This window comes from Varanus komodoensis, unplaced genomic scaffold, assembly GCF_004798865.1.
Source record: "Varanus komodoensis strain SLA01 unplaced genomic scaffold, ASM479886v1 scaffold1, whole genome shotgun sequence".
Classification (NCBI taxonomy): Eukaryota; Metazoa; Chordata; class Lepidosauria; order Squamata; family Varanidae; genus Varanus; species Varanus komodoensis.
This window is the reverse complement of record NW_025335268.1, coordinates 114,102,028-114,167,979: the sequence shown is the minus strand read 5'-3', so window position 1 is coordinate 114,167,979 and position 65,952 is coordinate 114,102,028. Positions and strand designations below refer to the sequence as shown.

The window sequence follows — 65,952 nt, the reverse complement described above, 5'->3', positions numbered from 1 at the left end:
CTTCTGCCTGTTCTCTCACATTGAATTTGCTAAAAGGTAAAATGTTTTGTGATGCTTTAGCTATGATAGTGGGTTGGAGTAGGTGAACTTCAAGTCCTTTCCACTCTATCATTCCCTGTGGGTTGTATTCATTGCCAGTTGGATACTTCTAATGTAGAATGGCAACTTCAGGTTCATAGACCTTCAAACCTGGAACTCACTTCCACCATTCTGCACCTGACATCCAGTTCCAACGAAGGAGTGAAGCAGGAACAAGTTACAGCATAGGATAGGATAACATACATGTATTGCATAAATAACACATGATGTTCTTGGATTTTGGATCTTGATTGAACATGGAAAACCTTAACATGTTAAACTGAAAGGGGTTTTGGTAATTGAATGCTCATATACATGAATCAAACAGAACTTCCTCACTGCTATTAGTGCTTCTCCTATGTTTTATACAAAGAGTGTAACCTTTATACAAAGGTTATGTTTTATATCGTGAACAGCCCACAACTCGTTAGATGTCAAGGTCCTATTTGAAAATGGTGGACAAACATCATCATACAAAGAGTACTGAAATCCAAAGAGATCTATATGAAAATTTCATTGGAAAAATGTAAACCGATATTGCCACATTTTCATTGGTCCTTGCAACCATTATGCACTAGACACAGTTTTGCAGCTAGCTTCTTAATAAGGTGGATTTCTAGAAAGAATAAGTTCTGTCCCTAATGTCATTGACTTGAGTTTATGGCTGCTAGTTTACAAGTCTTGGACTCTTAATTCCTCTGCATTCCAATCAGGCTGGTCTATATGGTGTATATGCTAAGATATTCCTTATGAATATACAGTAGAGATGACAAATAGATTTAAGGAATTAGATCTGATAGAGTGCCCAAAGAACTATGGACGAAGGTTCGCAACATTGTACAAGGGGTTGCATCTAAAACCATCCCAAAGAAAAAGAAATGCAAGAAAACAAAATGGCTGTCCAAGGAAGCTTTACAGATAGCTGAGGAAAGAAGGGAGGCGAAAGGCAAGGGAGAAAGAGAAAGATACACCCAATTGAATGCAGAATTCCAGAGAATAGCTAGAAGAGATAAGAAGGCCTTCTTAAATGAACAGTGCAATGAAAAGAGGAAAACAATAGAATGGGAAAGACTAGAGATCTCTTCAAGAAAATTGGAGATATCAAGGGAATGTTTCATGCAAAGGTGGGCATGATAAAGGACAAAAATGGCAGGGACCTAACAGAGGCAGAAGAGATTAAGAAGAGGTGGCAAGATTACACAGAAGAACTACACAAGAAAGACCTTAACCTTCCTGATAACCATGATGGGGTAGTCACTGACCTCGAGCCAGACACCCTGGAATGTGAAGTCAAAAGGGACTTAGGAAGTCTTAGCAACAACAAAGCTAGTGGAGGAGACAGTATTCCAGCTGAGCTATTCAAAATCCTAAAAGATGATGCAGTAAAAGTGCTACACTCAATATGCCACCAAACTTGGAAAACTCAACAGTGGCCACAGGATTGGAAAAGGTCAGTTTACATTCCAATTCCAAAGAAGGGCAATGTCAAAGAATGTTCAAACTACAGCATCATTGCACTCATTTCACATGCTAACGAAGTTATGCTTAAACTCCTACAAGCTAGTGGACCGAGAACTACCAGAATTACAGGCAGGATTTTGCAAAGGCAGAGGAACTAGAGATCAAATTGCCAACATATACTGGATCATGGAGATAGCTAGGGAGTTCCAGAAAAAGCTTCTGCTTTATTGACTACGCTATAGCCAACGATTGTGTGGATCACAACAAATTGTGGCAAGTTCTTAAAGAGATGGGAGTACCAGACCATTTTATTGGTCTCTTGAGAAACTTGTATGTGGGTCAAGAAGCAACAGTGAGAACTGGACATGAAACTACTGATTGATTCAAATTGGGAAAGGAGTACGGCAAGGGTGCATACTGTCATCCTGCCTATTTAACTTATATGCAGTGCACATCATGCGAAAGGTGGGGCTGGATGAATCACAAGTTGGAAGTAAGATTGCGGGAGAAATAACAACCTCAGATATGCAGATGATACCACTCTAATGGCAGAACGTGAAGAGGAACTAAAGAGCCTCTTGATGCGGGTGAAAGAGAAGAGCACAAAAGCTGGCTTGAAACTCAATAGTAAGGAAACTTAGATCATGGTATCCGGTCCTATCACTTCCTGGCAAATAGATGGGGAAGAAATGAAGGTAGTGAAAGATTTTATTTTCTTGGGCTCCAAGATCACCACAGACAGTGACTGCAGCCAAGAAATTAAAAGACACTTGCTCCTTGGGAGGAGAGCTATGGTAATCTAGACAGCATACTAAAAAGCAGAGATATCACCCTGCCGACAAAAGTGCATATAGTCAAGGCTATGGTTTTCCTAGTTGCAATGTATGGCTGTGAAAGTTGGACCATAAGGAAGGCTGAGCGCCAAACAATTGAGGCATTTGAATTGTGGTGCTGGAGAAGACTCCTGCAAGTCCCTTGGACTGCAAAGCAATCAAACCAGTCAGTCTAAGAGGAGTTCAACCCTGACTGCTCCTTAGAAGACCAGATACTGAAGATGAAACTCAAATACTTTGGCCACCTAATGAGAAGGAAGAACTCACTGGAGAAGACCCTAATGCTGGGAACAATTGACAGCAAAAGAAGAAGGAAACCACAGGGACTGAGGTGGGTTGATGGAGTCACTGATGCAGTCGTTGTGAGCTTAGGTGGACTCGGGAATGGTAGAGGACAGGAAGACCTGGAGGAATATTGTCCATGTGATCACAATGGGTCAGATCCGACTTTGCGACTAGCATAGCAATTTATAATTGCTAATATCGTTCTTTCTCTCAGAAACCCTTCATCTGTGAAAGAGTCTTACCCTAAATTACACACATTGCAAAAGGGACTGATACAATCCAAGTATGGAATGTGTAAATAATCTTGAGTTATAATGAATGTGTAAATTATCTTGAGTTATAATGAAAGCAAAGTCTTTTTCATTGTTATCAAGGTGTGTTTTAAGTTCAATGATTACATTGTACCTGTTATGCTGCTCCTCCTTCAGGACAATGTTGTGGCTCAATATGATTCCTTAAAGTAAATCGTAAATGCAGGAAATCCCAACCATGGCTTTCCAAAATCATGTCTGATTTTTGCTCTATGCACAACCCTGTAATGGATTACTTTGTAGACCACAACAGTTGTCTTATGAGAGAGAGTGTTTAACCTGTTATCCCATGCCCTTTCCTCTACATAAATCTTTCCTGTTCACAAGCTTCTGTATCTCCATGTAGAGAAAAAAGGTACATGTGAGTCTATCCTTTTTGCTCCATGGTATCAGTGGCAACATCCCGGAGGTAGGAGATTTACATTGAGGAATGCCACTTGTTTAATTACCAAATCAATTGGAAAGTCTGGGCATTAATAAAACAATATCCCAGGAATTGCTAACAGATCTCCCACATCCCGCACATTTGGTTCTTCTTGAAATAAATGAGTCCTGAGCCATCGTGGGGCTACAGGTTAGGCCCTCACACACACAAAGTCCCAGAAATGGTGTTTCCCACACATTTCAGCTGACAGATTTGGGCACTAGGGCCCTTTTCAAAACAACATCCATCCTTTGGATTCTTTAAGCTGAAGGCCACGTATGAGATTTAGTCCTCTCATGCCTGACTCAACCAAACAGCTGCTCAATGGGACTATTGCTTTGTGAAGGGGAGCCCCTCGGTTAGAGCTGCTCCTGGTATGTATTAGTTCAATGTAGAACCCCTAAGAAAGAAATGGAACTATTGCAGAACCAAGTAACTGGTCATTCTTACTGTCAAGTACATTTTCTGTCTAGTTCACAATGCAGGCAATAATGTATTGCTTCAATACACGTCACATCTTGTAATTAATGACATAATAGCTACGCGTAAGAGCTAGGCCACTGTGATACCATTGGAAGCACTGCTTCCAAGCACTGCAATCTATAATTAATCTATTAATTAGATTGATTGATTGATTGATTGATTAAACAAATAAATACCATTAAAATCTACCTGTAAAGCCATTTGACAAGGTTGATCTACTTTTGTTAAAAGTGTAGGCCCCGGCAAGGTGATTAGTGCTTCTGTGTACAGAAAGCTACAAGCTACATATACACTGAGTCGGTCCTCATTTGTAAGTTGCATTAGCTCTTCTTTCATTTAAGTGTAAGCAACCTATATGTGAAATATAGACTAGAACTCTGCAGGAAGATAAAGTACATCATAGTTTTCAGCAACATACTTCTTCAAGGTTACTTTTGTGTTTTTCCCACAATACTTTCTACAGGAACTCACTTTCTCCCCATTTCATAGTTTTCCTTTCAGTAGACAGGGATAGGGTGCTTTCCTCATTATAGCCAAGAGCTGAGAGTCACTTCTCCCTCCTCATAGAACTGCACCTATCTATAGATTTATTGCACTTCTATTGTGCCCAATAACAAATGGTTGGGGCCTTAAGAATTTTCCTTTTTCTGTCAAGCAACCAAGTAGTCACTGGTAAGCATTAGGGTTGAATACCACAATGTTTCCTTTCCCTGGTGTGGTTATCCTAAAGCAAAACTCACTTGATTCCTATAAATTCTGAAGTTCTCCTCAAAGAAAAAAAGAGAAATTTCATGCCACTACAAGTCTGAACTCCTCTGTGTATTCTAGTTTGCAATGTGAAGCAACTTAAAAGTTGAACTGTTAATGGCAACTCAGTTCTCTTCTAGGAACTATGTTTTGAAAGGATTTTATCATTTGAACTATTGGTGTATAGCAGTGTACAATAGGTCAAGTCATTCTTTGATGAAGTTATTTGGCTTCTAGCATTTATGAGGTAAAGGGGCAAAGAAGATGCAAATAAAATCTTCTTTATTCACAATTCAGGTATAATCCCACAAAATGATAGTGTGCAGTTATCCTTATACAGAACTATTAGTGCCGTTAAGTCTAATTTGCAAATACTAAATATTCTTGGTGCATCTGAAAGAAACTGGCATATTTTAGTACTGTGTCAGTCAAACAATATTAGCTTTGTATAATTGACTGGATTCAAGAACTGAATCAAATGGTCTGCTTCCTACACCTTCAAACATACAAATTCTTGGTTTCTAAGACAGAAACTGCCTTTGCATTTGCCTGCCTTTTCACTCAATTGCAACACCTGAATCCTGTTTTTACAAAGGATTTTGTACCATTTCCAAAGAAAGTTGCAGACACGCTGTGATACTCTGATCAATACTCAGGAGGCTCCATGCATCTTATCAATCACCCTCAGGGCTGGCCTGAGCATTCGGCAGAGTGAAATGTGTGGCAGATGCCAGCAAGGTTTTAGATGAGATGCCTGTGCACAGGGCCAGCTCCTCTATGTTGTCTTGCTGCCTTCAGGTGCAGGTAAGGCTGTTGCCTTCATCAGCTGTGGTGAAGGCAGCCAGTCCTGGTAGGATTTGCAATTGGTAATTTTGTTCCTTGCCTCAGACAGAAAAATGGATGTAAGACTGTGCACGCCTACTCCAAGTAAGGTCCACTGAGTTTGATGGAACAGGTAAGGGAAAAAGAAAGAGAGAGAATTTTAAGCATTGAGCAATGGCTCTGAATTCATGTGTGTGGGTACACACCAAAAGCCTTGTTATTTAGGACACATTTCAATCAGATGGCACAAGAGCTGCAAGGGCAGCTCAAAGCCAAACTGCTGTAGTATGGACAGTGAGTTACAAGGAATACCAAAACACTAAAAACAATTGAGATATGGAAAGTCCTAAACGGGTCTTCCATAGTTCTCTTAATTATGTGCATAATGCCACATATTAGTGGGCATAATTTCCCACTCAAGCTCCACATAAGGATGTGCTTGCTGTCAAATAGCTTGATGCTGAAGCACACAGCCTGGTAATAGAAATTAAAAAAATAATACATCACTCCCAGATAACATATTAATAACATGCTAGATAGAGTCATCCTAGATTTCAAAGAGAAAATGTATAAACAAGAAGCTGGGCCTTAAACCAGCAGCAATATAAATCTTAGTTTTGGAGGAACTATGAAAGATAAATAACCATATCATTATGAAATAGAAAAATACTGAATTGCATTAAAAACCTCCACTAAGTAACTGTAAAATGTCACTATGAAAACCCAGTGGCAATATGCCTTAAAAACATAATGAATTAAACATCTCAAATTATGCTAATGAGGTTTCTTCATCTTTTTCTTCTTTTCAACAAATCACATACACATATGTGAGTTCAACAGACTGAAATTAAAGTATTTGCTTAAGATGTAACTAGATACCAATAAACCTTAGGTATTTTTCGGAAACATCTTCCTGAAATCTGTAGCAGTTTTTATCCACAAACCCTGTTATAACCTTTCTTCTTTACACTGGCTTGCCGTGATACGATGGCCTGAAAGATCAGGTGACTGTGGTTACAGCCTTGTGCATTCACTCCTCAAAATACAAGTTTAATATTAGCTTGATTTAGGGGAAGTGTTTCTGGTTTCCAATCTGGCTGAAAAAAATGAATGTTGAATGTCCGGGCCCAGTTCTCAAATACTCGTTTCTCTGTGATAAAACGATGGTGACTTCCCTTTCTTCCCCGTTCGTGTGAAACGTACATTGTACATTCATCGGGTCCCAGTGGTTCATAATAATGATAGGGTACAAATGGATGATTGGTATCCCTGCAGAAAGAAAGAGAAAATAGGTGGAAGACCCAGCTGTGCTTACTTGACTGACTGTAAGTATTATTAACAAACAGATCTGCCCTGAATCATGTTTTTCTTTGTTCCAACACAAGAAGATGAATTTAGTTCTTTTAAAAAGAGCAGTATTTTAAGCAATATTTAAATGATTTTACCTGGTCTCATTAAAACACTGCAATTCAAAAACAACATGGTTGCCTCACTTGAGCATGTGAACCTGGATGCTTATATACCTGCCTTATGTTGGGAGAAACCCTTCAGGTGCATTTAGAGAGATGAATAGGATTAGCAAATGGAAAACTGATCTCTACTGTTTGTTTCTGTGACTCAAGCACATATAAAAATCCTACCAAGCATGGTGCACAGAATAATAGTACACTTCGCTATAAGGGCCTCAGCTATAGCTTGTCAATCATTGTTGCAAAAACTGAAATGAAATACAATTATTTTGCAATAGTTACTTTAAAGAATGCATTTGTACTTGATAATTGGAACAAACAACTGCAGTCTTGGCAAAAGTCATAGCCCCCTCCCCAACTCATGCTATCCTGCAGGATATACATAATTACAGCATTTGAAAAATTTATCCTAAATGGAACTAAGTCTGGTTAGGAACTGGTTCAAATTTTCCTTTCTGTATCAGTTGTACTTTGTTGGATAAGGCAGTTGTTCTTAATGTTATAAGGTTCTTAGAATGACCAGCTGTGATGCAGCTGTAATTTGGACAGATAGCATGGATGGTCTTATCACAACCACCTGGCATGAAAGAAAGGGAGAAGCAGGTCTTTGAAGGTGAGCAGATGGAATAGTCCTGGTTCTATACCCTGATGGTGTGGGAATGTGTCTTAAACTGATGTGTATTTGATGCCATAGATAGAACACAGATGCCCCAAACAGCTTGAGTTGCATGTGGAAACAGGGTTCCATGAATAGGTCACCATCCTGGATGAGGTCACAAATAAACAATAGTCCTTTTTGTGTTTAGGTATCTATGTGTGTGGAATCTCATATCCAACTATTTATTTATTTATCAAATTTGTATGCTGTCCAATTAGTTGTGTCTCTAAAACTAAGCAAGAAGTTTGCCCTGTCAACTCTGATAGTGCTCTTCCCATTTAAGAAGCCATTGTTTTCCAGCATCAACTTCTCCAACTCATCCCTCTGTAGCTGATAAATAACAAACACATTGCACATGCAATAGAAGAAACACAGAGTTACCACTGCTTCATGTTTTCTTCTGCACTTTATCTTGGGCAATGGCATATATATATGTGTGTGTGTGTGTGTGTGTGTGTGTCTAAATATAAAATGTGATATAAAATGTAAAATGACATCATGTCCCCAATAACAAAGCTCATTAATCTGATCTATTAGTGGGATAAAGCATAGGGCAATAAGGCCACAACGTTCCAATGAAGAATCTACAGAGTGGAGGGATCTTGGCATTGCTAGTAGTGTATCTTTTTCTACCAAGAAACACATGAAGTGGTTGAGATGGATTGCACTTTCCCAGATGAGTGCCAAGAAAATGCATTCATCTCTGTAGCAGATGCAGCAGATACTTCTGTATCAGAACCACAGAATGCATCCCACCTCTGGATGCCTTACAACAAGAGAGTAACAAATGTGCATTCAAGAGGAGCAACTTTTATTCATCACCTTTTAAGCTCTAGTTAACACAGTGGGTCTTACTTAAAAGAGCTCTGGTCCATAACACTGATCTACCCACATTCATCTTATTGAGAAAACATCTATATTAAACATCTTCTAATAGTTTACAAGATGTTTAAATCTATATTAAACATCTATACTCTCTTGAGCCAGATGACATTTTGAGTTGTGTTTAAACAGTTTAGTTCTCTAGATTCAATAACCCAGATCAAGACTAGTGTTTTAACTCATCAATTTACAATTAAAATTTGACGCTAGCAAATGAAATGCATGAGCAATATATATGAGAAAGTGGAAAGTCATCCTCATTTATTAATATAAAAACAGATGCTGTTTTACAACTCTGTGATACTAGACATTAATCAGCACTTTGTTGGGTTTAATGTGCTTATTAATATCACAACTGGGAGTTATTTATAGGTGACAATTTGTAAAATATGCAACAGTTTCCTGCAGCGACACTGGGAAACAGTCAGTTGTCACCTTATAGTGCACACGAGATACAGCAGACTTGACAGTGATAAGGGCAGGACAAAAGGGTCACTCAAGTGTTTGATGAAATGAGCAAAGAACATCTGTGGAATTATAAGCACTGCTTTTGAGAGAAATTATGCTATCTCCATAAGCCCTGAATCCCACTGTTAAGATTACACAAACTAGCAATGATGGACAAGCAGACTAGATTTAGGGATGCTCTTTTTGTTTCTGCCTCTTCCAATAACTCTGCTTTTCTACAAGAAAATGCTAATATGTAGCATTTTCATATGTTTCAAGTTCACAGATACTAAAATGGCTACAACAGAGGAGCAGGTACTCCAGAAGGATCTGGACAAACTATGGAAGTGGGCAGGGGACAAAAGGATGGCGTAATAAAGGAAAAATTAAGTCCTGAGTATTCATTGGCTCCAGTTTCCAAGTTACTGCTTCAGGTCAAAATTGCATCAAAATGATTCACAATTACGAGGAGGATGTGTGATTATGCTCATTAACTTTTCTGCAAAATGTGAGATAGCAATGAGAATGGTGCCACACCAATCATTATAAATTTATCTTTCTATTGATACCAATAACATAACTTTTCATTCATTTATTGGTGTTTAATTGAGGTTACCATGCAAAAATAGCAGTTGCTACTATGATCGGTGGGTTCCCTCTACACCATTGGGACTGCAAAAGGCATGGACTTTTTCTTCTTGTTTAGCCAATGACACAAATAAGTTGCACATGTAGTGCAACAATAATGAGGGGCCCAACTCTTGCTCTGATCCCCTATTTGGCATCCAAAATATAGGTGGAATGCCTTTTTTACCACTGCCATCATACTGTACTTTTGAGATGCAAATTTAACCTCGCCACAAATGTAGCAGAAGTTATCTGCGTTGTTTGCACAGTTTCAAGACATGACTTCTGAGGGAAAATATCATGCAACTGTTCCTTGGAAATGTTAGGCAATGACACTTTCATGTGCCACCAGATATATCTGTATGATGCATAGATCTGACCAAGACAAATGTACCTTGCAATAAAAGAACTAGTAACTAGTGCTGCAGGGTTCAGTCCCGGGCCCAGTGTTCTTCAACATCTTTATTAATGATTTAGATGTGGAAGTACAAGGAAAGATAATCAAATTTGCAAATGATTCAGAACTGGGTAGAATAGCAAATACCCCTCATGGCCCCTTCCAACTACACTATTCGATGATTCTGTGATTTTTCTCAGTAGGTCACAAAACTCCCAAAGTATTCCCATTGAATTATTGATGGCAAACATGTGAATAATCAAATCCGCAAAAGCTAAACCACAAATGTTTGTCTGTATCAGCCCAGCATAGACAGCACAACTGTGCCCATCAGATTTTAAAGTGACTCAGCAGCTATGATCCTGTGGACAGGGAAGTGCCTTGTAATCTTCCTAGTAAGGAATTCTATCCAATGATCACCAAGATTTGAAACTATTCACTGTTCAAGGGGCACAACGATAGGACTGGGATTCTACTGGTGTGATCTCCCCCCACCCCCCACAATGTCCCTACTGTTTCCCTAACTGAGCTGGTAGAGGGGAAGTAGGATGTGACTGGCTTCCCTCAAACTTAGTGTGTTAGGGAATTTTAGGAAGACCCTTCTCAAAAATTACTCAGGATTTTTATACTTTGAGTAGCAATCATGGGTTTGTAATTTATGTATATATAGACCACCCTAGAAAATCCCAGACTATGGACAATAATAACAAAAATAACTGAATTAATACATATGTAGTGAGGCACACTTTTCATTAGATGCTTGCTGGCCAGGATGAAAGTGATCAAAGATTTCAGTAGCATGGACACTGAACAGTATTTATCTGCTAAAATGCTAAACCTCTAAAGGAGTGTGTGTGCAGAGGGGAACATTAAAATGATCCACCCTTGGAGCTAATGGATCCAGAAGGATTCTTGAATTTTCTGGAGAATTTTCTACTTGCTAGAGCTACTGATCATAACAAAGACACGACTGAATAATCCAACTAAACACAGAGTCTATTTTAGGATATCCTGAGTAGATCCTACTACATGGTGATCGCAACCCAGTGGAAATGTTTCAAGTGAAGTGACTATAGGGCAGAGAGCAGTATGGGGAGCCCTGAGTCATACATTTGTCCACTGTCATAAATTTGCAATCACTTTGCTGATAAAATTGCTTGTATCTGCTCTATGCTGAGCTCTGTATTAAAGAAGAGGCATTTGCTTGTTTCTTTTTAATATTCCCACCATAGCATGGCCACTTCATGAAATAAGCTAAGTTAAAGTACCTAAGAGTCCATGTGAACAAATATTATAAAATACATATGTGTGCACACAGATGCATACACACATTCTATTTTTTTCTTTGCTAAGAATAATCTGTTTGAAAAATAATTTAAAATAATTTTCTAAAGCTTCGCTGCCCTTGCCCAGATTAATCTCATGCTCATTATAGCATTACTTGTAGCTGATAAATATTCACAGGCTAAAAGCAACTAACAAGTGCAAATAAAAACTTTTAATAATTTATGCAACATAATTTAATGTTGTGTTGGATTCAGAACCCAATCATGGAGCCTACAGGCATAGAGCTTCAGGAAAACCAGATAGTTGTTTTATGGATAGTATAAATAGATTTGTGTATTTATCCATAACACGGAGTTTTGCATTGAGTTATTCATAAATTCAAATTAAAATTTACCTGCAGAAATCTGATGGTACCATCCCATAGACATCTATCCTGTCACATAACTCTAATGCGATACTCATTGTGAACCATCCAGTGCTAAGCCACGTGTTGGATATCTTCCTGAAAGCAAAAACAATTAAGTTCCCAGGGTGACAAATGATACTTGAGTTAAGGTAATGTTAGTATGTTTTTTTAGTTATCTATTAACATTCATAGAAAATATTATACACACTTAGCATCCAACATTTATTGTACTCCCCCAACATGTAATAGATTTAACTATGTCATCCTGATTGTCAATAAATGTTTTTGGTAATTGCATTTTTCATTTTAATACTTTAGAGAGAAGTGGTATTATTTATTTATTTAAAGTTTTTGTATCCCGCCTTTTATAGTGTCTCAGGGCAGCCTAATATGGATTTTTTATTTATCTAAGTTATATTTATCTGAGCAGGAGTCTTTTCTGAGTAATAATCACACTTCATGCAATGTACTATGTGTTCCTACTGATTAAAGAGAGGATGCTTCAAATTTGTATCTAGGTGGTAGATGAGTTTACTAGATGTGTGTGTGTGTGTGTGTGTGTGTGTGTGTGTGTGTGTGTGTGTTGAACCACTTCACATATCGAGGCAGCAGTTCCAGGATTGTTTAATCAAGAAACTGCAGGAAAGAACAGAGGATGCAAGTCATTTCCAGTTTCAATTAACACCTGGTTCCTGGGTTGTTTTGTGACGTTCGAAACTGGACAATCTAGTTTGTTTGGGGATTAAACAACCCAGAGTTTCCCCAACAAGTGCCCATGGTTTTTTGTTTATTCCCAATGAAGGAGCTTTCTTTCTATAACACATTGTGTTTCAATTTAGCACCTTTGAACATATGTTCCCTTCTTGCATTTCATTTAGGCTAGCACCTAGCCATCTACTTTGGGGGTTGTTATGGACGAGTTTTATAAGCCCCATCTAGAGTCTGAAATAGTACCAGCTGAGACAGATGTTCTGCAAAGAAAGTCAAGCACTGCTGTCTGCAGATCTTCGCTGCTGAATCAAGGCATATATCACAGGGGCAAAGATAAACCCTATAATCTTGTTCCATACTGAAGTTTAATAAATTGATTATTGCAGAGATAATTGGAAGCGTCAATGAGTTTGGCTCATTTTGAGGAAATTAATGTATTTCAGATAGAATAGTATTTCCTATGGAGTATTTATAGATCACCTCTGATACAGGTGTGTTCATATATAGGCATTGTACATGCAAAACCTTCTCTCCCTTGCCTCTCAGCTTTGGCTTCTAATCAAAATGACTACTTGAACTATTAATGGTGGTTACCAGTGAGTGAAGGAGATGTCAGGATTAAAAGTCCAGAGCAGATGCTTTGTACTGTCGCACTGTGATGAAAATGTTCAGAGGAATTGTGCCCTCTGATACTTTTTGCTGACTATGTAACTGATTCCAAAGAGATGACAGGCAAACTTGGTTCTATGCCTCATTTGCCTGTTACACATAAAATGATATATAGAACTGAGTAGGGGAAATATATTGAAATGTACAGCAAATCTGATTAGAATGTTAATGGTGTTATTCTGCTTGTTATTTCTAAGAGAATTTACTATTTTTCAAAAATACTAGGTGCACCCAATGGTGTCCATGCAGCAATCCTCTCCACATACGTAGCTTGCACCCAGATCTGCTCTAGAACAAAAGTAGGGGATGCATGGGGAAAGCAGTAAAGAAGAGAGGAAGGGGAAGTACAGTGGTACTCCTGTACAATGTAGGCTGAACCAATCTTAACCAAAAAAAATTAAAAATAAATAAATAAACCCTTCTAGATTTTAAGGAAAAAACTTGGAAGCTCGTACAAGGACATTAAGAACGAGTTTCTCTCTATTGCAGTCCACAGCCTGCAAACAAAGTAACAGGGATACACTGTTTTGTGTTGCCATTTAAAATAATTGAGGAATTACCTTTTATTAGAACATCTAATAAAACATTAGAACATTTTTCACCCACCAAGTTGCAAAGAAAGAGAATGAAGGCATAATACAAGCTTATTATAGAATATCATACACTCTTCTGTGTGATGAAGTAACACACTGTCCTGATAATTCTGTGGAGCATACTAAATTATAATTAAAGGCCTTTCTGCTTCATCACAATCTCATTTATAATCTCTATGGAAATGCTCTTCCTGTAAGTTACTTCATTTGTTTCTTTTATCTAATTACTGTACTATTGGTTCTCAATCATATTTTCTTAATGGACCTTTATTCAATTATAAACTTATTCTCAAGTACAGTTATTCTGCAATATGAAAGTCTATGGTTCTGCAGGCTGTGCCATTTGCTTTCCCATTTAATTGCTGCTAATTTCAAATGCTGCCCTTACACTTTTAAAATAAGAGTTTTAAATAGGACATTAACTCAACAATTCAACTAAAGATAGAGAGTTAGGAATGAACTAATTCTACATGCACATTTTGATTTTTATAATTTACTGTTGCAATTTAGAGCTTGTTAAATTTTATCCAAAAGTGAACCTATTTTATTTAGCATAGTATGTCACTTACAAAAGTTCTCCTCATCTGGTTCCTGATTCATAGAATCATAGAATAGTTGGAAAGGACCATGAAGGCAGAAGGCAGAAAGGAACTAAAGAGCCTCTTGATCAAGGTGAAAGGGGAGAGTGCAAACGTTGACTTGAAACTCAGCATTGAGAAAACATCCAGTCCTACCATGTCCTGGCAAATAGATGGGGAAGAAATGGAGGTAGTGATGATTTTCATTTCTTGGGCTTCAAGATCACCACAGACAGAGAGTGCAGCCAAATTAAAAGACGCTTGCTCCTTGGGAGGAAAGTGATGACAAATCTAGACAGCATACTAAAAAGCAGAGACATCACCCTGCTGACAAAAGTGCGTATAGTCAAGGCAATGGTTTTCCCAGTTGCAATGTATGTCTGTGAAAGCTGGACCATAAGGAAGGCTGAGCGCCAAAGAATTGAGGCCTTTGAATTGTGGTGCTGGAGAAGACTCCTGCGAGTCCCTTGGACTGCAAACCAGTCAGTCTGATCAAACCAGTCAGTCTTAGAGGAGATCAACCCTGCCTGCTCTTTAGAAGGCCAGATACTGAAGATGAAGCTCAAATAGTTTGACCACCTAATGAGAAGGAAGGACTCACTGGAGAAGACCCTAATGCTGGGAACAATTGACGGCAAAAGAAGAAAGGGACGGCAGAGAATGAGGTGGCTAGATGGAGTCATTGAAGCAGTCAGTGTGAGCTTAAGTGGACTCCGGGGGATGATGGAGGACAGGAAGGCCTGGAGGAACGTTGTCCATGGGGTCGCGATGGGTTGGATGCGACTTCAGAACTAACAATAATGACAATTCCTTGAGCATTTGTAAATCTTGGGCTTCCATCTCTCACTTTCAACTTGTACTTCCTCTTGGCTGTAGATTTCCTTGTAAGAGAAGACTGAGGTGAAGTAGGAATTGAGTGCCTCTGCCTTTTCCTTGTCATCTGTTCTCACTCTGCCATCTACTTTAAGTAGCTGGACACCCTTCTCTTCCTGATGTCTTTGGTTCTGGATGTATCTGAAGAAAGCTTTCTTGTTCTCAACATCCCTTGCTATTCTCAGTTCATTTCCCATGTTAGCCTTCCTGATGTTATTCCTGCAATTCCTTGCTTTTTGTTTATATTCTTCCTTCGTGGCCTGGCTCTGCTTCCACTTCTTGTACATGTTCTTTTTCTTCTTTCAGGCTGTCACTTAACTTTTTATGGAGCCACAGGGGGTTCCCCTGTTTTCTTCTGCACTTTTTTTCTTGTTGGAATTATTTGTAGTTGTGCTTGGAGAATTTTCCTTTTTTCATTATGTCCCACTCCTTTTGGACTCCTTTTCTCCCAAGAGTTGCCATGGCACTTCATTTATCATTGTTCTGAGTTCATTACAATTGGCTTTCTTTTTTCTTTTTTTCATTTTGAAAGCAAAACAACTATAAGAAACAGAGCAAGCTGAAATAGACAAATTTCTGCTTTAATTCTCTTAAAAGAAAGATTCAGTGCATTAATATTAATTGATAGTATCTTCAAACTCAATCTCTCTCAACTATCTCTAAAACTCAACCTAGGGAGCTCAGAAGACTGTCTCTTTTCAGATCTGTCATCAACTTTGCATCCAATTCAGATTTCCTTCTCTCATTAATTGTTCTCTTCTTCTCTGCTCCTCTGCACTTCCACCTCTCACATTTCTTCATACCTATAAGTAAACTACAATTTGACAGTACAGCTTAAAGCAGAAGAGTTAAGGGAGGATAGTTGAGAAAGAAGGAAAGAAAAAAAGGGGGGAGGAAAATATAAGAAGAAAAAGAAGAAAAAAGACAAAAGGCAAAAGTGGATAATGCTAGTCAGCTTTCAATCAATATTAGAATTATTAGTCCCATTCTATCTCTATTAAAATATTAGAGATAATCAAAATATTAGTTTGAATTAGTTTGTTAAGAAGAGACATTGTTCCAACTTAGCAAAAGGCCCTGATTTCTTCTCCAGGTCCAATGGGCACAGTCAATGGTCTTTTCACAGCACGTCATGTTTGTTCTTTTGTTCTGTAGAATTATTCATTTATTATTCTTAATGGGGGCCAGGACCAGTAAAAAACCAACAAACAAAAAACCCAGGTCCTATCAGGGAAATAGTTCCTTACAGCAAATCATGTATAGTTGAGATCAAAAACAGCAACAAGATATCACCTGGCTCAAACACACAGCAACTCCCTTAAAACTGGCTATGAAGGGGGAGAGAACCATCTCTTCTGCTACAGTGAGCTTCAGCCAAGGTGAATTTATAATGTCCAGGATTCTTGAATAAAAATATCAGACAATTCACCACTGCAGATTTAAGTAGAAGAGTACCCTTTTCAAAGTCTTTTCCAAGCAGAGAAACAAAAATGCCTTAAAATCATTACCTCAAATCTCAGCTGTCCAAAAAGCACCACTGATCTCCTTCTCAATTTAAAAAGCACAATTAAGTTTGAAAATTCACCCAGCTAGTATTTTCATGCCAAGGTCAGTTTACAGTATTCATAATGCTTAGTTCTAGAGCAGAGATGTTAAACAGCTTTGCAAATAAGACACCGTCTGTCAACAAACAAAAGATTATCCATTTCAAAGTCCCTTCAAAATATGCAAAGAAAATGTCATAATATAAAAAGAAATAATAAAGCTGAAAGAAAGATAAAAGGAAAAGAAAAAAGAAAGAGTAAGTGTGGGGGGTGGACTTTGTTTACTGTTTTCAGTATTACCTTATCAGGCCATCTCAATGAAATCAGAGCTGTAGACCTGTCATTTAGAGAGGTAATATATAATCACCCAAACATGATAAGGCACAAAGCAGTAATATTTGCTGCTGCTTCATCAAGTTGCCATTCCCTTGGAAGGTGGCTTTCTTGATGGCCAGGGTATATGCTTGTCTGCAGTAAAACTTTGTCTCTTTTATAATTGAGAATTCAAATATCACATGGTCACTTTCCCCCAGAGTTCCCATGGTTGTTATTTTGTCCACCAGGCCATCCCTGTTAGTATTAAATTGAAGAAAGCTGATTGTCTCGTTCCTTCGGCTACCTTCTGCTGGAGGAAGTTGTCAGGAATGTCAGGAATCTCTTGGACGAGCCATGTTTGGCAGAAATTGTCCCCCAGCATCAATCAGGGAAATTGAAGTGCCCCACGATGACATCATTCTTCCTGGAAATGCTGGCAAGTTGCTTTTCGAAGGTTGCATCCTAAGTTTTCCTCATTTCTTGCTCCCTTTAAATTAAGCCAGATGCTTTCAATGGGGCTACTAAGTTCCTCTTCCTGTATTTCTGTGCAAGTATGTGTGTCTCCCACATATAATACAACTCCACCTCCCTTTTTGTCCTTTCTATTTCTCTTAAACAGGTTGTGTCCATTAATTATAGAGTTCAAGTCATGTGAGCCGTTCCACCAAATTTCAGTTTTTCCTATAGGATCATAATTGCCCTCATGTACTATGAGCTCAAGTTCATCTTGTTTCCCGTAGTCTGTGCATTGGTGTAGAGACATCAAACTTCATTCCCATTGTGCCCTGGTTATCTTCCTACAATTTTTGGGAGACTGGTGTTGGGCCCAGCTTAGGGTTTTATTTCTGTGGAAATGTAAGTTTTTGTCAGGTGATGGTATGTTCTGCTGCACATCTCCCTCCCCTATATGTTTAGTTTAAAGCCCTCCTAATGAACTTTTTCATGTAGTGGTCAAACACATGCTTTCTGTTCATTGTGAGGTGCAGCACATCATTTGGCAATAGTCCTTTTTCCAGAAACCTGAGCTTGTGGTTCCAGAATCCAAATCCCTCTTTATGGCACCACCATCATAGCTAGTCATTTCCTTATCAGTTCTTCCACATACTGGTAGGATTGAGGAGAAGACTATCTTGGGCCCGATGTTTTTGATTTTCCTCCCTAGAGCTTTGAAGTCTGATGTTATTTCAGCAAAGCTTCTCCTGGCAATGTAGTTTGCTCCCAAGTGGATAAGAAGGAAGGGGTATTTGTCAGTGGCTTATATGAGATGTGTGAATCTACTGATTATATCATTCATCTTGGCTCCAAGGAGACAGAATATCTGACAATTCTCTGGGATGTCCTGGCATGCACATTTTTCCATTCTTCAGAGCAGGGAGTCTCCCATAACTAACACTCTTCTCTTATTATAATTATTAGAAGCTGTAACGTTTCTCTGACTGGATTCTTTTATCCTCTTGTTCAACATCTCTCAGTGTGTTATGAAGTTCATTCACAGCCAGTTGTTCACCCATCTCTTCTGTTAGTGCCTGAAAGTGGTTGTAAAGTACCCTTACAGGATCCTATTCTGCCTCATCTTGCTTTGGCACTACTTGCTTCTATAATGTCCTTAACTGTTGCAGTTCCATTGCTCTGTCTAAAAAATCTTCATCAACTTTTATTTCCTTGAGGGTGGACACGCATTGATGTAATGCTCTCACCTTTTCCTCTAGCAGGCTTGCACTTATAGCACATGTAGGTCATGTGGTCCTCAGGCAGGAAAACAAACATTGAACCGACTTCACATGTCACCACCACTGTGGAGTCTTATCAGTCCTTTCTGCCCCCTTTGCAATTCTAGCTTACTGGGCTCATTGCAGTGCTTTACCCTGTCTTCCCTGAAGATTATTAACACAGTAAATGGGAGGGTATTGCAAGGAAGAAAACAGAGGAGGAAAGAAACTAAGGGAGAAAAAGTAGTAAGAGAAAAAAAGAAAAAATGTTTGGGACATTTCTTTTAACCTCCCACATTGAAGTCCACTACCAAACTCCTGTTTGCTCTTCCTGGTTGCTTGCTCTGGTGGCTCACTTCCTGAGAGGTTGGCTGCTTGTGTCCCAGAGACCCTACACCAGGTGGAGCAGCTTCCTCTGACCTGCTCAGCTAAGAGTCAGGAACCAGAATGAATTTTCACATCCACATAGCTGCTGATAGTAATCAGGCCACATGTCACCCCACCCCACCCCAAAAAGGTAGAAGTCCTCGATTCCTACTTTGACTCATTCTTCTCCCAAAAGAAGATCTATGACCTTCCAGTACAAGCTGAAGGAGCAGAATATCAGCTCAAGATTGATAGACAAATGGTCAAAGATCATTGAATTGGATTGCATGAGTACAAATCTCCAAGGCCAATGCAGTCCATCATCCATAAAACAGCTGGTAGAAGAACTCTCAGAACCACTGTCTATTATCTTTCAGAAATCATGGAGGGCAGGGGACATGCCAGATGACTGGAGATGGGCTAATGTTGTCCCTTTCTTCAAGAAGAAGAAAAAAAAAAAGAACGAGCTGGGAACTACAGACCAGTGGATTGATTGACATCAATCCCCAGGAAAATTCTAGAGCAGATTATAAAGCAGTCAGTCTTAAAAACAATGCAATGATTACTAGAAGCCAACACTGATTTTTCAAGAACAAATCCTGTCAGACTAATCTGATTTCATTTTTGGTTGGGTAACCTTCCTGATGGACTGTGGAAATGCTGTAGACTCAATCTATCTGGACTTAAGCAAAGCTTTTGACATAGTGCCCCATCATACGCTGACTAACAAGCTAGCAACAAGTGGGCTAGATGGAACAAGTTATCAGGTGGATGCACAGTTGGCTGCAGAATCAGACTCTTCAACATTTTCTTGGATGAGGAAGTGCAGGGAACGATTATTTAAGTTGCAGATGACACAAGACTGGGTGGAATAGCTAATACCTTGGAAGACAGAAAGACGATTTAAGGTGATTTTGATAGGTTGGAACACTGAACTGAAAACAAAAGAATGAAACATGGAGACATAGTGAGTCAGAAGGGGTCTCCTGGGCCATCTAGTCTGACCCCCAGCTCCAACTAGTTCTGCTCATGTAATACCCAACCTGTGGATGTCCAATCTTTCCTTGAACATCCTCACTGATGGAGCTTCCATTTCCTCTCATGGAATCCCATTCCATATCCTAGGGGCCCTAACCATGAAGAAGTACTTCCTGACATCCAACCTGAAAACTGGTTTCTTGAGCTTTGCCCCATTGGACTGCTTCATTTCCTCATGAAATTCAATAGAGACAAATGCCAAGTTCTGCATTTAGGAAAAAGAAACCATACGCATAGTTCCAAGATGCGGGGCACTTGGCTGAACAATACTGCAACAAGAATAATCTTGGAATTTTTGTAGATCCCAAGTAGAATATGAGTCAAAAATGTGGCTGCAGAAAGGGTAAATTCTCTTTTAGCCTGCATTAATAGAGGTATCTGTCCCAAATCCCATGAAGTACTAATTACCCTTTTCTCAGCACTGGCTAGACCTCATCTGTAGTACTGGTCTGGCCACCACAGTTTAAGAAAGATTGCAGACAAGCTGGAAAGGATTCAGAGGAGGGCAACAAGGATGTTCCAGAAACTGGAAACAAAGATCTATGGGGAGAGACTGAAAGAACTGAAAGGAGAGATTGAAAGAACTTGGCTTCAAGAAGAGAAGACTGAGGGGAGATACAAGAGCAATGTACAAGTATTGGAAAGGCATCACAAAGAAGAAAGTGAGGATCTCTTCTCCATCATCCCAGAGTGCAGGACACAGAACAATGGGCTCAAATGAGATATCGGGGGTGGTGGTGGGGATCCTGTTAGAGCAGTACAACAATGAAACCAATTACCTAGGGTGGTTGGGGCTGTTCCATTCTACAAGCATTTAAGATGTGACTGGACAGCCACCTGAGAGCGATGGTTTAACTTGGAGTCATGCACTGAGCAAGTTGAACCCAATGGCCTCCTGACCCCTTCCAGTTCTACTATTCTATGATTTTCCTTTAATTTTTCTTTATTGGAAAGTTAACTAAATCTGTCTTCACCCAATACCACATATTACTTCTAGAAGTCTGTTTTCAATATAATGGAAAGTATAATTTGTATTGCTACATTTACAACAAAATGTTTAGTTGTCCTATGAAACATATTACATGTTTAAAAGGTAAATTCATTTCAATAGGACCGTTTTAAGAAATAAGCTGAACATACAAAAAAGTCTATACCAGTGTTTTAGGGTTAAGACATACCTTTAAGCATCAGTTTCTCCACTGGATGTGTAAAATGGGCACTTCAAAACATAGAAACAGAGCAACTCAGAAGGGGCCTTCTGGGCCAACTAGTCTGATCCCCGGCTCCAGCCAGCTCTGCTCACGACATGCCCACCATGTGCATGTCTACCCTATCATTGAGCACCCTCACCGATGGGGCCTCAACAGCCTCCCGTGGAAGCCCATTCCATACCCTTGGGGTCCTAACTATCAGGAAGTACTTCCTGGCATCTAAATTGAACCTCGGTTCCCTCAGCTTCCCTCCGTTGGAATGCGTCCTGTCCTCCTCTGCAGGGGAGAAAAGATCTCTACCCACCTCTGTGTGACACCCCCTCACATACCTGTATGTCACCAACAGATCCCCTCTGAGTCTCCTCCAGGCTGAAAAGACCCAGTTCCCCCAGTCTTGCCTCTTATGGCTTTCCCTGCAAACTGGCCACCAACCTTGTGGCCCTACGCTGCACTGATTCTAACCTGACTATATCCTTCCTATTCTGGGTTCCTAAGTATATAAATGTTGTGCTCTAGTGTTAGGCATTGCACAAATCCCAGTCCCTTTCTTTCCCACCGAAAAGCACTTTCATCTTATTGACCTGGAAGCAGGGAAAGTATCTGCAGCAGCAAATGAAGAGAAAGGAGGCTGAACTACAGATCCACAGGCCACTGATCATTGTGTCCTGACTTCTGATTTCTCCATGGTGCATCATGACAACAGCAATAGCCCTTGCAAACAGTAACTCTCAGCAACACTTTTCTTCAAATTTTGATGCATGGCAGAAGACATCTGGAACCAGTACCTTTCATTATAATTGGGGAGGGAGGATGGAGAGCCCCCTTCTTCCCTGCTCTTTCCTCCTGCTACCATTTGTAGATGAAAAGTAGCAAAGAGGGGTAGGGAGACTGCTTTTGTGGTGCAGGAGACTTGGGACAGGGCTGTTGGGGATAGAAAGAAGGAAGCTAGAAATGCCTCTTTAACCCCACTATCAACTAAACAGATCTTCTGGTGCCCAAAAGTTCATTTCTGAGCCATACTTAAACAGTCGTGCCTTTCACACTAATAAAAATTACTGTCATACAGTAAAGTGCATGGTCTGGCTTCAGCCTTGCACATCTCCCTTGATAAGGTATGGTAGACTCCATTTTCCACAGGATGACTCATGGGGCTGACTCTCAGTATGCTATTGGATAGATGCCTTGGGTACAATCCAGACACCATGCCTCTGAAATAAGATCCTGACAGAGTTTTTGTGACATTGAGCAACTGGAGATGCTCTTGCCACAAGAAAAACAATAACTGAATCCCAAGTAGGATCAAGAAGAAAAAGCTGAACTAAGCTGGGCCTAATTCACATATTTTCCCAGGTAGCATCTTAAAAGAGATTCGGTTAAATGTGACCACTGTGTCCCCTGCTGCCCCCAGCAAGCCTCCACCCAGGCCTAATATTCCAGCCTTGCATATGATATGTAATGAAAACAAACCACATACAGTAGAGTGAAAGGACTGAACACATTTCTGAAGGCTTATTTTGCTTTGTAGTTATCTCAGAAAGTAGAATATCTGCTCCTTATGCCATTATGTAGTGTTTCCAAAGAGCTAGTCCCAATACTCAGCTTATCCAATGATACAGGAACAGTATGTGTCATTAAAAATGCCTGTACAAATATGCTTATCACACTGAGGATCATTTATTTAAAAAAATGATTTGAAGTTCTGTTTGTAAACTATAAATGCTCTCATAAAGGATTTAAGTATCATAATAACTTGACTTTTCCCAGTTGAAAGTATAAGATGAACACTTTTGAAGCACCAAATGTATGAATAATGTGCATTTATTTTACAATAAGCTTTACTGCTGCAATGTTCCAAGCATATCGTCAATAGGTAAACGTTATAATTCACAAAATGGCAAGTACTGGTTCTGTAAAGCAAAATTCATCAATTCTAATTTTTCAAAAGCAGTAAAAAGTGTATTACCTAAGTGAAATTTAAATTTTGTAACCAGCAAGAACCACAGAGGAGGGCAGGACACGCTCCAGTGCAGCCAAGCTCAAGGAACCAAGGTTGAATTTAGACGCCAGGAAGTACTTCCTGACAGTTAGGAGCCCAAGGGTATGGAATGGGCGTCCACAGGAGGTAGCTGAGGCCCCATCGGTGAGGGTGTTCAAGGATAGGCTAGACATGCACATGGTGGGCATGTCATGAGTGCAGCCAGCTGGGGGTCAGACTAGATGGCCCGGGAGACCCTTTCTGACTTGCTCTGTTTATATGTTTATATGTTTCTTGCTGTGCTGTTCTACAATTCTGATTGCTTTAAGTATTAAAAGCTGATGTGTAAATACATTGTTTGATTGCATATTTGCAATATATAGCAAAACACTTAGCAGTATAATTTGACATACAAAATAAAATTACAAGTGAGTATAAAACTAAAGAAAACTATTGAAAACTAAAATTCTGTGGGACAATCCCATTGAGGAACTATGCTTCTAGTAACACTGAAAGGAATCTCAAATATATTCTCATGAAGTTGTGTCCTTACCTGTCTTTCCCAGTTTCTTGTTTGAAGAGTTCATCAAATTGAAGCATTTTATGTCGGGATATCATGTATACTTTTAACTGAGGTAGTATCTTATTAATGAGCTGTAGATTATTATAAATTAATCCTTTCCCATCTCTCCTCATGTAGATGCTGGGACCCCAGAAGATAAAGACTGTCCCTTGGCTCATATTTAACAGTTCACTGCGATTTCGCAAAATTCTCTGGATGCTTGAGTGAGCAATAACTCGCAAGCTTGTCTTGTTTCCAACATCTTTTCCAAATCCCCGTGTGGGTGCATCATTCATTCGTATTACACACTCTGTCTGGTCAATCTTGTGGCCTTGTTGGCTCCGTAAAAGATGGCCAGAACTTGTTACTAGAGCACAGCTTGCACAGTGCATTTTCAAAGGCTGCAGAAAAATAGACACCAAAATTCCATGAGAATTAAAGAAAATATAGAGAAACACAGTAAAAGGAATTGACTGAATTGAAATGGCAACCTTCAAATATCATTGTGAAACTTCATGCCTTCATACAGTTGACAATCGTAAAACCCACATTCTTTACTCATCAGCAAATTTTGTTCTCCATGAGTGAAGGAAACCTCCCAGATCTAGCTGGACTCCAGCATTCAAGAGAGAACAATGAAATGGTGAAGGACAGTGTAACATGTTGGACTTTGACTTGGAGAGATCTGAGACTGCATGAAAAAAGGAAAAAGAAAAACTTGACTCCATACAGTAATTGGGCTTAGATATCACACGAAGCCACATTAATTGTTAATGATTTATTTACTTGATTTGTAGGCCGCCTATAAGCCATTGGCTCTCTGGGCAGCTCATAGCATAATAAAGAACATGTAACAACAATTAAAACAATGCAATGCAACCATAACATCACAAAATAAAATCAACCAATCAGATAACAGTAAAATGAAAAAGACAGGGAAAAGAAAAAGTATAAAACTAAACATTTAATATATATTAAAGATGGCTTAATAACATACAAATTATTCATACTAATATTTTTCTGGCATTACAATCCAAGTACAGCAGCCGCCGCAACATAAACCATTAAAGCCTGTAAAAATATTAAACCAAAACAGGTTCACTCACCAAAATAATCATGGAAAAGATTAGTTTTTAACTGGTGCCTGAAAGAATAAAGAATTGGTGCCAGCTGAACCTCAAATGAGACTGAGTTCCTAATTGGGAGGCTATTACACAGAAAGCCATTCTCTTCACCATCTCCCCTCTTGTTTCACTGTGGAGAGGAATACAGAGAAGGGCTTCCAATGAACTCAGTGATCAGGTTGTCATGCATGGAGAAAAGTGCTCCCTGACCCCAAGCTGTTAGGGCTTTATATGTTATTGTAAGCACCTTGAACTGGGTCTGGATGGCAACCAGCAGCCAATGTAGCCTGTGTAGGACTGTGGGGATGTGTCCACAAAACCCCATCCTAGTCAGCAGATGCGCTGCCTGATTTTGAACAAGTTGCAATGACGGGATTGTTTTCAAGGGCAGCCCCACATAGAGCACACTGCAGTAATGCGGGTACAAGGTTACCAGTGCATGGATAACCATGGCAAGGCTCCATTCATCCAGGTAGGGACACAGCTGATATACCAGCCGAAGGCTACCAAGTCCACCTGAGCAACAAATGACAACTTGGGGTCCAGGAGCACTCCAAGGCTGTAAACCTTGCCTTTCACAGGCAGTGCAACCCCATCCAGGATGGGTTGAAAATTCCCCAGTTGGACAGATGGACAGTAATACCTCCATCTTATCTGGATTGAGTTTCAGCTTATTGGTTCACATCTGGACCAAGCCCAAGCACTGGTAAAGAACAAAGGCTGCCAATTGAAGAATGGAAAAATGGATTGTTGGAGTATGTTGTGACTAGCTGTGCAGACAGAAGACTGTCAGAGGATAAATGGTATTTTACTGTGCTTAGCATGTTTAGTGGGAGCTGAGGAGTTCAGAAAAGAAGCAGCAGAGCATTTGACTGATTGGAGGATTTGTTCTTGTACAGATTAATGCCTTTTTTCATACAATCATAGAATAGCATTGGTGGAAGGGGCCATGAAGGCCATTGGGTTCAAACACCAGCTGTTTTAGGACACCAAGTCACACCATCCCACTCAGATGGCTGTCTAGTTTCTTTTTGAATGTCTCTAGTGTGGGAGAGCCCACCACCTCTCTAGGCAGCTGGTTCCACTGTTGTATTGCTCAGACAGTGAGGAAACATTTCCTGATATCTAGCCTGAATCTGGGCTATCACAACTGCAATTGATTATTCTGTGTACTACACTGGCACAGCAAGAAGAGATCTTGATCTTCCTCTTTGTGACAGCCTTTGAGGTACTTATAGAGGAATATCATGTCCCTCCTCAGTCTTCTCTTCTCAAGGCTGAACATGCCCAGTTCTCTCCGTCTCTCCTCTTAGGGCAGTGTTTCCAAACCCCTTTTGGACCCTTTCTGATTTTCCTGCATCTTTCTTCAATCTTGGTGCCCAGAACTGGACACAGTATTCCAGATGAGGCCTGACTAGTGTGGAGTAAATTGGCTTGTGCTTTGGAATAATGACAATTCCTTGAGCATTTGTCTGTAAATCTTGGACTTCCATCTCTCACTTCCAGCTTGAACTTCCTCTTGATTGCAGATTTCCTTGTGGGAGAGGACTGAAGTAGGAGTTGAGTGCCTCTGCCTTTTCCTTGTCATTTATTATCACTCTGCCATCCACTTTAAGTACCTGGACACCCTTCTCTTTCTCATGTCTTTTGTTCTGGATGTATCTGATGAAGGCTTTCTTGTTGTGCTTAACATCCCTTGCTATTCTTAGTTCATTTTTGCTTTAGCCTTCCTGATGCTATTCCTGCACTAACTTGCTATTTGTTTATATTCTTCCTTTGCGCCCTGGCCCTGTTTCCACATGTTCTTTTTTTCTTTCAGGCTGTCACTTAACCTTTTGTGGATCCACATGGACTTTCTCTGTTGTATTCTACACTTTTTTCTTGATAGAATTGTTCATACTTGTGCTTTGGGAATCTTCTTTTTCAAGATTTCCCATCCCTCTTGCACACCTTTCCCCTTAAGGGTGTGTTGCAATGGCACTTCGCTTATCCTCTTTCTGAGTTCTTTAAAGTTGGATTTCTTGAAGTCCAGGTTGTTTGGCTCCAGTTACCCTTTGTCTCCTTCATAATTGAGAATTACATGGTCACTTTCCCCTAGAGTTCCCATGGTTGTTATTTTGTCCACCAGGCCATCCCTGTTAGTTAGTATTAAATTGGGGTAGCTGATCCTCTCGTATGTTTCTCTACTTTCTGCTGGAGAAAGTTGTTGGCAACACATGTCAGGATTCTCTTGGAGGGGCCATGCTTGGCAGAATTTGTCTCCCAGCATATGTTGGGGAAATGGAAGTCCCCCATGATGACTACATCATTCTTCTTGGAAATGCTTGCAAGTTGCTTTTCGAAGGTTACATCCTTGTCCTCTTTTTGACTGGTTGGACAGTAATATATGCCAACAACTCACAACATTTTATGAAGTGAAATGTTCACAAGCCTCTGAAATCTTCCAATGCAAGATGTTACAATGTGCATGGGTTCCTGAAGGCCTTAAGACCCAGAAGAAAATGGAGAATCAAAAAGCTTTATGGGACTGACCAGGACTGAGTATTTTTTGCAGCAAAACGGAGAGCCCAGGAGTGGTTGGAGAAAGAAACATAACAAGATAAGATAAGCCCACCCTGTACCATCCAGGGAGAGAATGGAATGTGACAAAAACCAGCACGTTCTGTGTCAACTCTGCTCAGAGGAGTTGAACTAAACTGATAGTGTCAACTTTAAGGAATAAAATGCCTAGGCTTTCCAGCTCCCGTGTGTGCCAGAACAGCACTGCAATTGGTCACCCACAGTCCCAATGGATCACCGAGAGAGTCTATCAGCTGTGAGTATGAGTGTTGCATGAATGCAAGTGTGAATGAGGCCTCTTGATATTGTTGCTGATGATTGATGGACTTGTATTCTTATACTTCTGTATTCTTTATATCATGGGTCCTCAAACCCAAATCCGCGAGCCAGATCCGGCCCACCATGCTGATTTATCCGGCTTGCCTCATTGGTTTTGGAATCACCACGCATGCACCTGTGTCCACCGTCGCCACCACTCACCTTGCCCTGCACGTGCCTGCCACCACCTTGCCATGCACACGGGAGGCAGCAGCTTGCTGGCATGGAGATTGTTTTGGACTCACTCGGAGAAAACGATCTCTGAGCAAGCAAGCTGCTGCCTTGCACACCTGGCCCCACATCGCAGTGCCCCCCTGCCCCACACGCACACCTTCATTCTTTAATACTTTAAACAAATCAGTGTTGGGAGGGGGTGTCTACCCATTAATTCTCAGGAAAACTACATTACCTTCCTTCCCTGCCCCTATAGACAATACTTGTTAAAGGTAGTTGAAAGTAATCATAACACATTCATAGGTTTTATACAGTTTTTTGCACTTTGTTTGCCTTTTGGATAAGAATTCTGTACCAGTCATGTGCCAGATTCTCTAGTCTGTTTCTAGCTGCCCTGGAAAAAACATCCTAGAAAAACATGCAAATATTTAAAATTCCACTGTTATTTAAGAAAATTACTTTGAAGGAAATAGCTCTGAACCAAATGTTGTCCTCTGAATTATTGTGATGCAAATTTGGATTCTAAAGTACACAGCTATGTGATAAAACAAAGAAACATGAATAAAAGAGGGAATAGTTTTGCTTCTGGATTTACTGAGTCCATTATTATAAAAAAAGAATACATTCAGATTGACACTAATTTAAAGAGCCATTCTAAAAGCAAAAGAGGTCACAAATCATGAACCAGTGCACTCCTTTCAGAGCCAGAAATCAAAGTCTAGGCTGGTTATGCAATTAATGATTTTATTTATTCAAGCATATTTGAATGTAAGCACTATTTCACAAAGTGAGCTAGTTTGCCAAATCTGCTTAGCTGATTTTCTTTTATAATATTCATTTGCTACTTAATTGTCAGTATTTCATATAAATACTGCAGGTCAGTGAACATGCTTATTCAAAAAACTCTCAGCTTTTGGATTAATTTTAAAAAATTGCTTTAGAAAACTCATAACATTGTTTTGGAAAAGCACCATTATAGGTTCATTTTGGTTTTTGTCATAATAAGCTACTGTCGACCTCTAGATAACTGCATTACTTTCAGACCTCTAGGTCTACAATACAACTCTGCATCTACCACTGAGGCTCATATGTTATTAAACACTCTAAATTTAAGAAACATATCTCTTCATTCTAAGAGGCTTGAAAGAGTAGAAAACTAGGACCAGCAGAAGCAACCTTATACAGAGCCCAGATGGATCCATTTGAAATTTGCAATTTGAACAAAACAGTCTGGACATAACCTCAAATCATCAGGAGCCAAATAGACAAATTAAAAAGCATGCCATAGATCTAAAGAACCAATCTCACAAATTCACATTGGAACTTACTAGAGAGTGCTTTCAAATACAGTTTTACCTTAATATTTTGAACAAACTAGGAAGCATACCATCTTTATTAATTAAAAGCAATCCTAACACTCATTCCATCTCAGCTAGGGATAATTACGAATATTAATGTAAAGCACCAAGGAGAGTCTTGAACTTTATTGAAAGTTACGTGATAGACCTCAAGCCTCCGAAACACTTTGGTTTCCTTTCAAAACCAGTATCATAAAACCCAACAAATATGGACCCACTGATAAAAAGCCCTGACCTTTCATCATTTATTCAGGGAGAACTCAATTATTCAAAGATTTATGTATTATACCAAATGTTTTGCACAGTTTTTGAATATAAAGATTATCAACTTTTAGATTTTAGTTCTGTATCTTATAGAGATATACAAAAGGACATACATTATATTATGGAGCATAGTGGACTCTACATATTTCAATCGAATGGAAACAGTTGGCAATCTGTACTTGGATATAGTGGGTGCCAACAAACAGGCTTCCAACCACTAGCAATGCATAGCTGAAAATCAGTCATGTCAGCCTGCAACTACTTAATTTCATAGAGTCTAGGCTGGAAATCTATAAATGAATATACATATCTCTGAATCAATCATTCTTGTACATTGTGTCATCACTGTGCTATAGCAATTGTACTTTGTGATTTCATAGAGTAATCCATAGCATAATATCACAATACCTGCCCTCCAAACTTGCTGTGACATAATGATGTTATCCCATCTAAAGTTAAATATTCTGGCTGAAACTGGAGCTCCTATATCTACCCCTGGAGATGGTGCATATTTTGTATAAAACTGCAGAGCGAACCTGTGTGGCCCTTAACCTGTCCCCCTGTTACACCCATACTCTGCTCATTACAAAGCTCCTCCCACTTGCCTTCCTACCCCATGTCCTTTAAAATTCTGCTTCAAGCTGAGGGACAGGATATCCCAAGACAAAGTTGCAGTGGAGAGGAGGACAACATAGGAGGACATCTTGTACTCTTTGTAGGGCTACCCTTGAAGTCTGTTCAGAAACTGCAGCTTGTGCAAATCCAGCAGCAAACTGGGACCAGAAGGTCCAGTCTGATAACATCAATTCCAGTCTGCTTGCATTGGCTGACTGTATGCTACTGAGCACAAGTCAATGTGCTGATTTAACCTATAAAGGCCTAAATGGCTTTAAACAGCTTTCCTAACCTCAATTTACTCAGATCTTATAATCTGCATCTGGATCCTTCCTCCAACTGCCACCTCCAAGGGTAGCCCAGAAAGTGGCAACTAGAAGGGGGGCCTTTGAGGTGCCCCCTAATTTTGGAATGGTCTCCCTGCTAAGGCCTACCTGGTGCCAACATTATCTTTTTGGCCTCCATTCAAGACTTGCCCTCAATTCCCAGGCATTTAATGGTTATGTTTTAATTGGTCTAGCTTATTGAAAATGTTTTAGATGTTAAAGTGTTTTATATTTTGTATATTGATTTTTAAGCTATTTTTAATTTTATATTTGAATTTGATACTGTGTTTTATTGTATTTGCATTTTATTGTATCTTTTTGCATTTTGATTAATTGATTAATTGGAACTAATAAACATAAGTGGTGGGATTGTGATAATATACAAAAAATTGGATTGTGGTATTTAAGGAAATTAGAGAAATTTTAGATATAGACTTAGAAATGTCACCAAGAATTGTATCATTACTGTTGATTGAAAAACAAGATATAAATGAAGCTAAGAAAGAATTGATTGTAAGTTTGATAATGGCAATTAGGCTAGTGATAGTTAAATATTGGAAACAGAATTGGGTTTTGCAAAGGCATGAATGGTATAATGAAATATGGAGTATGGTAGTTAATGATAAACTGACGACAGAAAAAAATATTTAAAAAGGGTTAATGAAAGCAAATAAATATAATGAAATTTGGGAAGATTTTGTAAAAGCAGTACTGATAGAAGGCAAAGGCTATAAACCCAATCAAGATTATATGAATTTCTGGAGGGGATATGGGTATAATTGAAGTATATTATATATTATTAATTGTTACAGTATGTGAATGGTGGTAATATTGGTCTCCGGGGTGGTGGGGGCACTATATTATTTACTCTTTAATTATTGTGTTTTTGTTATAATATTATTGTGATATGTTATATTCATGTTTTTTTCTGTTTTAAAAAAAAATTAAAAAGGGGGGGGCAAAAAAAGAAGCAAAGTGAGAGCCATTTACAAGAACAGAAGGTTTGACAGCTGTCAAAATGCAGCATTCCTTTTAAAACTCCATTGCCAGGATGTCTTGGCAGGATCTTATGACAATCAGTGACATCCCCTCCAATATGCCACTTGAGCACTTTGATGGGGCTGTCATTGGCTGTCTGAAAAAGCAATCTCCAGGAAAATAAAGGGGGAGAAGAGGAAGGGGAAAAAGGTAGGGCTAAAGTGCAAAAGTGCTCGCAGTTGGCTGGGGGTGGGGCACCAAGCCAGTAACAGGCACTCCACTGTGCCACTTTGGCGCCAGGGTAATGGCTGTCATTGACAGTTGCCTGGGCAAGCTTCTCAAGAGAGGTAAGGAATTTTTGCTACTTTTGCTGAATGGCTCACCTGCGACTTCCCTATACCCATGATAGGGTAAGTTGCCTAGGTTCAGGTAATACTTCAAGTGAGTACAACAACCACAACAACAAACCATGATTTGGTTTTGGCAAGATGGATTATATTTTATGAATAGGCCACCCTGAGAACCCTTGTTTTATGATTGATGGCATCTATGATAGTTTATTGTGAATTGTCCAGATCAGCTACAGAGCCAGTTGGTCAGAATGCCAAAAACTGAGGTAAAGTCTGAAGAAACAATAGTTTCTGTCAAGGTGCCCAGATACATGAGGAGCTAGTGGGATGTTTGAGGGGGAAACAAGCCCAATAATCTATTGGGTTAGCAAATGAACAACCAACACATGGTGGTTTAATGTGTGAACTTTCCTACTCTCGCTTAGAACATTAGAATTTTGTACCATTCTAATCAAAGTCTGACTTGACTTTACCTTTTCTTTTCTTTTCTTTTCTTTTCTTTTCCTTTCTTTTCTTTTCTTTTCTTTTTTTTGCTTTACTTGTTTTTGAATGAGATCATGTAATGTATTCTTGACATATTCTTGTTTGTGCAAGCAAATTCAAGCATCAGAGTTGCAGATGCAAAGCACATGCTTTCACTTGTCTAAGAATTTCCTCTTTGTCTTATCAGCTCCACATTGCTTTTTCATTAGTAAATCAAAATATTTATTTTTCCAAAATAGGGAAGGTCAATATATTGTATCCAAGGATCTTAACTGCAACAACCAGCTTTTAGAAAGCAATAAAATAAAATTCAGTATGCCCCACTATCATGTCATCATTGCATGTGACAACTTAAAAAAAAGCTGTAAGTTTCACAGAATTACTTCCTTCTTCTATAAGCTTACAATAGAACTTAGAAACAAAGCAGTTACTACTATGCATAAGATTCTAAGATATATATTTAAATGATATAGATATATAAAAAAGCAAAAAAAGAGAGTTTTTGTGTACTGTTGGAGCTTCTCCACTTCATTTATTTAACATCTACTTTTTTGTATTTTACTGTGAGGAAAAACCTAATAAAAAGAAAAACCTAATAAAAAGTGGATATTTAGGTCATAAAAGAAGCTTGTTCCAAAAGAATACCTGGATTTGTTTTGGACTATTCTGAAACAGTCCAAAGCAATCTACATTCACAATGGGAAAATGAAACAATGATTACATTATCGTAGCACAATGAACAACTCCTCACTTATCATTATAGTCCCAGGCCAACAGACATACACATTATTTTAAGCAAAAGGAGTACTCTTTTCCTCCAGGTTAGCCATATGCTTCAGCATCTTTGGGGATTGGAAACTTTACTTGCAGCCCATTCTTCAGACTGGCAACTATTCAATGCAACTGATGGTGCTGCTTGAACAGAGTCCAAAAATGTCTAACCAGTTCATTCAGTGAAGCCAATAAAAGTGGATGGTGAGATGGCACTTCCTGCTAGAAAATGAATAGAATTGCAGGTCAGTGTTCCCAACATCTTGTGACATTCTGACATTCTTATGCTTGTTGGAGGAAATCTCAGGAATGTACAGTTACTACACAGTTGTAAAAACTGAAAGAACAACTCAATCTATTGTCCTACTTTTACTGAAAGAAATGTAATGTTCCAAAAAAGAAGGCCTTTTATATTCACTATATTTGCAAAATCCCTAGCAGTTTAGTCCAATGGTATTCACTTGTTTTTGTCATGAAGTTTATTAGAGGGTTTTTAAAAAATGTTCAATACAATACAAACCTTGAATATTTTGTTCCTCTTCGCCTCATTCCCTACCCTTTACATTTCCTCCACCTGCTACATGATGATATAAATGCTCCCCCCCCCCATTATCTACCCATTCCAGGTTGGCTTTGTCTTGGGGCTCATAATTTTTTTGAAAAAAAAATATTAAATTAACATTTTAATCTTTGGAATTTGAAGACAAATACATTCAAACTTTTAGGCTGCAATCCAAAAAAACTGAACTCAGTGGGAATTTCTTACCAACAGAACTCAGTGGTCAGTTATATAATCAGAGAAATCAATCATGTGCAGAGCCTTAGTATACTAATCACAGCAAAAGTGAATATGATACTTTTCAAGTGTATAACAACTCTAAACTGCCTTGCTTTAATAATCACCTAGCACTCTTATCAAATATTCAGCTGAGTATTATTATTTTTTTTAATCAGAGCCAACACATCAGTGGGTTAGCTTTGTGAAAAAGAAGAGAAGCAGTCAAGCAAAGAGGTACACATTCAGCAGGCAAACCTTCTCCTTGGAACAGATCACAGCTGTGGATATTACAGCGCTCTTCTTTGAGCTCAGTTTTTGCCTGCTGCCTTGTTACAGTACCTCAATTATACTTGGTTAGCTTCCCTCTCACTTTATTCTGAGTTTCTTGCCACATGAGGTGTTTCTACAGCAGCCATCCCTATTGCCTTCTGAAGAAACACAAGAAATGTTCACATGACCCCACTGAATATGATAAACACAATTTTAATGTTGATTCCTTCATTTGGCTCTGTTATTTTATAACTACTAAGCAACCACCAAATATCCATGACTGCATTCCCAAATGTCCTTGTTAGCTTCATAGGTTGACCTTGAGTTCTAGTGATATGGGAAGGGGAAAGGAGTCCCTGCAGATTTTACTCCACTAGCTGAAATACCTATGGGGGGGGGGGGGGGCGTTGCTCATCTTCATTTCAAAGGCAATGAGTCAGCACTGTCTGAAGACAATCCTGCAGTCAGGAGGCCAGCATGACATCATGGGGCACTGTTTCCTCCCCACCAAAGAGGTACCTATTTATCTACTCATGCTATATGCTTTCAAATTGCTAGGCTGGCAAGAGGTAGGAACAAGGCAGTGGGTGATCACCTCATCGTGCTGCTTTGAACTGCCAACCTTTTGATTGACAGACCAGTGGCTCAGTGGTTTAACCCGCTGTGCCACCACATCCCTCTAGTAATATGACAGAGGGACAAAAAGGTCTTCCTATCTACTTTCTCCTCACCATGCATAACTGTGAACTTCTGTCATGTCTCTCCTTACTTCTCAAAGCTAAACAAGCACAGGAGTTATAACCTCAGCAGAGAGTTCCTCTAGCCCCTTTAGTTGCCCTTCTCTTTACTTATTCCAAAAATGCAAACATTTTTAAGTTTCATGACCAGAACTGTGCATAGTATTTCAAGTGTACTCACACCATAGATTTGCATAGGGCATGTGATATTAGCAGTTTTATTTTCAATTCCATTCCTAATTATGACCAACAAAGAATTTGCCTTTTTCACAGACACTGTATATTGGGTTGATATTTTCAATGAGCTGCCCACTACAACACTAATATCACTTTCTTGGTCAGGCACCAGATCAGCTTATACGTCAGCTGGGGGAGGGGGTAGGTTCCATCCCAATTTCCAATAAATTACACTTGCTTGCACTAAAAACAAATCCAAAACGTTCATACTCCTGTCATATAAATGAAGTCAGACTAGGTAGGTAAGCAATAAAAAGCTGAATATTGATCAGAAACTGTTATCTGCAAAAGAAATAAACAACCTTTCTGTTTATGCCATCTTTAATTCCTACATGAAAAATAATATATTGTTGCATATTGAGAACCTTTATTTGATACAAACATTGCAAAATTGCAGATCACAATCTGTTGAAATCTGCTATTTTGTGAGATCCAGTGAAATAAAGGTTGTATATGTAGAAGCACTGCTTGGTGAATTACACTTATAAAAAGATTGCTTAAAAAAAAGGAATTTTCATTCCCTAGTAGATTATTTACTAGTTCTCATGAAAGACTGAAAACCTCCTGGCTGGTCATTTATCCTGTTAATGGGTACCATACTATAAACTGTGTTCTCAGCTTTTCTACATCTCCTATATCATTATTATAAAATTGATGTTATCCTACATAGAATTAAAGAATTCAATCATCGATGCTACACTTGTCAAAACTGTATTTGTTTACAAATAAACATTCAGACCAAGGACCAAGCATATCAGTAAACAAAAGGGAAATCCATTAAAAATACTTGTCAACAAAGAGAGCTTCCCCTGGTGAATTTCTGCCTGTGTGATGATATGAAAACACAGAATGCCCAGGACAGAAAGGTAGTAGTGAACTGCTGCCTCCCCATAAAGCAAGATCCACATTATTTCTCAAGGTACAAAGTCCCATTGGTATACAGCATCGGCAAGCAATGAACCAAGACCAACCCAACCTCCAACAGCACCTCCTGTTATATCAGCCCACTGGGATTTTTGCATGACTTCAGCATCAGCAGGGCTCAATGTGAACATTTTCAATGCTCCACTACCAGTGAAGGCATGAGAAACATCAATATACAACAAACTAGCTTGGAGTATTTTCCCTGGCAAGAAACCACAAGCACAGTGGCATACAGAGCAGTTTAAGAAGTTTGTTGGTAGTATCTCAAAACATCAAATCTACAGGAGATGGGTTGTTTTGGCCAAGACTTTGGGGGCCATAGGCTCAATGTGTTTGTTGTTTTGTAATGTAAACAATGCATTAATTGTTAAAACCAAAAATAAAAAAAACTTGTCAACCTTAGACAGCATCTTCAAATTACCTTGTAAGGACTGCTCATGGGAGCCAAAATGGAAATTGTGAAAGAGCAGCCTCTCACAATGCCCCTCCTGAAAAGGATGACAGCAGCAGTGAGGTAAAAGTGCTGCCTGGGCACTTTTGGAGCAGCTGGCAATAGCAGTCACTTGGCAAGAGTGGCAAGGTGTTTTTGCCATGCTTGCCAGTGGGCTCTGTAGTGATTTATCTTCACTTATGATTGGTTTTGTTATCTAGGTTCAGTTATCACGAGAATGCATTGCGGGTGAAACAACCCCTACATCAAACCATAGGTTGTCAGGATAACTAATAAACCAAACTTAAGCCAATGACAAAAGCATTTCAGGTTCAGACATTCTACGTCATATTACAACCAATACAGTTAAGCCAGCTTAAAACCATTAAAAACATTTTAAGACAAGATGATGCTACTCATCACAAAAGAACAGAGAACAGAACAGAACAGCACAACCTTTATCCAACCCTCCAAACATACAACCAACCTTCCAATAAATTAACAACCCATAACCATCATCAGCCAACCATCTCGTCTTACTACAATCCCAACTAACTAAATCTTAACGTACTCGAGCATATCACATACCAAACATCACATAATGTTGGTTGAAGCATAATGTTACCAAACATCACATAAGGTGGTTGAAGCCCCATTGGTGAGGGTGTTCAAAGATAGGCTGGGCATGCACATAGTAGGCATGTCATGAGCAGAGCTGACTGGAGCCAGGGGTCAGACTAGATGGGTTGGGAAACCCCTTCTGACTCGCTGTGTTTCTATGTTTCTGTAATATTCTCAGTCATACTGCACTTTCAACTATCCACCTCCATCACAACCTACACAATCCACAATCCATCCACTACATTCCAAAATTAAACGTGTCAATAAATCTATTCTTCAGAAAAAAAAAAAAGTGTGTTGGTGTATAGTGTTCCAGCCTGCTGTGTTTCTGATGAACCTACCATAATTCTGTACTTCCACATGGATGCAAATAAAAGGCAAAGTTCCTCACCCAAACACAAATTTGCATGAAGTAACAAAAGGATTGTACAGATATGTCAGGAAATACATGTATTTTCCTTTTCATGGAAACTAATAAATGATCTAACAGATCATGTATGCAAATATTTTCCCCATCCAAGCTAATATTCCAGAGTGTAGGGCACGGAATAATCAGTTCAAGTTGCAACAACCCAGATTCAGGCGGGACAGGAAAAGCTCCCTCACTGTCAGAGCAATAATACCAGTGGAACCAGCTGCCCAGAGAGGTGGCGGGCTCTCCCACACTAGAAACATTCAAAAAGAAACTGGACAGCCATTTGAGTGGGATGGTGTAACGTGGTGTCCTGCAACAGCAGAGAGTTGGGCTCAATGGCCTTCATGGCTCCTTCCAACTCTACTATTCTATGATTCTCGACCACTTTAAGTGAGAAGAGGTAGAAACAGTACAACATAATGAATTTTTATTCATCTAAGGCAATTAAACATTTACTTAATTACATGTCATGTGTGAATTGCTTTATCTAGCAATATTTGGCACATACCTTATACTCCATTTTTAATACACTTTCGTTGAAAGGAATATAGAAAAGGATTCATGTCTCTTGAGCCCATGCTGATTGTCAATATATTTGTAACATTATTCTAAACTATACTAAAATAAATAACTGCCTATCCAAACATCATCTTCTATTTATTAAGAATGACTACAATTTACGCAAAATGCATATCAAGTGATAAACACCAGTACTTCACAATTCTAAAGTACAAAATGGCAACCGAAAGAGCACAATGAATAGTACTATAGTCATTTCTTGTTCATTTTAACAGGATTCAATGTACCATGTCTGATAAATTACATTCAACAGCCAATGCAATGCACACAGCATGACAAGCATACAAATGCATAATTGTTCCTATTCTCTTGGTCTGATTTTGAAAAAAGGATTTTTTTTCTAACAGGGTTGGGTCTTTTAAGAATGGCACATTGATTCCATATGTACAGTGTACATCATACCTTGTCATCATAACCAGGAGTGAACATTAAGATTATTATTGAAAATAATTCAGATGAAAATGAAGATGATGACCTTTTTGAAATCTCCCGTTCCATGCAGACTTTTCAGTATCTTGCTAGTAAAAGCAATAAACATGGTGACGGATGGCATAACAGTAAAAGAGTAGGGTGAATATTGAATTCAGTAAGGCAAACAGAAATAAAAACTTATAAACTGTATTAATGAAGATACCCTTCACTGGAAACCCCTGCTGCCATCTTAAAAGGATTGTACAAGCAAACAATATGCTCTTCCTCAGTTCCTAGGATATAGCACTGTTTGAAACAATGGGCAATATCCAATGTGACACTGCCATGAACTATGTTCCACTAGCATAAACAACTTCCAGCACAATGATAATAGCACTTGCTGGCAGACTGGGTTTCTCAAAAACCCCTAGTGTTATACCAAAGGTAATTTATGTTGATTCAGCATGATTTATGTTAGCAGTAATGCCACACAACAGACTGCAACAATAAAATTACAGATGTGTATGAACCAGTTGACCAGGTGTGAAAATTTCTCAACATACCAAGGTCTCCCAGGCATGGAGAAAATTCCATAAATAATGTGCCACTCCATAGAATTGGTAGTTGCCAATGCCATATTAAGGTTTGCATAATCAAGCACACAAAGCAGGTAGAACAAATGGATTGATAAGGTTAAACATTTTGATGGAATGGATTTTCTGAAATGTGAGTGAGAATAATTCACTCATATTAATTGCCCATGAGTTAATTAGATAATGAGGGGGAGAAAGGGATGTTTAAACAGGACTTCGGAGAAAAAAGAAAAGATTAAGCCAGTAATAATTAACATAGCAAAATATGATAATCATTGACCTATGCAGCTGGAAGGCAGAGAGAAGTCATTCCTTCCAAGCCCCACAGCTACAGAGAAGAAAAAATTATGCTGAAAATGCCATCAAAAGATGTGAAGTATGTTGTTGCCTAAGGTCTGACTAAGCCCTTTCTTTCTCTACTTCTTTTCAAATAGCTGATTTTTTAAAAAACAGTGCTGAATGGTCTTGTTTAAAAGAAAAGTTCTTCGGTCAAAACAACTGCAGCTTGAACATTCATTTCTCAATCTAAGTAGAGCACAGGATTAACTTCATCTAAGACATGTTAAAAATATAGTGACTTTACCTACAATAGGACTTTAACACTTAAGTTAATTAGCTTTTCATGTGATTAAATTATAGTGTTTTTCTTATGGAGTTCCATCTTTTTGCTCAGCTTCTCTTACCTGCATGAATGGAATTCTTTTTGTCAGAAATACACAGCGCTTTCCAAATGACCACCCAAAGCAATACAGAAGAATAATAAAGCTCTTATATTACTTTCACAAAATAATACAAAGACACACATCACTGCACAAAGCCCAAAATATAAAATAAATTCTGGATATATTCTATTATTCTCATGTAAATCTGCCACTTCTGTACACCCTTACCAGGGAATAATTCTCACTGAACTCAGCAGTTACTTTTTGATATACATGCCTCATATTGTAAGGATATTATTAACAGATATATGCTAATTTATTCTAAATCCTTTCTCCTTGTCTGATATTTAGTATAAACCTAATGCTTTTTCTGAAAACACAAAACAAAAACCTAACTTGATTTTATTTTGGATAATACTTCTTTATAAATTAGATAAAACAGTTCTTGCCAATTACAGCAATTCCTTATCCCAAGCATTGCTTTGATGGAGCAGTCTCTGCATTCATGATTGTAACAGCACACATGTCCCCAGTGAGATTTTAGAGGAAAGTGTGTGCAAATTGCTTAAGACAGGGAAATAAGTATTCAGCATGGGAGTTGTTAAATTTCCCTTAAGATGAAGGTGCTGATAGTATTCCATTTCCAACAATTTCTCAAAAGCCTCTTTAGGAATTTCATTTATTTGGATGGTAAATGTAACTTATCCTGAGGATTTGAAAAATGAAATTTTAGCACTGAAAAATGGGACCTGAAGGGAAATGTAAACAGTTTTAGTAGCACCTGATGCATGCATTGAAATGCTAGTTTCTGCCTGTATATAAAGGAATCAGAATCTACCACATTTTGAATTGGTATTCAAATAGGACTGTCACAGCTTTTGCCTTGCAGGACTCAGAGCTGCCTGTCATACAATGATTAAATGGCATATTTCCAGCATGAAATTGCAGGATAGATATGATTTAAGACCCACGTGGTAGCATTTTTATTCTTTTAGGGATATGTTTTCATAATTGGCACTGAAGTCATTGATGAATTTATTTTAACTTAGCAGTAAAGTTAAAATAAATTCATCAACGACTTTAGATTTTATTCAGAGTTCTTTAGTCCAGTCTGGACACAATAATAAAGAGCAAACTGTAGTGAGACTCACACTTGTGCACTCCCTGGGCATGGACACAAACCTGGAAACTTTGCTTTGGTGTTTGATTACATCTAGAAATCAGAATGTAATGTAAACCCTAAACTATAATTAATCCTAACTATCTTTTGTCAAAAGAAGCTAATGACATAACCTGTTGGGAATGAAAAGGCAGGTTGCTTACCCGTAACTGTCATTCTTTGAGTGGTCATCTGTATATTCACACATATGGGCTTTAGCAACAGCGGAAGGCCTAGGTCAGAAGAAACTTCTACAGTTTAGAGTCATGGAGTGGGTGTGGGACCCACCCCTTCCAGAGCCCATTTATAAAGGGAGGGGACCCCAATGAGTCCCTCAGTCACCTTGGCAACTGCACCATCTCCAGGCAGTGAAATAGACAGAGACAGAAGTGCAGTGGCACACCAGCTGACAAAACCAGTGGGGCGGAGGGCAGGTTGTGTGAATGCACAGGAAGCAATCTGCCTTTCATTGTGGTCTCTGTGCATCACACATATGGGCAATTGGCAAGCTTATCCCTTGCAGGATGGAGGGGCTGTGGTCACTGAAGGATTGATGAGAGGACCACCCTACCAAAGGCACAGGCCTGCCTTGCATGGATGTGGTGGCTCTGGAGATGCCGTGCAGCTGGATATTGGCAAGGGGGGTGGTCAAGGCAGCCTGGGAACACATGGCGTGTGTCTTCATGTATGCAGTGAGCTCGAACCCTGCCACATCTCAAGCTAGGCAGATGGTGTTGGATATCCACTTGGAGAGTCTCTGGGATGATACGAGCTCTCCTTTTCTCTTGTCATCACAGCATACAAGGTGGGGTGGAGTTGCTCTGTACATGCTTTGTAAAAGGCAAAGGACTCTGTGGACATCAAGCAAGTGTAGTGCTGCCTCTATGGCTGTCGACGGATTAGAGAAGAAAAGCTGGGAGGACGATGTCCTAGTTGATATGGACTGAAAAAGTAACCTTCGGCGAGAATTGAGAGTCAGGGAGGAGTACAGCCTTGACTCTATGAAAGGTGAGGTATGAGCATTGATTCACAGTGCCAATAGCTCATTTGCACAGTGGACAAACACGATGGCAACCGGGGATGCTGTCTTCCAGGATAGCAGCTGCAGGTACGTCATCTCCATGGGCTGAAATGGTTGTTTGGTGAGGGACTGAGAGTCCCATGAGGGTGTGAAGGGTTCTTGGAGGAACCTGTGAGCCAGAGGGTGGAAGAAGATAGGTGACCCTGGAATTGAAGGGTGGAAATGTGAGATAGCTGTTAGATGTACTCATAGAGAGGAGGGAGAGAGGCCTGTGATAAAGCAGGTCTACAGGTGGATTAGTGTGTGTTCTGTAGAGGTCTCAGCAGGTTGAAGTCCTTCTGGCCTGGTGAAGTTCATGTAGGCATGATGACCTGCAGGTGAAGGGTTTAAGGGTGGCCTGCATGATGGAGAAGACAGCAGGTGGGAGGGACAGATAGGGCTCTGTCCCCTGAGGATCCTCCAGGCAGTCAGGCTCAGGATTCTGATATCAGGGTGGGTCATGCAGCCCCTGTTGTGCAGGAGGAGGTTGTGGAACAGTAATAGGCAGAGCAAGGTCCTGCTGGAGGAGAGAGCAGGAGTCAGAGCCCTGTTTGCCTGGGCTGCCATGGGGTTATAAGGGCACAGTTTATCCAGTTTCTCTGGGTTTTGGTGACCACCATGGTGATCAGCAGGCAGGGAGGAAAGTCAGGGAATAGCATCCCTTCCCATCTCAGGAGGAACATGTCCTGAAGGAGCCAGTCCCCCATTCCACCCTGGAGCAGAAAAGGCAGCATTTGGTGTTCTGGGATTTGATCAAGAGGTCTGTTGAGCTCCTGCTTGTGTGGTGTTGAGGGAATGCGGTTCAAGGTGACAGCCAAGGTGTTAAGCTGACCTCCATGTGAATGGCTGTGATGTAGATCTCCCTGCCTATTCACAACTCCCAAATGGTGGATGCCAGAATGACAAACTTCCAGGACTGTGGTGCTGTTGGCAGCAGGGCTGGCAGGAAAGGGATGGCATCTGTGTAGAGGCTTCTGTGTCCAGAGCAGCAAGCACAAGGTCAGCCTCTGGTTCAGTTCGCTGGGTTGTCTGTAGGCCAAGGTTGCCTGCCATCCAGACCACCATGTTGCTGACTCTCCCTTTCACCTCAGAAGGAGACACCTGGTCCTGTTGTGAGGCGCACCATAGGGAGATGCTGGTGAGAGAGTAGGAGAGCACAACCAGGCAGATCAAGATGTGTGGAACTGACCTGATGCATTGGATGAAGAGCAGTCATGGTGGAGTGGCAGAAGTTTCCATTGAGCAGCTGGTGAGGTGGGCTGGTGGGGACAGTACAAGCAGTGGTTGCCAGGTCACAGGTTCTGGCTGGGTATGTCAGAGCAGCCTTGTGAAGCCGGGTTAGCAAAGGTGGGTGGCAGCAGCATGGCTGTGATAGGGGGAGCTAGCACCACAGTCACTAGCAAACCTCCATCAGGGACACCCAGGGCAGTGGAACCTCTGAGCCTGGTGTTGTGGGGAGCCAGTTGCCAGCAGACAAGTGGGCGGGGGCTCATGCAGCAGTGATTCTTGTGCACACACCAAGTCTCAGCCTCTGTTGATCCCATAGCTGAACTGTAGAGTTTTCTTTCGACCTAGGCCTTCTCCTGTCACTAAAGCCCATATATGTGATGTGCTAACCATGATGAAGAAGAGGCAGTTATGGCTCCATACAAGTTCCAGCTCATCCCGGAAGTTAAAGTGACCATGTCAAAATGTCCATGAAAGGTAAACATTTTGAATTGATTCAGAGATGACCTCCTGAAACAATTAAGTTTGAAGTACGAGGCACCACTGTACCGTACTCTTTAAAGCAGCCACTCTTGTTTTAACTGTCCACCCTAGAGACTAAGGATACAAATTATCTGTGGCTACTTACAGGTATGCTTGCCTCAGAAATAATTAACAGTATGAATATTCGTTATTGAATATACAAAATAATTTGCCCACAAGTTTGCGCACACCATAAGGCAATCCCTATGGAATATTCATCAGGAGAGTTTGTTTGTCCCTGGCAAAATTTTAGACAAGTTAAATTCATCTATATTACAATGATACACCTCCTTCTGTATTTCTAGGACAGGGTTATTATTGTTTACTTTCCCATAATGTCAAAGCTACTTTCTTGCCCTGCATTTACCACACATCTATCACTTCTCCAAGCCCCTGGTCTCAGCTCCTTGATACTAAGTTCTACTAACTCAAAGACAACAACAATTCACAAAGGTAATCAAAAAGAAAGGTCAATGGCTTCTGGAGGAAAGCACTGACCTTTCAGTAAACCTTCAGGATTGCAATCCAGCAGTAGCTGGAAGTATTAAAATGCAGGAATTGCATGGTCCCTCAGTAGCACATTCTAATCCTGACACCACTAGCATTGTATTACAGCTGGGCACTACCATTCTATGGCTTGGTCTGAATACAAGTAACCATGCACAAGCTCTCCGCCTAGAAACAATGACAAGCAAAGCAGGAGGAAGCCCTGAAAGGAGAAATGCAAGGCAACCAACATTACATCTTTCACATCTATATTTTGACCTAAGCTTTCTGTTAATCAAAAGGAGAACGAATACATCAGACCAGGGTGGGACAAGGGGAGAAAGAAACATGCCTAGAGAATGTTTGGCGGTTGGAGCAAGATCAGATATGATGAGTCACGGACTTGGGGAGAGCAACATGCACTGTTCACATGCTGCACTTGCTGTACTGATGCCAATTGTCACTGTTATTGCTGTTTCCTATGGTGGTTGTCCACTCCATATTTTGGACTCAGCAAACTGAGCAAAGCCAAATAGAGCACTCCCTCAAAGTTCACTGGGAAAAAAATGAAACACTCTTGAGAGAAGTTATAAGGAAATGTCAAAAGAGGAAAACAGCCTTTGGAAGCAGTATTCAGTACATTCTGATATTTTATTTATGATTTGCAAAGTATTATGTTGGAGACAAAAACAGATAGAAGCACACACGTAAGAATTTCACACCAAGCAAATGCTTTAGAAGGAAGTGCCTCTGCTGAAGCTCTTCACCAACAGGACAACAATATCCTGATGAACCAATATGCTTGTGACAATAAGTACTTACCTGTGGCAAAATGAGTGACTGCACATGGGGTAACCCTCTTTTATTCCTCCGCAATGTGATACACTCATTGTAAGTAAAATGATAAAGCAAGCTAAGTAAAGGTTGTAGCTCATGTACTTTCTGCTGTATTAGTTTTCTGTATGCAAGGGTTTGTAACACTAAGTTCATTAAAAAGGGGCTTTCCTACCTGTCATGCTATCTTGATTCCCATGGTCAATTCTATTTATTTATTTATTTATTTAGAGAACTTCTATGCCGCCCCATTCGCCGAAGCCTCGGGGCAGCTCACAATCATAAATAAATAAATACAATATAAAACAGTATAATTTAAGTTGCCCTGGCCAAAGAATAAAATAAATAAATAATATTAACAATTAAAATAACGTTTGAATAAAAAGGTCGCTGAAAAACAAATAACGACGGCACCAGGCGGACCTCTCTGGGGAGCGCATTCCATAAATTGGGCGCCACCGCAGTGAAAGCCCTCCTCTGAGTACTTACCCTCCTAATAGCCTTTCTTCTCATTCTGTGGCATGGATAGACTGGGGACAGTTCTGACCCAATTTTGAAAGATGGCATCTCTCTACAAGCATAGTTCCTATCAGTGAACTGCACTAACTAAAGCATAGGACCAGTTCTGAGAAAACAAGCCTCTAAGCAGTGCAACACTGCCCTAGAAACACACAGAAGGACCATCCAATTATACCTATGCAAATTGCATGAGATCACTTGGTCAATTTCTTTAGGAGCCCTCATGATTTAGACACACATGGTTATTAAATGGATGACTCACCTCTATATATGAGAAGAATGGAAAGGAAATGCATGCACTTTATCATTAATAATAAAAGTTCCTACCTAGAGATGTTGTCTGAAGTTATGGAACAGGCTGTTACAAGTAAGAACATTATATTTATCCACTTGAGCTTAAATATGCAATACACATAAATCTATGAAGCCAAACCTCTAAATAACACAATATCATGCACTGTAAAGTCTAGACATTTAGCTCTATATAGAACACTTTAACTCTAACGATTTCTATAATTTAAGAGGAAGGGAATTGTAAATATTTCTACTTATTGACTTGTCCAAATATACCCTAGAACTGCAGTACATTCTTCCTCTATCTGAATGTGCAATTTGGAAGGAAAAAATAAGAGCAATTACTGATGTAATAAAACACGAACATACTGGAGATAACTCCATTGAATTTTAATTAAGGAACAGCAGAATGTGCTATGTTTTTCCTGTCCCCAAGCGTATAACTGATTTTCATAGGGGTGTTGTTGTTGTCATTCTTGCAAATTTAGTTTCATCTTTTGAGTGCAGAGACATAAAAGGAATTACGATGCAGCTATATATAAGCTCTAGTTTTGTTACAGAGAATATTTAACACCATGTCTCCTTTTTATCCTTTGTTCTATGAAAATACAGTAAAAACATAAATATCTGAAAGGTTGATTCCTTTTAATTTACATGCTGCTTAGACTAAGACCACAGCAAGCCAGGATGTGGCAGTAGAAGATTAACACCCTGCCATAGTAACATGCTTGAAAAAGAAGCTTAGCTTTATCCTCTAAGCACATAAAACATCTTACATGCATTATAGACAGAGTAACTTCAATAAATCCAGTCCAATAACTATTTGGTACCTTTCTTTCAAAAATAGAGAAAATACAGGTATGAAAAGCCCTTAAGAACAAAGTGTAAATATTATATCAGTTGCTGAGATATTTTAAGAGACAGAAATGAAGAAATCAGAATAGTTTGTAAAATCCAGTACAAAAGGATACCTTCAGTTACACAAAGATAAGGCAACCTTTTCAGCAAGATCTAACTGTAGTGTACCATGTTGGATTACTCCTGTCAGAAGTCTTATTTTAATATTGCTCTAACATTACTGTTTTTTCCACAGATACACAGTTTCTATGGACTTTACATCTGTGCATTGAACAATTTTAAAAAGTGTCTCTTAAGAGCTTCCCAGACTGTGTTAAATATAGCTTCCTTTAAGTCGGAGCTTTCAAGTGGCATTAATCTTCCTTTCCCACCTGTTACAGACTTTGCAAGTTTATAGCAAGAGAAAGTTAAAATATGAATTTATTTATTTATTTATTTATTAAAACATTTTTATGCCGCCCCATTCGCCGAAGCCTCGGGGCGGCTTACAACATAGATAAAACAAGTTAAAATCCATATAAAATAATCTTAATTAAAACTCACATTATAAAATAAGCCGCCCTGGCCAGATAAAATTCAATTGTATTTAGCATTTAAAATGTTGCTTAAATAAAAAGGTCTTAGCCTGGCGCCGAAAAACAAATAACGACGGCGCCAGGCGGACCTCTCTGGGGAGTGCATTCCATAACTTAGGCGCCACCGCTGAGAAAGCCCTTCTCCGAGTAACCACCCTCCTAATTTCTCTCACGGAGGGCTCCCGGAGAAGGGCCTCTCCCGCCGATCTCAGGGGGCGACTGGGCAAATATGGATGTAAGCGCTCCTTCAGGTAACCAGGACCCAAGCCGTTTAGGGCTTTATAGGTCATTACCAACACCTTGAATTGGGCCCGGACTTCAATGGGGAGCCAGTGAAGCTGACGGAGAACTGGCGTCATGTGAACATAACGTCCAGTCCCCGTCAGCAGCCTGGCAGCTCTATTCTGAACCAATTGAAGTATCCGGACCGTCTTCAAGGGTAGCCCCACGTAGAGCGCGTTACAGAAGTCAAGACGGGAAGTCACCAGCGCATGAGTCACTGTTGCAAGGCAGTCGTACTCCAGGTACGGGCGCAGCTGATGAATCAGCCGAAGCTGGAGGAAAGCGCTCCTCGCCGCTGTTGTCACCTGAGCTTCAAGTGAAAGCTCCGGGTCGAGGAGCACTCCCAAGCTGCGGACCTTGTCCCTAGGAGGGAGTGCAACCCCATTCAGGACAAGGTTCAGGTCACCTTCTCTGAAGCCCGAACCGCCAACCAACAGGACCTCCGTCTTGTCTGGATTGAGCTTCAGTTTATTGGCCCTCATCCAGCCCATTACCTCGGCCAGGCACCGGTTCAGTACAGCCACTGCCTCACCTGGATTGGTGGAAAACGAGAGGTAGAGCTGGGTATCATCAGCATACTGATGGGTCCGCAGCCCACACCTCCTGATGACCTCTCCCAGCGGTTTCATGTAGATATTGAACAGTAAAGGGGACAAAATGGAACCCTGCGGTACCCCATGGCAAAGCTGCCATGGCGCAGAGCCATAGTCCCCCAACACCACCTTCTGGAATCGGTCGTTGAGATAGGAGCGGAACCACCGCAAAGCGGTGCCTCCGACCCCCAATCCCGCCAGCCTATCCAGAAGGATACCATGGTCGATGGTATCGAAAGCCGCTGAGAGGTCCAGGAGAACCAACAGGGACGCACTCCCCCTGTCCTTCTCCCTGCACAGGTCATCGTACAGGGCGACCAAGGCAGATTCAGTACCGTACCCGGGTCTGAAGCCGGACTGAAATGGGTCCAGATAATCAGTTTCATCCAAGAGTGCTTGGAGTTGTCCCGCCACCACTCGCTCTAACACCTTGCCCAGAAACGGGATGTTGGCCACTGGTCTATAGTTAGCGGCCATCCCTGGATCCAGTGACGCCTTCTTCAGGACCGGTCGGACTACCGCCTCCTTTAAAGGGGCAGGCACCCGACCCTCCCTCAGAGAAGCGTTAACCACTTCCAAGATCCAGGTTCCAATCCCGTGCTTGGAATCCTTTATTAACCAAGACGGGCAAGGGTCCAGAAGGCAAGTGGTAGGACGTACTCGTCCAAGCACCTTGTCCACATCATCGGGCCGCAATAACTGAAATTCATCCAATAATTCTGGACCAGACGGCAGCGTTGGTGTCTCCCTTAAAACCTCTGAATCAATAGTGGAATCCAGCTCGTGACGAATCTGAGCGATTTTCTCCCTAAAATGCTCGGCAAAGTCGTCACAGCGGGCCTTTGAGGGTGGAGTCAGCTCTTCCTTTGGCCCTGGGTGAACCAGGCCTTGCACCACTCGAAAGAGCTCCGCCGGACGGCATTGTGAGGAGGCAATGGAAGCGGAGAAGTGTCTCTTTTTCGCCGCCCTCACCGCCACAGCATAGGCCCGATAGTGGGCTCTTAAGTGTGTTCGGTCAGATTCATCACGTGATTTCCTCCACCTACGCTCTAGCCGTCTCCCAACCTGCTTCATTGCCCTCAATTCTGGAGTGTACCAAGGGGAAGAGCGGGCTCTGCCCGGTGGGAGAGGACGCTTAGGAGCGATCGTGTCTACAGCCCTGGTCATCTCCCCATTCCACAGTTCAACCAGAGCCTCGACAGGAGCACCCGTCTTGTCACCCGAATTATTCTTTAATACATTGTTTTTATTGTAACATAAATAAAGACATAGTAAAAATGTCCATGTGTTGCATGTTACCATTAAAGAGATCATATTTCTCTCTAATTTGTTCTAAAAATGGCAGTTTTTGTTTGTTAAAAAACAATAAGGCTACCATCTAAAGTTCATACAGAAGCTCGAGTATGGACTGTATTCTTTCTAGGCTGCCACCAACTTTACTTATAGGAGCTGATATGTGAAAATAAAACAAAGTTAATGTGTGTTCTGCTTCCATGTTTTACTTCCTCCAACAATAAGTCTCCACTAGAGCTGCAGTGTTCTGTCAATAAATTGGTTTGAAAATATTTAATAAAAATAGTGAGTGCAGATCCCCCCCGAGCACGACCGTGATTGTGCCCATCTTCCCAGCATGAGCACGATCGTGGCCATCCCCGCCCCCCCCACCCGCCCCCACAGCACGATCACGGTCATCACTCAATGCGGAGATCGTAACCTGAGGCAAATGTTTTCTGAAATTTCTGTTTGCAACCAGATTTGGTTGTGAACTGAGGGCATCTGTGAGCTGAAGTACCACTGTATATGATTCCCTAATTAAACAGGCATTGAAGCAGCAGGAAAACAACAAATAAAGAGAACTTTCACAGGTCAGAAAGAAATACAAGGCAATGTTCAGCCTTACCTTGAGGGTTTGTGCTGTCACATCAGCTTATATCAGCACTGAAGCTCAGCTGAGTTGATTACACTAATTAGGAGCTAAATCAACACACCATAGTCTAATATCAATGCCATCTTTGTGTCATGGGTGGCATACCATTTTCTGCATGCAATATAGAGCAAAGCAGGTTAAAGCAGAAGGCCAATAAGAGAGAGAGAGACTTGAAGCTTAAGCTTATGTTTTATTCAATGAGCTTTTATTTATTACTGAGCTTGGTGATTCTATTTTGGCTGTTTGCATTAAAGTCAGGCATACCTTACTTCAGCTCTTACCTCTGATAGGAAAGTGTGTGTGTGGATATAGCAGATGTCTTTACTACAGTGACTTAGTATATCTAGCTAATAATAATGCAAAACACTTTTATTTTTTTATGAATTTGTAGGGTTGTCAGTCTTTTGAAACAATTCAAACCTTTTGATCTTTGTATTCCTAGTAACTAGAATTTTCCCATACTTGTAGGCAGATGTTGGCAATAGAGAAGCCACACCACAGATTATGAATTTATGTAGAATAACATCATGTCTCAGATGGATGTGATGGCCAGAGGCTGTGTAGCTAGTTTGCATATATTTTGATGATATAAGGTATTGTTCCTAAGGGAGAGAGTGTAGAACTTTTCACCACAGAAGCTAGAGGTTAATGTGAAATTCTTTACATGTAGCCACAAAAGAAATGTGGGGAATGGCTCTGCTTGGGGATCACCCTTGTTCTTACTTCATCTAATCTGTGATGCCTACTTCATCTTGCAGTTATTATGTGTTCTGTCACTGTGCCATAGTCCCAGTCTCTGAATTCCACATTCTGGCTTGCCCCATGAACTACTATCAATAAATTCATTTCTATTGAAAGATATGATCATATTTCTAACCTCAGTGGTTAGAAATATGGTTTACTGAATACATAACCTCAGCCACACCAATGGACCTTAATTAAATGGCATTCCAAGCAGTTAACTATATTCAAAACAGCTTTCAAAGGGCAGAGCCTCACTTGTACAGTCAAACTACCCAACAAATGTAACTAAGAAGCTCTGATAAGGACATCTGAATAGGGTGCTGTATTTTCTTTCAGCAAATACAAAGTAATGTAGAATTTTAAATGTGATAACACAGAGAGTTTATTGATGCATAGTTAGCAGCAATCATGGATAAATATGTCAAAAGATGAAAGGCAGAGTTGGTTGCAACTTAAGATTGGCTACCACTTGCAACAAAACTAGCAAGCTGGCATGCAGCAAAAGGTACCATTTTCTATCTTTGTTCCACTGCATTTTCTATATTTGTTCCATTTCTGTGATAACATAACAGAATGTTATTACTTAATGCACACTGAAAGTTTAAACAAGAATAATTGGAATGAAATGAACCAGTAATGCAATTTTTCCAGCTGAGAAAAATAGATAATGCTGCAAGGAACAAAAGCAAGGACACAAACACAGAGTAAATACAGAAATATGTGTAGGCTCTAGCTGTTTCAGGGCCTGACTGTGTATTTGTGTTATGTCTACACATGGGTTGAAGCAACATGTAAGATATGCTTGCTTCATTCCTATATTTGGTCAGCACTGTTGCTGTTAAAGAAACAACAAAACAAAATCCCTGATAAATTCACCCTTGGTTCTAGATAAAGCAAAGACTACATCAATGTACAATAGGCCAGCAATGTGTTTTTAAACATCCAAGATCTAAAAATTGCAAGGAATGCTGAGCAACATCCAACATCATGGGAACAGACTTCCTTTTCTCCTCAACTCTCCCTTTGCTCTGTCCAAATCTGCTTCACTCAAAACAGTGGGTCCCTCGATCAAACTTAGGGGGTGTGAGCAGCAGGAACAGGGAAGAGTCTCTGTTTTACCAACCATTCTCCAATGCATTCCAAATCTCTTAGTTTCATTTCAAGTCTCTAAATTTAACTGTATGGTCCATTCTCTCTAGTTTGAAAGGGAAATTATAATCTTCATGCCAAATGCCTTCATTGATGAAAAGTCTGTTTCGGAATCTCATTCATTAATGAAACCTTTTAAAATATAACATCTTAATATGAATTTAATTGACTTTTTCATACATTCAGTACTGATGACAATGTTTTTTTGCAGAAACATAATAAAAGTTTTATGTACATCTAATACCAAATGTAATAATTGGATATGCATTCACATCCAGGATCTCGGTGGAGAAATATTGACTGCTGTCATTTAAAGGCTAATAGTGACCTGTTCCCCATCTGCACCACTGGTTGTGCATATGAAAAACAAATTTCTGTGCACTGCAGATTCTGGAATGAGTTTGTGGACATGCATATAGCAAAGACAGGACAGTCATAGTGCAAGCCCTTCCTTTAAACAACACTGTACACAATATACATAACACAGTAGATGATTTGCCTGGATTATCCAGACAAGTTGAACTGTTACATTCATCAAATTACCCCCCAATTTTTGCCTATAGAGAGATTATTTAATGCTTCCTTTGATTAGTCCAATGTGTCCTTAGGAGGGAATATGTCCCATTAAATCAGGGGAACTTACTGCAGTGTTCAATACACAGAATTGCATTAGGTTGTGTGTGTATGTGTGTGTATTCACCACTTAGGGAGTCCCATGTGGGACTAACTACTGTGTGTGGTATAAAAATAAACAAACATTAAGTAATTAATGACCTAATTGGTTCCTTGGCCTATTTCTGACCACTACTTTTTCCATTAATTTAAAATCTTACTTAATTTGAGATTTGTCAAAATAAAAATGTCCCCTTGCATTATACAAGTGTCATGAAAGGAACAATGCCAATATTCTTCTATAAAACACAATCCTGTGAACATGCCAGCTTGTCAATTTGTACAATCAATAGCCCATACACATGAGTTTTCCTTAGGTCATCCTTCTCCAGTCTGGTGCCCTCCATCAGTCTAGCCAGCAAGGCCAATGAAGAGGAATGCTGAGAGTTGCAGTCCTAAACATCTGAAAGGCAACAGGCTAGGAAAAGCTGCCCTAGTTAAATCCCCTTTCCTCAAAGTAACTGGTTTGCCCAAATTAGCAGAGGAAGAGCAAGGAAGCAAGGCCACACCATCAGCTCTCCATCATGCTATTCCTCTATTTCAACTGCTATCCAGTTATTAATTGTCTTTTCATCAGGCTGCTGCATAGAGAAAGAAGGAAAGGAGGACACTCCTTTGGCCCCACTGAGAGACAAGCAACTTTTAACTCCCCCTCTCCTTTCTATTTCCATTATACTTGGTCATTATCAGAGCTCCTCAGAGCTCCCTAAGAACTTCTGTGTAAGTTTATTTTCCCTCCCTTCTCCTTCTCAATCCTCTTCCTTTTATGTTATGCCTTTTAGATTGTAAAGCTAATGGTAGGAGCTATTTTGTTACTGATTTTTGTAAGATGTTCTGGGTATGTTTTCAGCTGAAGACTGGAGTAAGAATGTTTCAAAGAACAAGACATTTATGATTCAATTTTTTTTCTGGAATGCAGACTCCCCCTGGTGGACCTGCTACAGAGCCAATGTTCCATTAATATACAGTGGTACCTTGGCTCATGAACTTAATCCATTCCACAACTCTGGTCATGACCCAAATTGGTCATGACCCAAGTCAAATTTCCCCGTAAGATTCAATATATTAATCCGTTCTGTAACATTTTTTTAAATCACAAAAATTTGAAACAAAGTGACAAAGAACAACAAAGTTACAAAGAACAACAAAGATCACGGCCACCTCCCCCCTCCCCAGGCATGATAACAGCTATCTCCCTCCTAAGCACGACCATGATCACACCTGTCTTCCCTGCACGAGTGCGACTGCAATCATGGCCATCTCCCCTCCCCCCAGCATGATCGCGGCCATCTCCCCCTCCCCTAGGCATGACTGTGATTGTGCCCATTTTCCCTTCAACCAATGTGGAGTTCACGACCTGAGGCAAAATGTTTCTGAAATTTCTGTTCACTACTCGATTTGGTCATGAACTGAGGCATTCATGAGCCGAGGTACCACTGTACTTATTTCATAGTGGAATATCCCTTCCATGTTTGTTTGTTTGTTTGTTTGTTTATTAAAAGCTTTTCTAACTCATCTACCACTACCATCTCAGGATGGCTTACAATAAATGTTTGAAAAGCTTCACTGCCCAGCATCATGAATTGAATAGATAGAATACTTGGATTGAATGATAGAATATATGCAGTACTCAATGTATAACTCACCAGAAGAGATAGAGGAGAAATCTCAATAGAACTATATTATATACCTGTTACAAAGGGATCTCTGTAGATCAGAATGAACAGTATTTTCTTTATGCTCAAATATTATAACTATTCTCCATTGATTTACATAAAGTAATTATGTTCCCAACAATGTTCTTTGTATATTGTAGATTATGAAGGTACATAATTATTTGCAGAATCATTCTTCACCAAAAAATTACCAGACTCTTGGTAAAAGGATGGTATAGAAAAGCTTTAAATAAATAAATTTAACCATCCTCTGAACCATTTGTCTCTCTCTGCATCCATACACATGTGGATGCAGAGAATGGGAGAGAGAGATATTGTGGTTTAACTACATTTAGTATAATGGTTATCGTGTTTTTTGGAAGTACTTGAGATTGTATTCCATGTCTCCAGTATTTTTCCTGTATGTTCTTTTCCAAAAATAACAACTCATTTATGCTTGGCAGTTTTTCTCTAATTATTATTATGGGAAACTTTTAATAGTAAGACTGTAAATACTGGTTAGAAAAGATTTAACTAGCAAAAGCAATGATCACTTAAGCGATAATAAAGATTTTCTTTATTATTTTAACTTTGCATGTCATAAAGATAATGCTAGACTTTTATTTAATTTATCAGTTCTGTTCATATTTTGTACCATCTTTTCTCTGGTCTTGCAAGTGCTAATGTCTGGATCTACAGAACTTCAGAAGCCAGCATTACAAACTTTGCTCTTCCAGGAGGCAGAACTTGCCCATCACAGACAGACCTATAGTTGGTAGAGTACTTTAAATTGAAGGATGCCCTTTAAAACCTGCTCCCTTTTTACAAAAGCACTTCTGCAAACAGGAAAGATCAAAGACCACTTATGCATTCAAACAATTTTGGCCCTGCCAAAGCCCTGAATGGACTTTTTAGGGAAAGAACTAAGGTTCCTAAGGCAACAGAACCCATTGTAAGATACTTCCCAACTATCTTCAAACCAACATATACATCTGCTAAACAAAAGACATATCTCCAATAAGCTATGAAAGAACTTTTTGCTCTGGGCTTGCTCTGTGGGATTATATCAGACAGTATTATTAAAATAAATGATTATTAATATCAAATTATGAATGGCTAATTGCCTAAATATGAGTCAGTCTTTCAAGAGAAAATACAATCCTTAAGGATTCCAACATACTATATCCAAAAACGTCAACACGTTTCAAAAACATGCAGCTCTTATTTCACACCACCCCGAATTCCCACGGTGTCCGTCAGAGAACAGCTTATTATTTCTGTCCTCGGGTGTCCCTAGAACACCCCTCCTTTTCAAACCGTCTTCTCAAGCCTCCCAAGGGCAGGAGGTCCCTCGGAGCAGCTCATTCTCTGCCCCACGCGTCAATCATTTGTCTTGTGCCCAGTGACGAATGGGGGCGGGAACAGCCCCCACCCTCCTTCGTCTTCGCGGCTCTCCGCCCTCACCTTGTGATCCAGGACACTGATGTAGCCGTCCAAGGGTCGGTCAGGAAGTGCGGGTGGGCGTCGCTGGCCAGAAGTGGCCAGTTGCTGCTGATTCTCCGGCTTCTGGCTGGCTGTCACCGCCACCTGCTGCTGCTGGCTTTGCTCCTTCCGGCCTCCTCCTCCACCGCCTGCCCCAGCACTACCACCGATGCTTCCGTACATGAGCAACAAGCTAGTGCACATGGTGGTGAGCGCTAAAGACACAGCCAGCCCATGTCGCTGCAGGGGGACAAGGAGACACTCTGAGCGGCAGGCCTCAGCGCCCAGCAAGCAGCAAGGGAAAGGCTGGACCCCAGCCCCTCAAGTGGGGCGGTGCAAAATGAGTTCGACCGCCAGTATATGCAACGGTGCCTGGTCAGAGCTCGTGAGGGCCCAGCGGCTGCATCCCACTTCCCCGCCGCTCTGCTGTCCGCTACTTCCTCGCCCCTCGCTTCCCGCCGCTTCTTTCCTCAGCCCCCTCACCCTGGCAGCGCCAGTGCACGGGGCACGTGAATGAGTTTGCTTAGTTAATGATCAGCAAAGCCGGCCATTGCCCCCACTTCTTCCGCAAGTCTCTCCTGACCGAGCGAGGGAAAACGATGCCCTTTCTCTGTACCCTTTGGGAGTTTTTACTTCTCCTGAACCGGCCGGACTATTCATATCTAGAGATTCTTGAAAGGGGCTGCTGGGTCAGAACGTTCCTTGCATTGCTTCGCAGTTGACATTTTAGATGACCAATCGGGAAGTGAGGGCTGGGGGAAAGAGGGAGGAACGGGAGCGTGTCTATTTGCAAGACACCCAGCTTCCAAATGCAGAGAAGCCCTGGAGGAAGCGCAGTTAGGGTTTAAATGTCACCCTCCCGACCACTTGCCTCACTTTCCCTTTACTCCTACTTCTCACATCCAGCCCCGCACACTCGCCCTCCTTGCTCCTTTTTCTCCCCCATCTCCTACATGCTTCACTCGCCCTGCCAGCAGCTTTCATTGCCCTTTCTCCTTTCCGGATTCTTCTCACTTGTGCAGCGTCTCCTGTGACTACTATTTTCGTCGGACTGTGTTTCAAGTGCCTCCTCGGCATTGAGGCCAAGCACCAGAGTCGATTTCCCACCTACCGCCTTTTCAAGCACATCTACGATATCTTGCCCGCCATTCCCAAATACCGACTGTGGCACGACGGCAGGAGCCCCGAGCGAAGGGCAAGCAAATAGGCTGAAAGTTCTTCGCCTGTCGCTGCTGTTATTAGTCCCTTGAGCAAAACGCCCATTAATAAATAGGGCAAGCCGCGCGCACGGCACAGCGCGGAAATCAACCAACCAGGCAGCCCTCCCCAAAAAGGCTGGGATCTCCCGACAACTACCCAGCCAGATTTGGTGGTTTTCCTTTGGGGGTTCTCGGGTGATTTGGGATCATTCTTGGTGGGTTTCCTTTGGAGGTCCTGCAAATGACTTACCATTAGCATCTTCATGTTTGAGCACCTCCTTTATATCGCGATCAAAGGCTCGAGCATCTCAAACCAGTTTTCCCTCTAGCGTTTCCGTTGCAAAGGAGCGCATGACATGGTTTCTGGAGGCCAGTGAAAGCGAAAAATTCGAAGCACCGGTCAGGATCAACCCGACCTTGGGCTGCTGTGGGAAGCGAGGCTGTTGTGGAGATTAGAGGCAGAATTAAAACTGGACCCTTTTAGAGTCTCCCAGTGATCTGCACAACTACCGCCTGGCGATGCTTTCTGGGTCCTAAACTACTCCGGTTCCCAGTTCTTCTCCAACTCGGATAGTTTCGGTATTAAGGGTTGCTTTTCTTCGCAGTGGTAGCAATCGGAGGTTACAACAAGCCGTTTTCTGTTGGTGGCCTGACGGTGGGAATCATCTCAGAATACCGAAGCAGCAAAATAAATCCTGTGGTATTGCACTCAGAGTTCTTGTCATAATTAATCAAAAGATGGTTTCCTGCTCAACAGAAAATGGGATGTTTTGATGCCAATTACATTCTTGCAGCTAGTACAAGTTTATTAAAAAAATGTTTTAAACACAATTCTCAGCCTAAGTAATTTCATTTGTTCTGGTTGAAGGTTGATTGGAACTGTCTTCAACTTTTTCTGGGTTTTAACAGGAATCTCCCCTCTCTGCAGCCACCTTCAATGATTATGCTGTAGGCTGCTATCTCAGTACTGGCCAGAGATAAGTCCCATTAGAAACAGAGGGAGTCAGAAGGAGCCTCCTGGGCCATCTAGTCTGACCTAGCCCCAGCTGGCTCTGCTCATGACATGCTACTCAGTAGATCATTGATCTACTTAGTGATATTTCCTTCTGATTAAATATAGGTGAGCTGTTTCCACTCTGTTCCTTACATTTGCTTATTAACTGAAATTTAGTTTCTTTGGCTTTAGCATGCTCATTCATATCCATATATATTTATTATCATTTATTTAGTTTATTAACAGCGGTCAAAGTAGGTAAATAGAATACAGACAACATGCAAAATTAAAATTTAAGATTCTTTCCTATGTAGTCATAATTGATAATATAGTACAGCATATTCTTACTTTTCAAATCATATATCAAAAGTTTTAAAAGGTTTACTTTATTCTAGTTTTAGATATCAGCTCTCCCCTATATATAAATTAAAATACTTTTGTCCTTAAGTAGCATAGTATTTCCTTTCCTCAGTTATCTTGCATTAATTATGTATTATTTAATGTATATGAAATAAATCAAGTTTCATACCACACTTTCTCTAGGAATCCCATATTTAAACTGTGCAGCCCTTCAGGTTGATTTCTTAAGAAGTGATTAAAATAGTGGCACAATATCCTTCAGAACATATACATTTCTTAATTATACTTAACGTTTTCTCCAAATTGCACACAGAAAATAACAACTTTAATATATAGCATCATAGCTAAGCTATATAGCTACACATTATTAAAGATGACATTAAAGAGAAAATTAAAATCAAGCTAATTCAAGACCTTTTTATTCAATCAATATTTTAATATATTTTACCTATGAGATGATTTATTTATATTTTATATGATGTTCAGCCAGCATGGAAAAGTTAACTTATTTTATTATGAAATAATGTTGTAAGCCATCCAGAGATGGAAGTAATGGATGGCGTACAAATTTGATAAATAAATAATTCATCCATGCTTGCAAATGGTGTCTTTTTCTAGGCTAAAATTGTCACTGAAATCCATTTTTCATCTTTTCTAATTCATTCATGAACTAGCAGGGGAACAAACACCATCTCTAGAATACTACTCAGAAGTAAACCACATTGAGTTAGTGGGACTTATTGATTGGCACATTGTATGGGAATGCACTATTCACATGGTAAATATATTTTATTTCAAGCACTACCCCCTGACAGTATTCTAAATAGGGCCCTCCAAAGCAGTTATAAGAAAATAATCTGATCAGTTCTTGATAATCTGTTATTCTCTGGTTTAATACTTAAATTAGAGGAGCAAAGAAACAGTTTGATGAATCACTGCAAAGAAAATTAATGGTAGTTCTCCAAGCTCCAAGTCTTTCTTTAATCAATATGTGGTTAATTCATTTAATAGCACTTATCCTTCTACTAGCAGCAAGAAGTTTGCTGTCAACTAACAAACTTTTCCCAACTTGTCCCATGTCAAACTAAAGCAGCATATTTATGATTAAGGCTCATAGCTGTATACTGGACATCTGTTACACAGTATGTCTAACCAAGTCATTGAGCTTATGAGTTGGGTGATAGCTAGCTAGAGCAAGTTGCTGATTTTTGATTAAGCGGTCAGGCTAAATTTTGCAATTTATTGCTGAGCTTGCCTTGAATCATGTCCAGTTGGGTGAGTCTTGGATATTTAATTAGATTGCAATGATGGTCACTCATAGAATCATTGGCAACCAAACTGGTACTTTTACGAATAAATAGTACAATGTGCATTCTGCATTTTTTAATGTGTACAGATAGTGCATCAAGGGAAGTTTATAAGCCAATTGGAAAACAGCCAGGTTACACAATTTAATTTTAGGATGATAATATTAAAGGTATTTAAATCTCTGGAGTGTTTATTTTATGGTATTTATGTACATATATGTGCATATGGAAATATTAACAGATACATTCCACTCAATTTGCAGGAAGCAGCAGTATAGACTGACTTCATAAACACTTAACTGACTTGGAAAGAAGCCAATGAAGCATTTTAAGAGTTCATCTAACTTGGTTCAGTATAAAGTGAATCATAAAAGTTGTAATTTCAATTTAAAATTCAATGGACACTGAAATGATTACTGTGTTGATTCGTGCCCAATGTCTTTTATATAAACAGTTTTTGTTCAGTCATCTTGTGCTTGACATTTATTTCCACCAATAATATTGCTTGACACCTAGGCAGTTATGCATTCCTGTAGTCACAGCTATATACCCCATATTCACATTGTGTATCCCTGACTGTGATACTGTTTGAAAGCATACACATTTTCTGCCCTCCCCCACATAAAAGCAGTAACTCAAATCCAGCACATCTCCCTTTAGCTTGTTTCCATGGTATGTAAGAGATCATTTTAAAAGCTGTATGCACATGTTTGCTATCCATTAATTACCTTTATATCCCATCATTCTTCCTTCACGGAGCTCACTGTACTACATATGGTTTCCAGGGAGTCTGTCCTTAGAGCACGAACCGGACAGACCCAGACCTGCTTAGCTTAAGCATGGTAGCAGCCTTCTGTGTCATGTAATGTCCACAGTGCAGGTATGTGATGTGGATCTGCTAAAACCTGAATGTGTGAAGCAATGCCCATTGAACAATACCCCTGATGATAATGAACTGTAACATTAGTAACCTTCTCAAATTAGTTGCCCAAGCCTGCCCATGTACATAGGATATGCGGATATCTTGGCACTAGCTTGGCAGGGAGCCATTTAGCTTCTGATGGTGAATTGTATAATGTGCCCAGAGTTCAGCGTGTTCTTGCAGTAAATTTGTGGGCGGATCATCGCTGCCTCGTTCTTGCTGAGGTGGTAAAGCTGCATTTGACTGCTGTGTGCTAAGTTCATGTGCAGCAGAGAAAAAGCAGAGAGTGGCATAACAGAGTTGGGGCGCAGGGTCACCTCCTTCCCACAGGCTCTCCTGTTCCTTCTGCTGCCATCCTCATAGTAGCTCCAGAGAGGGTGACAGTTTCTGGTTGTAAGCTATTTCTGTTGCTCTGCAACAGCAGTTTGGGGTAGCTTGCCTTTGAATTAATTAAGATTCATTATCTTTACAAAATCCCTACATCAATTCACATAGAAATGCATGAGTCAAAAAAGCTGCTTGCATGTGGTATGGCTATGAGAACTGCCATGGTAAGTATTGCACTTCATAATTTACCACTACACCACAGTCCAGGTTTATCACTCCAGTGACAACTAGGCCTAGTTTTCCCACTAACCCAAAATAGGACCACTCCAGTATTTTTCATATACAACACAGTATGTCTAGTCCAGAACTTTTTTCTGGACTATAGCTGGAATGAACAGGAGTAGGTACTGCTAGCATGATGACAATACTGGTTGGTAAGCTGGACAGAGATATTATAGTTGGTGCTATACGCTACTCCTATTTTGGGACACTATTTTGAATCTTAAAAGCCATCAAGTTGGTCCACAACAATTTGAAATAAAACTTGTAACAATAAAAGGATAACATGCAGTAAAAATATTTTAAACTGTACCTCTTAAAAGCTTAAATTGTAATGGCCAAGAGAGTGGGGGCTGCTCATAGCTCTTGAGAGAGTATGTTCCATAGTTTTGGGACAGCATGAAAATCCTTTCATGTGCATCCAGCAAATGGGCTTCTGCTGCTAATGTTGCCTTCAAAGGGACATCACCTGTTGATCTTAATGTTCTGGCATGGCATAATCCTTTAAAGCTGCATAAACATATGAAATAAAGCCATTTAAGTCTCTAAAGGTTAAGACCTTTGACTTGAGTTTGGAAAGTAACTTGCCACCAGTGCAGGTCTTTTGGGAGCGGTATAATATGATCCAAACATCATGCCCACCAAGATAGGGCCATGCAGCATTCCTCCCCAGGGTAAGCAGTCCCAAACCTGAAGAATGTAAGAGGAAGAAGGTGGGAAGATCGTTTTAGGTGAGAGAAAAAGAAAGGGGTACTTCTATTCAGGAATTCATTATATCCCAGTTACATTTTAAAAGCCAGATATCCTTATCTTAATACTACCATTGATTGACATTTTGGTAACTACATGAGCAATTTGGATTGATTCTAATACCTCTGTGATGGTATGGGATAGTTAGCAAGATGCAAAAAGGGGGAATAAGAAAGATTTGTTTTTCTTCTCAGCATTATTTCCTATAATATTCAAACTGTGTAACTGAACCTTCCATTCCTGAGCATGCAGATGTTTTCCCCACAATAACCCAAGAGTCAGTCTGTTAACATCTGTCCTCTGCATTCAGAATGCCTTCAAGCCATTTCAGTGCAGAGTCTACAGCTGTTCAACTTCATCCTCCTCCTTTCATCAAATTCAGACCTTATTCTTCAACATTTAACTGTTTTGTGCCCCTCTGTGAAGCACATTTTAATTTCCATGTTGAAATGTTGCTGATCTTGCAAGGCAACTTGTATTACCTTGATTGATCTGTATTTATAAAATAATGTCCTATGTTAGGTGGTTGGTGCGTTGAGTAGGAGTTTCCCTTGCTTGAGGCTCAACTGTGTCTTGAAATAGAGGAAAATACAAGATTGATGTGTGTTGAATAAAGTTCATCACTAAGCTCTATGAATGATTTTCTCATGACATTTAAAAACAGGGTAGGGGGAATGAGGCTTTGATATTGCAGCCTGTCAAATAGTGTGTGTGTGTGTGTTACATTATTTTTACAGGCAGTGGCAGGTGAGGGGAGATGGAAATAATATACATTTGTACACACAGTGGGGAGCAGAGAGACAAAGTTCAGTACACACACTGAACTAAGCTGAAATATACCATATTATTGCTAGCAGCCTTTAAGAATTTAGCATAACATTGGCAGCAATAGACTTCAGTGTATTGGAATGTATTATCAGATCATGTTCTGACAGTGAAAATCCCTACTTTGCCTTCAGGTTACTAGGGAGCTTAGGATAAGATATAATAAGATGGGAACTCCTCAGACTGCTTGCTGCTACCAGCCTGACAATATGGTTAGCTGTTAGTCTTCATGGTTGAACAGCCTGTGGATCTGAACTCCAGAAATGGGGGAGCAGGGGAGAGGCATCCTTGCAGGAGTCCATTCCAACTTAGTTCCAAGAGGAACTAAAGAGCCTCTTGCTGTGGGTGAAGGAGGAGAGTGCAAAAGTTGGCTTGAAACTCAACATTAAGAAAACTAAGATCATGGCATCCGGTCCTATCACTTCCTGGCAAATAGACGGGGAAGAAATGGAGGTAATGACAGATTTTAGTTTCCTGGGCTCCAAGAACACTGCAGACGGGGACTGCAGCCAAGAAATTAAAAGATGCTTGCTCATTAGGAGGAAAGCTATGGCAAATCTAGACAGCATACGAAAATGCAGAGACATCACCCTGCCAACAAAAGTTCATATAGTCAAGGCTATGGTTTTCCCAGTTGCAATGGATGGCTGTGAAAGCTGGACCATAAGGAAGGCTGAGCGCTGAAGAATTGAGGCCTTTGAATTGTGGTGCTGGAGAAGACTCCTGCGAGTCCCTTGGACCACAAGGTGATCAAACCAGTCAGTCTTAGAGGAGATCAACTGACTGCTTCTTAGAAGGTCAGATACTGAAGATGAAACTCAAATACTTTGGCCACCTAATGAGAAGGAAGGACTCACTGGAGAAGACCCTGATGCTGGGAACAATTGACGGTAAAAGAAGGGGACGGCAGAGAATGAGGTGGCAGGATGGAGTCACTGAAGCAGTCGGCATGAGCTTAAGTGGACTCCAGGGTGGAGGACAGGAAGGCCTGGAGGAATGTTGTCCATGGGGTCGCGATGGGTCGAACACAACTTTGCAACTAACAACAACAAACAATGGTTACTAGTCCTGATGCTGATGGTGATATGTTTCTGGGATCATCAGTGCTATCTATACCGATGTATACTGGAGAACTTGGGCAGGAGAGTACTGTTACACGTATATCCAGTTTGTGGGATCCTGTGAGCAGCTGATGGTTCACTGTATGAATAGATTGTTGGACTTGATGAACAATTGGTCTGATCTAGTATGGTTCTTCTTATGAAGAAATGCAGAGTTACATAGATACACAGAAACAGAGAGTCAGAAGGGATCTCCTGGGTCATCTAGTCTGAACCTCAGCTCCAGCCAGCTCCACTCATGACATGCCTGAATTTGAACTGAGTTTGAAAAATCTTTTGGTGGAAAGCAAGTTAATGAATTAGGAGATATATATGTGAACATATATCTATTAAATGTAATACCTAATATTCATATAAATATGCATTAAATTAAAGTGATATATACTCCTTTTTGTATGTTATACATTTTATGAAGGGATGAAATGTTAACTATTTAATTTCTTTTTCTATTTTGCAGAAATAAAGTGCTAGTGGAATTATTTTTGAATTACAAACACAACCCAATGGAAAATACTCAGCAACCTGCATCGTAATTAGCTCATTTAATACATTTTTCAGACTGCACACTGATTCATGAAATGCTTTTCAAAACTGAGAATATACTTCAAGGACTGGTCAAAAGGGGGAGGGAAAGGATATGCTGGATCAATCAATACTATCTCTCTGTTATGAAATTGGGCTGTCTTTGAACTTCTGACAGAAGCTAACAGCTAAAGAATGAAATATTGCAGAGAAGGAAGAAGTGCAAATGAAAATGCATGGGGAAAAACAAGATAAGAACTGCTGATTCAGTCATTTTGTATGTTTCTTTCCTTGGGTTTCTCCTTATTCTGGTAGTATAAATAAAAGGACTGGCTATTTGAGAGCTAACATTTTCAAACAGCGTAGAAGAAACTTACCAGTCAAGATACAAAATACAAGTTACTTGTCTCTTTTAAACATGCAAACATGGTTTAGCAAATATTGCATGCATTTTAAGTATCTAGGAAAGAACAGCGAAGAATGCAGGGGCATGCTTTTCTTTTACTATTTTTAATTTAAAGATCTGAAAAACTGTTCTTTTTCCTTCAAGAGTTCAAGTATATCTATTGAAGACAAAAGAAAATACCTAGAGAATTAGCTTCTTTAACAGAATGCTACAGAATTAAAGGAAACTAAATCAACTACTTCAAGTTTTGGGAACAATTGGACTGCTAAAATATTAGGGGATACAAGTGGTACACAAAAGGAGGAACTCTAGACAGGATTTGGCTCTGTTTTTAGCAGCTTCATATGCTTTTTGTTCTTCAGCTAAGAAATATGATAGAATAATATTGCACTTGAAAAAATAGCATGAAGAGGAAAGGCTCACCAAAATAATATGTGGAGAATAAGGCATTAATAAAGCATGAGAAAGGACTAAAAAAGCTAACAATATATTAAGGTACAGTTTCCAGTGTTTTGTGTATTAGCAGATAGCCTGGAGGAATTTCTTCTGCTGTTACTTACACAAACACCACATAAGATGACGGACTGAAGCTCAACAGTTACAATATGTGGCTCTGTTACTCTAAAATCCAAACAGAGGCACATCAGCGATTCATCAAATATCCTTGAAATCAGCCTAGTGACTGTGGATTGTGTGTGGTTTGGAGAGAATTCCTGTTTTATTTTATTGTCTTGACACATTTGAGATTCTGTGGACAGGTGGAAAGTATATTAAAAAAGCAGTACAGCTGTTCTTGGAAACAGCCTCCGTATCTTAGATGTTGGCTGAAGTATTATGGTATTGTTCTCAGTATCAAAGGTCTGGATGTATGAGGGTTGAATGGTAAAGTCAGCTAAGACCCTTTTGAATAATAATTGTTCACATACTACAGAGTGGGCACAGTACTGCACGATTTAGTTTAATGGGCTAGAATAGATCTGAAGGTCATCTGATCCATCACCATGTAACAGTTAGTAGTGGTCAGCAGCCTGTGATGGTTTGTTAATGAAATTGTTGGCAGTTCAGGTGTAGTGAATGGAGGAGGGGAGGATTTCTAGGCATACCTTTCAAGCCTCAGGAAGCAGCAATGGAAGCAGAGGTGCCCACAGCCAGTGCTCTACCAGG

General features: G+C 40.1%; 1 protein-coding gene across 1 annotated transcript; it reads right to left on the bottom strand.

The window, feature by feature from the left end:
* Window positions 1-5,973: 5,973 nt before the first annotated feature.
* On the bottom strand, window positions 5,974-57,440 carry ST6GALNAC5 (ST6 N-acetylgalactosaminide alpha-2,6-sialyltransferase 5). The gene is made up of 5 exons (XM_044441081.1): window positions 57,226-57,440; window positions 55,759-56,016; window positions 23,753-24,162; window positions 11,606-11,713; window positions 5,974-6,713 (listed from the first exon to the last, which is right to left on the bottom strand). Exons 1-5 carry the CDS (start codon window positions 57,238-57,240, stop codon window positions 6,482-6,484), a joined length of 1,023 nt encoding a protein of 340 aa, XP_044297016.1. The 5' UTR covers window positions 57,241-57,440; the 3' UTR covers window positions 5,974-6,481.
* Window positions 57,441-65,952: the final 8,512 nt, after the last annotated feature.

What these genes read in the sequence shown, in the direction of transcription:
- ST6GALNAC5 (XM_044441081.1), bottom strand. An exon ending in TCAGTGTCCTGGATCACAAG is followed by an intron (nt 24,163 to 55,758) that starts GTGAGGGCGGAG and finishes ATTTTTCTGCAG; the next exon opens with CCTTTGAAAATGCACTGTGC. An exon ending in CAAGAAACTGGGAAAGACAG is followed by an intron (nt 11,714 to 23,752) that starts GTAAGGACACAA and finishes TTTTGCTTTCAG; the next exon opens with GAAGATATCCAACACGTGGC.